The sequence below is a fragment of the Schistocerca cancellata genome, chromosome 5 (genome assembly GCF_023864275.1).
Source record: "Schistocerca cancellata isolate TAMUIC-IGC-003103 chromosome 5, iqSchCanc2.1, whole genome shotgun sequence".
Lineage (NCBI taxonomy): Eukaryota > Metazoa > Arthropoda > Insecta > Orthoptera > Acrididae > Schistocerca > Schistocerca cancellata.
Window position 1 is genome coordinate 107,148,416 of NC_064630.1, and position 72,089 is coordinate 107,220,504.

Genomic DNA, 72,089 nt, shown 5'->3' on the forward strand with positions numbered 1-72,089 from the left:
CAGACGAGGTGTGTTCACACAACCTCCCGGCCGAGGAGCATCTGCTGCAGCCTTGGTCGATCCGTGGTGGATGACCACTGCCCGGTCTTCACAACAGTGAGCATCCTACATAAAAGACGGCAGTGTCCCCAAGAGCACTGAGGGGGTTAACCGCACTGCGTTGTCGCAGAGCACCTGGAGACGGAGCAAAGTCCTGACTCCACCACTGTCAGCACAGCTACGGCTCTGGCCTGTAGCAGCAAACGTCGTGACGTGATGACGATGCGTCAGCGCGCTCCTTTGCGGTACGTGTGGTAGTACGCGATCGCCGACTGCAGCACTGAAGCCACTTATAAGTTTGTAAACTCTGCACGATGAATAAATGTTGTTACATATACCGCTGCATCACTGACGTCTCACTCTATCCTCGACCTCTTTATCACACCGCGATCCCAGTGCATGGTTCGCAAAAGGTCTCACTTAACATAAAGCCTAGTAGTCATCTGTGACAAACTTATTTGCAGAGGCGTGATTTTAGTAATTTCAGAACCAAGCTGCAAATTTTAAAATTTGTAATTTTTTGAGCTTGGAGATTTTCTGAAGAAGGTTATTCTGATCGTAGAACCTAGCACTGCTTTAAGTAATTTCGACATGCAACTATATTTTTTCATATTTTGTCTCAAATCAGAAAATAAATATTTGGAAATGTATACTTTTTGTAATTTGAACATTATCACGTCTTACCTGCAATTAATTTTGCTGAAATTAGTTTGTGTATTACGGTTCTTTGTCATTCTACAGCAGTGGACGTAGAAGCCGCCAATTTGCGTATTGCAATTTCAATTACAATTTCTTTTAATTGAAATTACCAGTAAAATTTTGCAGAAGGTTAACCAAAACAGACTTTTGTGTGGAATAATTTGATAGAGGAATAGGCTACTTTGACCTAGACATAAAAAACCACATGTAAAGATAAGATTTATCACCAAATGGTATCTTCAAAATTTTTAGAAAGATAACTCAGGCAGTGGTCTTAATGGTTCAAATGGCTCTGTGCACTATGCGACTTAGCTTCTGAGGTCATTAGTCGCCTAAATCTTAGAACTAATTAAACCTAACTGACCTAAAGACATCTCACACATCCATGCCCGTGGCATGATTGGAACCTGCGACCGTACCGGTCGCTCGGCTCCAGACTGCAGCTCCTAGAACCGCACGGCCCATCCGGCCGGCGCAGTGGTCTTAATCCACAGTGCACTAATACCTCGTAATTGAATGTAACATCTATTCTCTTATTTATCTAACTGGAAAATGGTAGGCATAGTACAAAGTAGTAAAAATACTATTTACTAATACTCTTGATGGACACCACTGCAAGTCCAAAGGCTGCGGTGTATCGTTAATCATACAGCAAGCGTTTGTGTAGTCTTCGTTTCCCCGTTCCAGATTTCTCACTGCACTACGAGATTCCGATTAATGGTATGATGATTTTCTGCTTTAGAAACTGTCGTTGCCCTCCGAGGTTCCGATAAACAATAAATTGAAGATTTTGTTGTGTGCAAGTGTGAAAGTGCGGGGACCTTTGCTTCTGAAGTCAGTGCATTTCACCAATACGTTTACACTTTCTGTTTCTGTCGACACCGTTATGCTGAATTTGTATACAGGGTGAGTCACCTAACGTTACCGCTGGATAAATTTCGTAAACAATATCAAATACTGACGAACCGATTCCACAGACCGAACGTGAGGAGAGGGGCTAGTGTAATTGTTTAATACAAACCATACAAAAATGCACGGAACTATGTTTTTTAACACAAACCTACGTTTTTTTAAATGGAACCACGTCAGTTTTGTTAGCACATCTGAACATATAAACAAATACGTAATCAGTGCCGTTTGTTTCATTGTAAAATGTTAATTACATCCGGAAATATTGTAACCTAAAGTTGACGCTTGGAACCTCCGACGTTCAGTTGCGTGTTGTAACAAACACGGGCCACGGGCGTTTCATAGGACGTGGAGCACGCATAAAATGGCCAGCCCGTTCTCCTGATGTTACGCCTCTGGACTTCTTTCTGTGGGGTACGTTAAAGGAGAATGTGTACCGCGATGTGCCTACAAGCCCAGAGGCTATGAAACAACGTATTGTATCAGCCTGAGGCGACATTACACCAGATGTACTGCGGCGTGTACGACATTCATTACGCCAGAGATTGCAATTGTGTGCAGCAAATGATGGCCACCACATTGAACATCTGTTGGCGTGACATGACGGGACACACTCTATTCCACTCCGTAATAGAAAACGGAAACCACGTGTGTACGTGTACCTCACCCCTCATGGTAATGTATATGTGCGTCAGTGAAAAAGACCAATAAAAAGGTGTTAGCATGTGGACGTATTGTGCTGTTCCCGCCTCTTCTGTACCTAAGGTCCATCACCGTTCCCTTTGAATCCCTACGTAATTCGGTGCTCTCCGATACACACTATCGAACAGCGGAGGAGTGGTACTCAAGCGTCAACTTTAGGTTACAATATCTCCGAATGTAATTAACATGTTACAATGCAACAAACGGCACTGATTACGTATTTGTTTATATGTTCATATGTGCTAACAAAACTAACGGGGTTCCATTTAAAAAAAACGTAGGTTTGTGTTAAAAACATACTTCCGTACAATTTTTAATGGTTTGTATTAACCAATTACACTAGCCCCTCTCCTCACGTTCGGTCTGTGGAATCGATTCGTCAGTATTTGATGTGGTTTACGAAATATATCCAGCGGTAATGTTAGGTGACTCACCCTGAGTACTGAATTTGTACATGAATACAATTATTTACATCGACGAGTGTGGGAGGAGGCACAGATGGTTCTCAGTTTACTCGGAGAATATACTTAACCATTTATCCTTCTATCTTTTCGTATCTGTGTTTCTGCCAAATCGAATTCCGATTTTATCGACATGATTCTAGGAAGTGGTATGGTAGGTGACTTACACCCAAGTGGATGCTGTTTTGCCTCACATGAAACCGAATTTCATGGTCGAATAGAACCACCCACGAAGCTGTGATGCCCGTTACTAATGTTGCTAGCACACAATGTACACTCCTGGAAATGGAAAAAAGAACACATTGACACCGGTGTGTCAGACCCACCATACTTGCTCCGGACACTGCGAGAGGGCTGTACAAGCAATGATCACACGCACGGCACAGCGGACACACCAGGAACCGCGGTGTTGGCCGTCGAATGGCGCTAGCTGCGCAGCATTTGTGCACCGCCGCCGTCAGTGTCAGCCAGTTTGCCGTGGCATACGGAGCTCCATCGCAGTCTTTAACACTGGTAGCATGCCGCGACAGCGTGGACGTGAACCGTATGTGCAGTTGACGGACTTTGAGCGAGGGCGTATAGTGGGCATGCGGGAGGCCGGGTGGACGTACCGCCGAATTGCTCAACACGTGGGGCGTGAGGTCTCCGCAGTACATCGATGTTGTCGCCAGTGGTCGGCGGAAGGTGCACGTGCCCGTCGACCTGGGACCGGACCGCAGCGACGCAAGGATGCACGCCAAGACCGTAGGATCCTACGCAGTGCCGTAGGGGACCGCACCGCCACTTCCCAGCAAATTAGGGACACTGTTGCTGCTGGGGTATCGGCGAGGACCATTCGCAACCGTCTCCATGAAGCTGGGCTGCGGTCGCGCACACCGTTAGGCCGTCTTCCGCTCACGCCCCAACATCGTGCAGCCCGCCTCCAGTGGTGTCGCGACAGGCGTGAATGGAGGGACGAATGGAGACGTGTCGTCTTCAGCGATGAGAGTCGCTTCTGCCTTGGTGCCAATGATGGTCGTATGCGTGTTTGGCGCCGTGCAGGTGAGCGCCACAATCAAGACTGCATACGACCGAGGCACACAGGGCCAACACCCGGCATCATGGTGTGGGGAGCGATCTCCTACACTGGCCGTACACCACTGGTGATCGTCGAGGGGACACTGAATAGTGCACGGTACATCCAAACCGTCATCGAACCCATCGTTCTACCATTCCTAGACCGGAAAGGGAACTTGCTGTTCCAACAGGACAATGCACGTCCGCATGTATCCCGTGCCACCCAACGTGCTCTAGAAGGTGTAAGTCAACTACCCTGGCCAGCAAGATCTCCGGATCTGTCCCCCATTGAGCATGTTTGGGACTGGATGAAGCGTCGTCTCACGCGGTCCGCACGTCCAGCACGAACGCTGGTCCAACTGAGGCGCCAGGTGGAAATGGCATGGCAAGCCGTTCCACAGGACTACACCCAGCATCTCTACGATCGTCTCCATGGGAGAATAGCAGCCTGCATTGCTGCGAAAGGTGGATATACACTGTACTAGTGCCGACATTGTGCATGCTCTGTTGCCTGTGTCTATGTGCCTGTGGTTCTGTCAGTGTGATCATGTGATGTATCTGACCCCAGGAATGTGTCAATAAAGTTTCCCCTTCCTGGGACAATGAATTCACGGTGTTCTTATTTCAATTTCCAGGCGTGTAGTTCAAGAAAATGTGAGCCGTCGCACACTGCGGAGATAGTGTCGAGTCAGAGGGAGTCCACGTAACTTACAGTTGAAAGACGGAACATTTATCATTATTCTCGTTGTAGTAGTGGTAGTTTATTTCATTCTGTGTGGTTTTAAACACATGTACACTAGTTTACAGGCGGGTTCAGATTTTCACAGGTGAAATTCCTGACGGACAGCAACAATATATATTGCTGAGCTCAACTAGACGTCATTGTTGACGAATTTGAGCAGGTGTAACTTTTGAAACACCCGGTATCGTGCAAAATACCAGGGAGTCCAGTCATCAATGCAATAAGAAAAACTATTATCTTCCAGGGCGACAAACACTGTTGTTATGGCTTGCAGTAAGGAGTTCCTTATTATAACTGCTTTTCTGGTATAAAGTGGTGGAGGTCACTTACTCGGTGTTAGTGTATTTCTGTACCTCATGGGCCAGTTTCGTACATATCCTGATTATAGGAGGTCTTCAGCCGAAGACAAAACGTCCTTATAGAACTGATGTTAGAAGTTGGAACAGTTCCGGAAATCCTGCTGTCCTAGGAAGGTGCAGTGATTTGTGAACTTCTGAGAATTCCCGATTTCCCACAGTCTGTCCGTGGCAAAGCAGCAGCACCATGGATATCAACGGAGAATGCAGGGACATCAAACTCTGGAATTGGGGTTGGCCTGGTCAAATCTGGCTACGATACGAATGACAGTGATGAATTTTTAAAACTTTTTCCTGTACTAGAATGATTTTGTTGGCTTCGATTAGTCAGACTACAGACCCAAATGCGAGTAACGCGATCGGCCTTCGTTCTTTATAAATGATTTGCGAACCGAGATACAGCAGTTAAAACAAGACAGGCGTACCTCCAGTTCCTCAGATGAAATGTCAGGTGATGGCTCATGTAGTACTGACCAATAAAAATTTCTCTTTATCGCCATCGGTGCCGGTGTTTAACGGAAAACCCAAGGAAGTACTCTTTCGGAAACTCGAAGGAGCTTCTTGGTGGGTTCGTGGACCGACTCCGACAGCTGAGCAATGGATAACTTTGGAGTTAAAGTGATGCATAAACGTTCAATAGCGCAGAATACACTCGCATGAAAGCTGACGTATGCAAAGAATTGAAAGCAATAAGAAACAGGTGCTCGGAGATTCAAACGCAAAAATGTGATCAGATTCTACAGAGAGCAAATTTACTGTGTAAAATGCGACAGGATCAGTCTGTTGAGCTGTTTGCCGAGAGAATTCGAAATATTAATACTCCAGTATTCGAAATTATAGAAGAAAATTAGAGTCGGATTCAACTGTTCGAAGCCGATCAAAGAGATTTCGATACACGGGTTCTATGGAGAGGAAGTTAGCAGAGCAGTCAGAATGGCGCTATGTAAGAATTTTCAGAAAGCAATAGAAGCAGCCGCTTGCTTCGTGGAAGCATTAAGACAGCCAACTGATACGTAAAGATAAGGGCATCACGTATTCAACACATATGCATATTATTCCAGATGTAAGAAGCCAGGTCATAAACGTAGGGACTGTAAAAAGAAACGTATTTTTCAGAGTTGTTGGATACGCGGCCACGTATAGACAATAGCCACAGTAAAAGGAAAACTAATGTGAACAACAGACAGCTTGGCAGATCGTTAAACGTATGCGGGATCTTACGTTCCCCCAAATCTTCCGCCCCCTGCCCTAAATAGTGATTCCTATTGGCTCCACCAAAAATTAGGTGGTAGGTGCAGTATATGATGAACGACAGTTCAAGCTACTTTTTAACACAGGGGTACAGGCCTCATTAATTATGTGTTGCACTGATGAAATGAATATTTTAAAAACGCAGCAGTTAAACGTGCGACGGTTTAATCTTGGGAAGCTACATAATCACGGAGGGGTTGACACAGAATTAAGTTTAGGCAAAGAAAAATATACATCAAGGGTGCAAGTCGTGTCAAACAATAAAACGCCCTGCAGTAGTGTTCCAGGACTGGATTTCGTGTCCGCTAATGGAGCAGAGACATTTTTTGCAGACACAAAGGTCAAACTGCACTGTAGTGGCAACAACCTAGGAATTCGTTCTTCTGATCGTATCCAAAGGAGCAGCATTATTGATGTCATGGGATTGGTCCACCCAACCAATACTTCAGTTCAAACTATCTGAGGCAATGCACAAATTGATCGGCTTCAGCAAATTCCTAGGGGAGTAGGAAAAACAATCTAGGTCGAAATATCCCCGATGCAAAGAGGGAACCTTGCTACTGCCCGAGCGATCGAATAAATATACATTATTGGACAAGATGTATTTTTGTGTCACCGGAAGTGTATGTGTGGCTATAATGTTGAGGCAGAATGCATCTAGAGTTTTAATACCAATAACGAACATGAGCAAGAAAGACGCTGTATTACCATGAGGAACGAAGGTTTCTGAAGCGTTCAGCATAAGTATAATTGATGTAATAGCGATTCTAAGTGAAATATCAAATGTCGTATTCATGAAGACAGATATTTTTGGTAATGCTGAAGATTTTGAACAAGGAGTAATCGTTCGGCAATGATGGCATGGAGGCCCCGTCCGGGAAAGTTCGGCCGCCGGGTGCAAGTCTTATCTCGGGTGACGCCACATTGGGTGACTTGCAAGTCAATGATGATTGGGCAATGGTGAGGACAACATAACACCCAGTCCACGAGCGGGGAAAATCTCCAAGCCGGCCAGGAATCGAACCCGGGTCAGATGCATGGCAGAAAAGCACGGTAGCACTCACCTAAGCAGGCGGACATTTAAAACTACCTGGCAGATTAAAACTGTGTGCCGGACCGAGACTCGAACTCGGGACCTTTGCCTTTCGTGGGCAAGTGCTGTACCAACTCAGCTACCCAAGCACGACTCACGCCCCGTCCTCACAGCCTTACTTCTGCCAGTACCTCGTCTCCTACCTTCCAAACTTCACATAAGCTCTCCTGCGAACCTTGCAGAACTAGCACTCCTGAAAGAAAGGATATTGCGGAGACATGGCTTAGCCACAGCCTGGGGGATATTTCCATAATGAGATTTTCACTCTGCAACGGAGTGTGCGCTGATATGAAACTTCCTGGCAGATTAAAACTGTGTGCCTGGCCGAGACTGGCAGAAGTGACGCTCTGAGGACGGGGCGTGAGTCGTGCTTGGGTAGCTCAGCTGGTACAGCACTTGCCACGAAAGGCATAGGTCCCGAGTTCGAGTCTCGGTCCGGCACACAGTTTTAATCTGCCAGGAAGTTTCATATCAGCGCACACTCCACTACAGAGTGAAAATCTCATTCAGGCGGACATTTGGTTCGCAGAGGTAGCAAGAGCTTTCGTGGATGAGAGCCCTCGTAAAACAGAATCTATCAGGCGCTGAAAGTATATGGCTCATTGCAAAGTCCGTCAAAATGGCATCGGAGGCACGCTATGATAGCATACCTACTGGAAAAGCAGTTCTGGTCACTCATAAACCTTACAGCATACCATTCAGTGAAATATAGTTGGTAAAAGAATTGGTGAAAAACAACTGGATGCCAAAATAGTAAAATCAAGAGCTCCTGCCGATATACTAAGGGCTTTACCAATAGATATTTTTAAAAATAAAGCGGTTTCTGGAGAACCACAGCTCTGCTTGTAAGTAGGCTGTTTAGGTTTTTTATGTTGGTAACGCCACGTAACACACTGTACGAAAATCAAGAGATGGCAGAATTTTAAGAGCGGACGATCTGGACGTGTGTCCGCCAGAAAGCTTAAATTTGTAATACAGGATATCATGAACTGATACATATATAATGACTTTTGAATTCTATTAAGGTAAATACATTGTTTGTTCTCAATCATAATCTTTCATTTGCTAACTATGCCTATCAGTAGTTAGTGCCTTCAGTAGTTAGAATCTTTTATTTAGGTGGCAGTAGTAGCAGTTCTGCTCAGCTGTTTGAGAATCAAATGACATAAGAGGTTTATCAGCACTGTAACACATTAATTTTTCTAAGGGGACGTTTCATATGTCGACCCTTAGCCGAGGATACTTCACTGGAATCTTTTGATTTTTTCTTGTAGTTTGTTTATTGCTAGCGCGTAATAATAGAGAGAATTTCCTTTGTAGTTGTAGTCTTTCATTGTTGTACAGTAAAACAGTTGTGGCAGGCATGTAGATTTGCACCAAGTATTTCGTAGTAGCACTAGCAATTAACGAGATATTATATTCAGTGCTATGCTAATGTGTTTTCTCGTTTTTGCTGTTCAAATTGTGCTTTTCGGTGTTATTGTGTGAAATATTGTGACAATAATGGATTGTGAAAAACGTAATACTAGGCTCCAAAGTGAACTGAGAAATGACAGTGAAGACGAAAGCAGTGTGTTAGCGCAACCGTGTGATGAATTAACTAATGTTCAACATAGTAATTTGGTAATTGTGAATAGGGGAATGGATCAGGCAATAAATAATTGTGTAGACAGTGAAATAGCCAGTGAAGAAGGTAGTATTGTCGATCGGTCGGTCGGCAACAGCTCGCCACAGGGATCCGAAATGACAGGACACAATTTTGCAAATACCGTAGATTTAGGTTTAGCGTCATTGCCCGTTTCTAATTCAAGTCAAGACACATTTTCTGCTTTTCAAAATTCGAATATTGGCTTCTCAAATGCACTGCCGAATAGCACTGAGGAACATGTTTCAGAAACCAGTGCATTGTTTTTACAATCAACGCAACAAATGGGACAAAACCTTCAACAGTTAGACACAATGGAACCAAATCAGAGACAAACACAGCAACAGTTAGACACGATGGAACAAAATCAGAGACAAACACAGCAACAGCTTCAAAAGATAGACTCAATGGAACAAACGCTTCAACAAACACGTGAAGGTTTAACTGCTGGGTTACTTAAAATCGAATCGAAATGTCAAAAAACCTGTAATGACGTAAAAACACAAATTTGTGAGCATTTCAACCCATTTTTTGTGGCATGAAAATGCATTACAGAATCACGAAGCAGCCATAAAAGAACTGAAACTATTGTTCATGAAAATCACGACACATTGGAAGCTAAAATTGACGCAGTTGCATCTACCGATTCGGTTCCGCAACTTGCAAAAACTCAGGAAAACTTAAAGGAATCAGTAGATACGATTCCAACACAAATTGACACTCTGAAACTTGGTTCAGAGAAACACACTGAGGAAATCAGTTCACTATCGGAGAAAGTACCCGAACTTTAGGATCAATTCACTAACTTATCTACAAAGGTAGATGATTATCTGAAAGACACAAGACCAGTATCCATCACTGACACAGAAGAGTACGAACAAATCAGAAAATTCAAACAAAATCAGAATCAAATCAATACACAGTACAAAAGAGAAATCAGGGAAGTACAAGATCAGTTGACACAGGTAAAACAATAATTACAATTTCTGAGGACACTGGCGCTCCAATACGGGAAGAGGGACTTAGAAATACGGAACAGCCACAAAATAATAACACAGGGCACTTCGGAAATTATGAAAGAAATTGGCAAGGTACACCGAATTTTGAGATGGAACCGCCGAAACGAAGTAACAATGACCGATATGCGACTCGCCGACATGATGATTTTGACTATAAGCTGTTCATTACTACACGTAAATTCTAAACATTTAAGAATTCTGGCAACAACATTCATCCACAAGCATGGCTTCATCAATTCCCTCATCGTTTTCCTCCCAACTGGTCATTGGAGCACAAGTTAGAATTGATGTGTGGCTACTTAGAGAATGAACCAGCCGTAAGAATGCGATCGCTCATTCACGATTGTCACAGTGAAGGAGAATTTTATCATTGTGTTCTCTCAGCATATTCGTCTCAAGCAACTCAAGACCGAGTAAAACATAGCATCATAACGATGAAACATTTCGAGCAGTCTGAATTTTCCAGTCTTGTCAAATATTTCGAAGACATGTTGCATAAGAATCAGTATCTTTTAAACCCATCCAGCCCCACAGAACTCACCTGCATTTGCTTAATCAAATTGCCTGAACATTTACGACATATTATTTTGGCAGGACGTTGCAAAGACGACATTCAAGCTTTTCAGGGACAGTTACAAGAATCGGAAATTGACACTGACAATGGCGGAACGCATGAACAGGAACACAACAATTACAGGTCACGTCCGTCACAATTCCGCGATGACAGAAGTAATAACTAGACACGACAAGGCTATTCTTACAATGCAAATCGTGACCAAAACAGACACCACTCATATGACTACCGTTGGCAAAGTAGTAATAATAATCTCCCTGGTAATGACTATCACAGAGACAATCAGAGAAACAGACAATATGGGAACCAAAATAAATATTATCAAGGGAGACAGAATAACTTCAGACGCCACGGGACAAATTCTCCACCACATGACCGACAAATAAGAAACTATGGAAACTACCAACATAACGACAGACCTGAATTTCATCAGAACTGGCGGGATTCAAACAGGGCAGGACCCTCTCCGCAAGGTGAAATTGTAGAAGTTAGGTCTCCTAATCCCAATAACGATCCGCGCCAACAAGGAGACAGTAGGCAATGACTCACACTGCTGGCGGCCACAAAACGTACTTATGAAGCTGACGACGTAGCAGCCATGGCAAGTAATTACGTAAAAACGGAAGACATTAGGGACATTTTACTCCAGGAATACGACGTAGAACAGAACAACACTGCTTATCCTGTAATTCACATTACAGCAAATGACATAAAGTTTACTCTGACAGTCCCATTTCATTAATTTGTGAAACAGCTTTTAGCAAATCCAACGAATCGAACGATTGCTTCACACTTCCGATACGTAAGATTAAATTACAAGGAGCAATTTTTTGGAAAAAGTGTAGATGTACGCCAACAAAACAACTTAGAATTCTTTTTTCAAAGCCACAGCTTGTCTACGAACTTTCTTATTGTTCCATTATTGTCGACGGAAATTATATTGGGAGTAGACGTTTTGAAAGAATACAAAGCAATCTTAATCTTTAACGATGCTGAGATAAGTTTTGAGAAAGAAGGTAAGTCAATAGCTTTGAAATTTGAGGATTGGCTCTCAAACCATGACAAGGAAATTAATCGGCTTTACCTTCTGTTAGACAACAGATCGGAATTTTAGACGGAACTAGACACTAACAATCACTCTGCAAGTACTGACAGATATGATATCGATGTCGTATTGGATACTAATGAGTGAATTCAGAATAAAATTCAAACAATTGAGAATTGTAATGACACTAATAGGCAGGACCGTTTTGAGATTTTACAAGCACATTCTACAGTATTTACTCACAAAACAGGAGCAATCAAGGGATTTCAACACCAATTTCGGGTTCGTGAGCATACTAAATTTTGTGTTAGACCATACGTAATTCCGGTACATTATAGGGACCATGTTAGAACGGAAATACAATCTATGCTTGACGAGGGCATTATTGAGCCTGCATTATGCTCATACAACAATCCATTGCTTGTTGTTGCGAAGAAAAATGGATCGATCAGGCTTGTCTCAAATTCGAGACAAATCAATACTATCATCATTCCTGAACAGACAGGCCGCAAACGTTGGAAGAACTTCCTCAAAATTTTAATGGTGTAAAAGTGTTGTCTTCCATTCATCTCATACCCAGCTTTTATCCCATCGAACTTCCACCAGAATGTAGAAAATACCCAGCTTTTCTTTGTTTCGGCGTTTGTTACCAATTTCGGAAACTTCCTTTTAGTTTGATCATTTCTTCCGCAGCATTCATTCGTGGACTAAATTCCATATTACCTGAATTCTTAAAACGTCACGTCACATCACCTTATATGTGGAGGATATTCTGATGGCAGAAGCCTCATGGGAACAACATAATCGCATCCTCAACAGTGTGTTACGTACTTTTGCAGAATCTGGAATTACAGTTAACTTCGAAAAGTCTGAACTCGGTAGGTCAAAGGTGAAGTTTTTGGGACACATTACTTCTTCTGAAGGCATTCAGCCAGATCCTGAAAAGTTAGAAGCAATCAGAGCCATTCCAGTTCCATCCACAAAAAAACAATTCCGCAGCTTTTTACACCAGAACTTCGTCCTCCCACTGGAAAAAACACTATTTGGAACTGGGACGAACAGGCACAGTAGGAATTCAATTCCTTGCAAGAATCGCTACTTAATGCCCCAATATTAGCTCATCCAGATCTGTCACAAAATTTCTGCCTTAGCACGGATTCTTCTAAAGTCTGTCTTGGTGCCCATTTATTTCAAAAAGCCATAGAAAATGACACTACTGTTCCGAAAACCATTGCTTTCGCTAGCCGAGTGCTAACAAAATCTGGAAAAAAATTATTCGGTTACTGAATTAGAAGCCTTAGCTATCGTTTGGGCATTTAACAAATTCCGTTTCTTTCTTTCTGGTAAGCACGTAAAAGTATTCTATGATCATTGTGCATTACAATTTCTTATGTCTTCAAAGTTAAATCATGACAGGTTAAAAAGATGGGCTTGTTTTTGCAAGAATTCCACTTCACTATAGTCTACATTCCCGGCAAGGAGAACATTGTTGCGGACGCACTGTCACGCGCACCGGCTGGGCTTGAGGAAAGTAACACAGAAGGCAACCTCGAGAAAAATTTCAGTATTCTTTACATTCATAAAGTCGCCTTTAAAAACTTCATCACCACATCTTTAAAGGTCATTGCTCATGAACAAGATAAAGATCCGATTTTTAAAGACATAAAAAGCAAATGGCATGAAAAGACACACACTCATATTCGGCATTATTATCTGGTTAGAAACAACATAATGTTAAAACGGTGCAGTGTTGATGACAAGCTATGGGTACTTTACATTACTGACGATTTTGTTAGTAAGCTCATTTGGTACATTCATTGCAGCTACACGCATTTTGGTCCGCGAAAATCATATCATATTCTTCGGATGACTTGTTATTTTAACAATATGGAAAAGAGAATTGGAAGAGTCTTGTCTATTTGTAAACTTTGTCAAAAAGCTAAACCATCTTCCATCTCACATCGTACTCCGTTGTTTCCTATCATTCCTTCTAAATTAAAAGAATTTGCTGCTGTTGATCTCTTGGGACCCCTTTTCAGAACATCGAATGGATATTCGTACTTTCTAGTAGCTGTTGAACTTACTTCAAAATTTGTTTCTTTCACTCCGTTACGTAAAGCCACTGGACGGTCTGTATCCAACGCCTTTGTTAAAAATTTCTTACTTGAAGTTGGACACGTTAGTAAAGTCATTTCAGATAACAGACCGCAATTCAGATCTGCTGTTTCGTCACGCATGCTCCGGAATCATAAAATCAAACCTGTTTTTATTTCATTGTACTCACCACACTGTAACCCGTCTGAACGGATTATGAAAGAAATCAATAAGCTTTGCAGGCTTTAATGTCACAGAAAGCATCAGCATTGGGACAGTTATTTTCACTTATTTCAAAACGTGCTGAATGAAATGCCTCATGTCTCCACTGCTTTACCACCAATTCTTGTACTGAAGAATGAAGAATCACCGAACAGAATCAGAGAGCTTGTACCTTTTCGGAATACACGTAAACTTCCACACAAAGACATAATTGATTTGGCTATTAAAAATATAGATTCTGCTGCAGACAAAAGGAGAAAACTACACAGTAAAGCAAATGCAAAGAAACTTCATATTGGTCAGAAAGTTCTCGTAAAAGCTCATTCACTGTCACATAATAAGAAACACTTGAGTCACAAATTCTTTCTGGTTTACAATAAACCTTACAAAATCCGACGTGTATGACTTGATAGGCCGGCCAGGGTGGCCGAGCTGTTCTAGGTGCTTCGGTCTGGAACCGCGCGACTGCTGTGTTCGCAGGTTCCAATCCTGCCTCGGGCATGGATGTGTGTGATGTCCTTAGGTTGGTTAGGTTTAAGTAGTTCTAAGGTCTAGGGAACTGGTGATCTTAGAAGTTAAGTACCATAGTGCTCAGAGCCATTTGAACCAAATGATAATTGCGTTGAAGTTGAAACTCTGCACACTAGGAAGAGTAAAGATTTACACTATATTTCACACAAAAACCGTTATTGAAAGATAATCTGCTTTCTGCTTCTTAACTTAGTCTTTGCCATAAAATATTTCACTTCACGTTACTAGTCCGCTTTGTCAGACTTAGAAATTGTTAACATGCAACAATGTTTGAAGTTAACTATCCAGTCAAGAACCAAGAGAACTTATTTAAACTGTAATTACGAATGCATTTTTATAGTGAACAGACGGCACAGTGTTGTTATTTGTACATTCTTGCTTGTTAGTTGCACGATTACGTAACGAATATATGGCTTACATACTTAGAACATTTACTGCTAATGAGATTTTAATGTAATGTTTTGGTTTACTTGAAGAGACATTCATTATGTGAAGTACTTTCTGTTAGAATAAAGATAACTCAGCATTTGGTTTATTTGACAGCTACATGATTATATCACGACACTACTAATGTGTGACACAATTTACATTTTTGCCTTTTCGGTGTATCTGTTTTATATCTGCACAGTTTTTTTGTATTATTCTGGAAAGTAAAACATGTTTTAGTAGTAACTTTGTGGTATAGCTACAATGAGACAGCCTTTTCCATAGCACAACAATAGGTTACAGTACAGTACTTACTTCATCACGGCAATAAGCGTAATAACTACGATATCTATATGCAAAGCATTACACTTTTGTTTATGCTGAGGTAAGTACATTGACTTCAGCAGAACTTAGCTTACGATAACTACAACACTTCCACAGAATTATCTTACAACAAGACGCCAGGTCTAGCGCTAAAGTACATGTATTTGAGTGATTAATTTTGTACTTAAAACATTTATTTTTAAAGATTTATGAAATACAAAAATACAAAGGTTTTCCTAGATACATTTCATTCCATTGCTATAATCGGTAGCACCTGAGGGTATAATTACATTAATCCTCAGGGGGGTACACGCCTACTTTGTGTACCATGTATGTAGCAAGCACAAGGAGCCCTAGCTAATATGGTATTTGCTTATACACCATTACACATCGATACCATATTTCTCTAACACGGAATTACATAGCTATCCGATTATTTAACAGAGAAACAAACATTTCTTTACAACATCAGTGACACATGTTTACACAATTACACTGTTGGATTACTTCACACATATGAAATTGTATTTCGTCTGTATTTTGTGAACTGTTCATATATTTTTGGAACCATTGTGATACTATGAGAGCTCTGAATGGTGTGTTTGGTATGGGATCATGATATTAAAGTACGTTTGAAGTAGATGACACCATTGAAATGAGCAGAGAATTTTTTTAGGTTTTGAAATTATGGGAGGAAGCTATGATGATTTTGAGATTTGACTGAGGTGTTGTGATGTTACTATTACGACAACGATGTGTATTATGCTGTTGAGTTATGTTTATGATCAATAAGCTGATGCTATATGAAGAATTTGATTATGCTACATATTTATTATGGTGAAATATTGAAGAAGCGTCGACGAATATGTATATGTGTAATAAAGTAAGGAATAATGAGTAGTGGTTAGGGACTCTGATTTGTGAAAAAGGATGTTGGAAACCAAGAAAAGTACTTTAAGAGTTATGAAACGTGTGTAAATGCGTGTATGTATCACAATGAGGTGAAATTTTATCGGACACTGCTATATTTATAGGATTTTGTTCCTACACATTTCTACTGTAATTTCTCGATTTGTGAAATTTTATTTGTATCAAACTGTCACTGTAGCGGAAACTTCTGTTGTAAATTTCGGTAAGAAAAGTAATTGACCTTGATGTAATGCATTGTGGGCGCCTAGCTGCGCGATAGTAGCCTGAAAAAAGAAAGCCATTATGTGGAGGAAAAAAAAGGCCATTATCCTTGCCATTGACATTTCTTTGTAGAAAGCATCACAAATACGATACGATCTTACTTGAAAACATATGATTACACTGTGGAGCTCTTAATTTATGATATTTAATAAAATTCCTAATGAAATGATGAGAAAGATTTTACATCTATTGTCTTTCTAGTTGAGAGATTTTCTTACTGCCTTTGGAGACACTATTTGCCTAGTGAATGACGTTTCATGCTTTGCTTTATATATAATTGCTCATTTTGTTAAATATCAAATTTCTAGCTGCACTGCAGCATTGGTTAAAATAATATTTAATAGATTACTAATGTAAATATTTTCTATCTGCAGATCCATTAAAAAATAATTTTATGATATGCTTTCTTAAAAAAAAAGAAAAAAAAGGGGAACACAAATAGACATATCCCTTCACAGGAATTGCATAAATATTTTTTTACGATTTGGTAACTTCTGTGCTAGACTAATTTATCATGATGCATCACTCTAGTGTTAAGATGTGACATAGGTATTAGACATGGCCATCATTACTGTAATATTTTTCTGCTTGAGCTTTGTCATGTTTAGATATAAGTTATTGCATTTGCTGCTGCTGTTAACCAGGGATAGTGGTACTGAATCTCACTTTGTTTACTCAGATAAGCCAGTTTTACTACTGATTTATTTTTCTTGTTTGCTGCACATTGCCTTATATTAGTTGTAATATTGCATTTGCTTTGCTAATTTTGATGTACTGCTGTTTGCTTTGCCGATTTCCATTTTTTTGTCATTGCTGTTTATGTTAATTTTTTCGCTGCTGCATTGCATCATCCCTTCGTATATATATCTGAGCTCAGTGGATTTAAGTTAACTTAAGAGGGGTAGGATATATAAGAGAATGAGTTATGAAGAATAGGAAAAGAATGCATTGAGAAGTTATATGAAAAAGATTTGGGCCAAAATGTGTATCGTAGAATGAGAAATAATTATTTTGAAATAGGATATGAAAAAAGAACCAGTAGGCTTTAAGGACAACACGTTTGGATAGGATTTTCTTTTGCAGGAACAAATGTTGAAATTAGAGGAAAATCTATGGAATGAAGATTTGGGTTGGACTGCAGCACCAAATATTACGCTGAAAACGAACCCTGTTCTCTCCTTTTGTGTTATTCCGCTGTGTGTTTGTGTACTCTTGTGTATTTGGGTTTTTTCCTGTCTTTATGTGTTTAGCTCATACGATTTATGTTGTAGAATTTTTCTAATACTAAGCTACATTCACTATGATGAGGAATACTGTTATTCTCAAATATAATTTGCATTAATAATATGTCATTTACTTTGTCAAGATATTTAGACATTAATTTCGAAAGCTATTCTGACCATTTATGTAGTTACTTATGTCATAATTCCTCAAACACTGATGTACAAGTTTATTTCTATTCTTTTGTAAAGCCCCTATTACTACAAATTTTATCTGTACTATTATGTTCTTTAATGATATATTTTGTACCTTTGCAATTGTATTATTGTGTCGTAAATTTATAATTGTATAGACACCAGTTCTTCAAATTAAGTTTCATTTCACTGCACATGTTTCTGTTGGTCATAGTATATGCACAATATCTGAGAAGTTGGGATTGTTAGTGTTTACACATGTGTTAATAATTCAGCAAGGGACTGGTTAACAGCACTGCTGGTTCTAAGAAGTGCACAAGTGATGGTTTATGACTTGCTATATTGTCCACAAGACTCTTCGGTGGTGATTGTGCACCTGCACAGTCGCAACAGATGGCTGCTGGACGTCTCTAGAAGGACTGCAGTGGGTCTGCACCTTTGATGGCCCGCCGGTACCATGCTCTCGACCAAGACTACAATGGGTCTGCTCTGTGATGACCTACCTACCAATATTCTTAGAAACTTCGACTGACTTTGTTGTGTGTATGCTCTGTTGTGGCCCATTACCTGTCTGCATGTCAAGAGACAGCACTGTCTTTCCATGGGAAGGACAACACTACTTCTTCAAGACTGCATGGAAATCCACTACTTTCGTGTGCATTTTCTTGTAATGTCTGATCAGGACTGTCTTTATGAAAACAATTTTTACTTTTGACCAACATTGCATCAATAAGTTTTGATATCTTTGTTACTGTAATTATGAAAACTTTTATCAAATCATTATTGGCCACTGCCCAAAGTAATTTGTAAAATTTTTTGTGGGGAGCATGGGGGCAATGTAAGTAGGCTGTTTAGGTTCTTTATGTGGGTAACGCCACCTAGCGCTCTGTATGAAAATCACTGACTGTGCTGTGTGCAGTCTGTGGCTGGTTAGCATTGTTAGAGTATTCGCTATTCTAGTGTTGTGCAGTTCGATCCTTCTGAATCTGTTTAGTGCATTCATCTCTTAGTCTCCCTCTACAATTTTTACCCTCCACACTGCCCTCCAATGCTAAATTTGTGATCCCTTGATGCCTCAAAACATGTCCTACCAACCGATCCCTTCTTCTAGTGAAGTTGTGCCACAAACTTCTCTTCTCCCCAATCCTATTCAATACCTCCTCATTAGTTACGTGATCTACCCACCTTATCTTCAGCATTCTTCTGTAGCACCACATTTCGAAACCTTCTATTCTCTTCTTGTCCAAACTAGTTATCGTCCATGTCTCACTTCCATACATGGCTACACTCCATACAAATACTTTCAGAAACGACTTCCTGAAACTTAAATCTATACTCGATGTTAACAAATTCCTCTTCTTGAGAAACGCTTTCCTTGCTATTGCCAGTCTACATTTTATATCCTCTCTACTTCGACCATCATCGTTTATTTTACTCCCTAAATAGCAAAACTCCTTTACTACTTTAAGTGTCTCATTTCCTAATCTAATTCCCTCAGCATCACCCGACTTAATATGACTACATTCCATTATCCTCGTTTTGCTTTTGTTGATGTTCATCTTATATCCTCCTTTCAAGACACCGTCCATTCCGTTCAACTGCTCTTCCAAGTCCTTTGCTGTCTCTGACAGAATTACAATGTCATCGGTGAACCTCAGAGTTTTTACTTCTTCTCCATGAATTTTAATACCTACTCCGAATTTTTCTTTTGTTTCCTTTACTGCTTGCTCAATATACAGATTGAATAACATCGGGGAAAGGCTACAACCCTGTCTTACTCCTTTCCCAACCACTGCTTCCCTTTCATGCCCCTCGACTCTTATAACTGCCATCTGGTTTCTGTACAAACTGTAAATAGCCTTTCGCTCCCTGTATTTTACCCCTGCCACCTTCAGAATTTGAAAGAGAGTTTTCCAGTTAACATTGTCAAAAGCTTTCTCTAAGTCTACAAATGCTAGAAACGTAGGTTTGCCTTTTCTTAATCTTTCTTCTAAGATAAGTCGTAAGGTCAGTATTGCCTCACGTGTTCCAACATTTCTACGGAATCCAAACTGATCTTCCCCGACGTCGGCTTCTACCAGTTTTTCCATTCGTCTGTAAAGAATTCGCGTTAGTATTTTGCAGCTGTGACTTATTAAACTGATAGTTCGGTAATTTTCACATCTGTCAACACCTGATTTCTTTGGGATTGGAATTATTATATTCTTCTTGAAGTCTGAGGGTATTTCGCCTGTCTCATACATCGTGCTCACCGGATGGTAGAGTTTTGTCATGACTGGCTCTCCCGAGGCCATCAGTAGTTCAAATGGAATGTTGTCTACTCCCGGGGCCTTGTTTCGACTCAGGTCTTTCAGTGCTCTGTCAAACTCTTCACGCAGTATCTTATCTCCCATTTCGTCTTCATCTACATCCTCTTCCATTTCCATAATATTGTCCTCAAGTACATCGCCCTTGTATAAACCCTCTATATAATCCTTCCACCTTTCTGCCTTCCCTTCTTTGCTTAGAACTGGGTTGCCATCTGAGCTCTTGATATTCATACAAGTGGTTCTCTTCTCTCCAAAGGTCTCTTTAATTTTCCTGTAGGCAGTATCTATCTTACCTCTAGTGAGACAAGCCTCTACATCCTTACATTTGTCCTCTAGCCATGCCTGATTAGCCATTTTGCACTTCCTGTCGATATCATTTTTGAGACGTTTGTATTCCTTTTTGCCTGCTTCATTTACTGCATTTTTATATTTTCTCCTTTCATCAATTAAATTCAATATTTCTTCTGTTACCTAAGGATTTCTATTAGCCCTCGTCTTTTTACCTACTTGATCCTCTGCTGCCTTCACTACTTCATCCCTCAGAGCTACCCATTCTTCTTCTACTGTATTTCTTTCCCCCATTCCTGTCAATTGTTCCCTTATGCTCCCCCTGAAACTCTCTACAAACTCTGGTTCTTTCAGTTTATCCAGGTCCCATCTCCTTAAATTCCCACCTTTTTGCAGTTTCTTCAGTTTCAATCTGCAGTTCATAACCAATAGATTGTAGTCAGAATCCACATCAGCCCCAGGAAATGTCTTACAATTTAAAACCTGGTTCCTAAATCTCTGTCTTACTATTATATAATCTATCTGATACCTTTTAGTATCTCCAGGATTCTTCCAGGTATACAACCTTATTTTATGATTCTTGAACCAAGTGTTGGCTATGATTAAGTTATGCTCTGTGCAAAATTCTACAAGGCGGCTTCCTCTTTCATTCCTTCCCCCCAATCCATATTCACCTACTATGTTTCCTTCTCTCCCTTTTCCTACTGACGAATTCCAGTCACCCATGACTATTAAATTTTCGTCTTCCTTCACTACCTGAATAATTTCTTTTATCTCGTCATACATTTCATCTATTTCTTCATCATCTGCAGAGGTAGTTGGCATATAAACTTATACTACTGTAGTAGGCATGGGCTTTGTGTCTATCTTGGCCACAATAATGCGTTCACTATGCTGTTTGTAGTAGCTAACCCGCACTCCTATTTTTTTATTCATTATTAAACCTACTCCTGCATTACCCCTATTTGATTTTGTATTTATAAACCTGTAATCACCTGACCAAAAGTCTTGTTCCTCCTGCCACCGAACTTCACTAATTCTCACTATATCTAACTTTAACGTATCCATTTCCCTTTTTAAATTTTCTAACCTACCTGCCCGATTAAGGGATCTGACATTCCACGCTCCGATCCGTACAACGCCAGTTTTCTTTCTCCTGATAACGACGTCCTCCTGAGTAGTCCCCGCCCGGAGATCCGAATGGGGGACTATTTTACCTCCGGAATATTTTATCCAAGAGGACGCCATCATCATTTAATCATACAGTAGAGCTGCATGTCCTCGGGAAAAATTACGGCTGTAGTTTCCCCTTGCTTTTAGCCGTTCGCAGTACCAGCACAGCAAGGCCGTTTTGGTTAATGTTACAAGGCCAGATCAGTCAATCATCCAGACTGTTGCCCCTGCAACTACTGAAAAGGCTGCTGCCCCTCTTCAGGAACCACATGTTTGTCTGGCCTCTCAACAGATACCCCTCCGTTGTGGTTGCACCTACGGTACGGCCATCTGTATCGCTGAGGCACGCAAGCCTCCCCACCAACGGCAAGGTCCATGGTTCATGGGGGGGCAGTTTTGCTCAGCTGTTTGAAAATCAAATGACAAAAGAGGTTTATCAGCACTGTAACTCATTAATTTTTCTAAGGGGACGTTTCACGCTTCCTTGTCGATTACTAAGCTCGAAATGAATTAATCGCAGCAGACATTTACCTACTACGAAACATGGTAGAAACCGTTGGTTTCTTTGGCATACATTGAATTCATTCCGCTTGTGATCTAACAATTGGATATCAGTAATCGACAATGCATCCAGATGATCAAGCAAAAGCTTCATTTGTCACTGTGACAGGCCTGCATAAATACCTCCGTATGCCATTTGGACTTTGTAATGGGCCATCTATTTTCAGTGCCTCATAGTTTTCAGTTTTACGAGGGTTCCCAACCACAAAAGCTCTTGCATACGTCTCTTAATAATAACTTTTGGTGAAACCTGAAGGAACGTGCGGAGAAACTTCAAGCAATTTTAAGATGTATATAAAAGGTAACCTGTCGGTCAATAAAGAAATGTCGTTTTTCAAAATGTCAAGTGAAGTATCTTAAACATGTTATAACCATAGGTGTCCGCCCCGGTCCAAATCAACTGTGTAGACTTTTCCTGAATCACAGAATTTAAAGATACTACAAACATTCGGGGTATTAGCAAATTTCTACAGAAATTTCATGGCCGTGCAGGCAGATATAACACATTCAGTAACACCGCTACCAAAAAAGAAACCACATTTAATTTGTCGACAGAATGCGAAAGACAGTGGAAGAACTTAAAACCAGCATCACATCTCCAGTGTTAGCCTATACAGATTTCTGGAAGCCCTTCATTCTTTCGATGGATGCCTAAAATTTTTCTGTTCGTGCTATTTTGTCTAAAGAAACTGACGTTCATGAACACCCAACATCATCTACTTCCAGACAATTAAACAAAACATAAAGTACTTATACTACCACAGAAAAGGAGCTTTGTTCTTTGGTTTTTGGCATACCGTTCAACAGATATTTCTTAACAGGAAGAAAATTTACAGAGATTACAGACCATGCCATACTTGAATGGTTATTAAGATTAAAGGATCCAAGATCCAGATTAACATGGAACAGTAACACTAAGGAAGTTTCAGCTGAAGGTTATTCGTTGACCTAGCAAACATGACAAGAATGCGAGAAAGAATTATAAACAGCCAAAACAATCCACAATACGGAAAATTTATCAAATTCATTGTTGACTCGAATACTCTCTTTCAAATTCTGAAGGTGGCAGGGTTAAAATACAGGGAACGAAAGACTATTTACAATTTGTACAGAAACCAGATGGCAGTTATAAGAGTCGAGGGACATGAAAGGGAAGCAGTGGTTGCGACGGGAGTGAGACAGGGATGGAGAGGCTCTCCCCGATGTTATTCAATCTGTATATTGAGCAAGCATTGAAAGAAACTAAAGAAAAATTCGGAGTACGTATTAAAATCCATGGAGAAGAAATAAAAACTTCGAGGTTCGCCGATGACATTGTAATTCTCTCAGAGACTGCAAAGGACTTGGAAGAGCAGTTGAACCGAATGGACAGTGTCTTGAAAGGAGAGTATAAAATGAATATCAACAAAAGCAAAACGAGGATAATGGAATGTAGTCTATTAAGTCGGGTGATGCTGAGGGAATTAGGAAATGAGACACTTAAAGTAGTAAAGGAGTTTTGCTATTTGGGAGCAAAATAACTGATGGTGGTCGAAGTATAGAGGATATAAAATGTAGACTGGCAATGGCAAGGAAAGCGTTTCTGAAGAAGAGAAATTTATTAACATCGAGTATAGATTTGAGTGTCAGGAAGTCGTTTCTGAAAGTATTTGTATGGAGTGTAGCACTGTATGGAAGTGTAACATGGACGATAACTAGTTTGGACAAGAAGAGAATAGAAGCTTTCGAAATGTGGAGCTACAGAAGAATGCTGAATATTAGATGGGTAGATCATATAACTTAAGAGGAGGTATTGAATAGGATTGGGGAGAAGAGAAGTTTGTAGCACAACTTGACTAGAAGAAGGGATCGGTTGGTAGGACATGTTCTGTGGCGTCAAGGGATCACCAGTTTAGTATTGCAGGGCAGCGTGGAGGGTAAAAATCGTAGAGGGAGACCAAGAGATGAATACACTAAACAGATTCAGAAGGACGTTGGTTGCAGTAGGTACTGGGAGATGAAGAATCTTGCACAGGATAGAGTAGCATGGAGAGCTGCATCTAACCAGTCTCAGGACTGAAGACCACAACAACAACAATCAAATTCTTTCTTTTTCATAATGTACACATCAGTGTGCAAAATAACTAGTGAAAGATAACGACCAGTTATCCTGGAAATCATGACGGAACATAATGATTCTTTATTTTCGGACAATACAACAAAAGAGCAACTAACAATAAAATAGCTGAGATATATTGCTGGCCAAGCTGTAACTCTGGCATTTTCGAATTTGTTTCATAACGTGATTCCCGTAACAGGTGGAGTAATTTGGGGAAAAGTAGTGCTTACAATGCCAATATGTTCACTTAAAATGTTCAAATGTTCGTGAAATCTTATGGGACTTAACTGCTGAGGTCATCAGTCCCTAAGCTTACACACTACTTAACCTAAATTATTCTAAGGACAAACACAATGCTCACTTCATCTGGCCTACGGCCACATGAAACTGTAAATGGAAGGAGGATGCCTTCACTCTTGAACTTTGCCTGATAGACCACAGGAATCAGCAATGAACACGTAGAAGAACCAGCATGAAAACTAAAGGAGGTCTGGAAAAGAATGTAACTACAGAATCATCAATCCTTCTTTTAGCAAGTGAAACAACACGATCGCCAAGCAGTCGCGACACGCTATCGAGTTGACGATCTTGTCTACCTTAACAACAGAGGCACGTAAAATATTTCAGAAAGTATTAGAAGGACTGTGCCAGATCTTAGAGGCATTGTCACGTCACTCTTATGCCCCACCTGCCTTTTCCTTCGATTGTCGTTCATGTCAATCGTGCAAAGCCATTTCTGAGTAGACTTCCTGAAGCATTGCAATATGACAATGAGGACCAACTGAGGGGCAGACCAGCTATTCCTAAATCCAGCTACTGAGCGGTATGACATCGCAGTCCAGATTTCGAGGACAAGGCGTCGTCATACAATGACCGATCTAGTCCCAGACAATCGTAAAATTTTCATAGGTACGTGTAATGCTCGTGAATGATTTGCGCAAATACAGACTACAGTTACTACATAGAATGCACAAGCATAACTAAAACTTATTCCAATGTTTACGAAAATATTTGCCTTTGTATTATGTTCATAGTTTAGCAGTAGTGGTGATTACAACTAATTAATTACGTTCACTGTAATTCTAAATTTTGCTGTGACAATGTGGTCCAATAATGCTATAGTAACAGTTCCACAGAGAATAGGGGTGTTGTCTGAAACATGATAAGACATTTTAGTTTCAACAAATAAAGGTAGTCTTGTGCTTAAATGCAGTTGGAATGAGCAGAATTTTCTGATTATGAACAAGAACTTAACTGTTACTTACTGTTACTTCTGTCGCAGACTACCTTGATTTGACGTAAAAGTACCTGGTTTAATTTTTGAGTGACAATCTGAATCTTATTTTATTTTTTAACCGACCAGTATCTAATAGAAGTTAGAGATGTAAAGTAATTCTGTGGTGTGCGTACTGTAAGACCTTCGGTACACACACCATCAGATTATTTGACTTGTCGCTCTAACGAAGTAGGCGAGTGTCAGCAATATGTTTCATGGTCTTATCGTGACGTGTTTATGTTCTGCCGTTAGGTCAGAAGATAGAAATGCTACTTGCATGCTTAGAGTAGCAGATTGATGGTGACCAACTGTAAACGGAACTTGATTTATTTTCACACACTTTTATTAAAATAGTAAAAAGCACAGACATTACGTAACTTGATTCTGGATGCTGTTTACGTTTGACAGCCTGAAGTTCCTTAGGTCTTGGTACGATAATCTTATTCTCACATATCTCTGTTACTTGACAAAGTGTTTATACATTTATCTTCATGGCTATGTACAGGAACATGATAATCTTCTTAGGTGCAGACTGAAACTTGACTATAGACTGGTACACACTAATGCAGACTGGTGCAGACAAGTACAGACTAATGCAGATTGACTAATCCAAGGTCTGTACACTCGTTATAATACCTCACGCGTTCAGGTATCACTGGGCGAGTGTGATCCACAAGAAGAAAAGGTTCTACGTTAGCAGAAATCTCACAGGCTGCATTAAATATTAATACGCGTATCGGCGGAAGCAGAATTTGGTCCATCTCTAAGGCAGCACCATCTCGTAGTGCAGAGACGGACGAGCGCAGCCCCTGCGCTGTTGTGCTTAGCAGGACGCGCTCTAGTGGGAAAGTTGTGTACGCGCTGACTACGCGGAACTGTGTACACAACAAATTCATTAAACATTTCTACATAGTTCGTGGTGAGATGAAAGGAATTATCTGCGAGCTGTTTGAAGTATGCATGCTGTAAGTTCAAATGGCTCTGAGCACTATGGGACTCAACTGCTATGGTCATCAGTCCACTAGAACTTAGAACTACTTAAACCTAACTAACCTAAGGACATCACACACATCCTTGCCCGAGGCAGGATTCTAACCTGCGACCTTAGCGATCACGTGGCTCTAGACTGTAGCGCCTAGAACCGCACGGCCACTCCGGCCGGCACATGCTGTAAGTGCTCCCTTGGATGTAAACATCTTGGTCTTAGGAAGTACTGACAATCTATCAAATGTTATAACAGACGTTCTTAATTTAAGAACAGCCCTAAAAGTAAATCACATGTAAAGTTCATCAATCGTTAACAGCACCATAACAACGAATGCAATTTTATCTGCGTCCCAAGCAGGCTGATTTCAATCACAACAAACAATGAGGCACAATTGCACTTCGGCAGATGACACCACTGGTTTAATCGATGTATAGTAGCATCCAGACCAAGGTTTACACATCCTGCTGTTAACTGAACGCGACAATTTAGCCTGTTAATTATTTTAATTTATATGTTTGCCAGAAGTTAACCACCAAACACTCTTTAATGACTGAAAATGAATTAACTGTTATTGTTTCAGCATTACCCACTGCTACATCAAACCCTAATTTTGAAATGCGTGAGATTCGAACTTACCTTATCTTGTATTAGCTGGAAAGTTGTTTACAGGTCAGTGAGGATCGAAGGTATTTTTTTATCTCTTGATGAGTATGATCTGCATTTATGTAAACGTGGTGATAAGTTAATATGCCCGGAACCGATAGCAGTCTGAGATAGTATACTGCATAGCTGTGATAACTGTTTATGAATAAGCTGGCTCTGAGCACTATGGGACTCAACATCTTAGGTCATAAATCCCCTAGAACTTAGAACTACTTAAACCTAACTAACCTAAGGACATCACACACATCCACGCCCGAGGCAGGATTGGAACCTGCGACCGTAGCAGTCCCGTGGTTCCGGACTGCAGCGCCAGAATCGCACGGCCACCGCGGCCGGCTATGAATAAGCCTCTTAGAATTGAATGCCCTAGAACCGGACCGGCCATGTGTGAAAAACCACACGCGAGGCCAAAATGTAAGCAGCTTAGGGGCCGAGGCCCATTTCTCTTCTGTGCTTGCTACTTCTCGGAAATAATCGGAATAGCGTGATATTCGTATGGTGGTGCGGATTTCTTAGATCGGCACGATACTCTTCAGTTCGACAGTATTATAGTGTCATCACTGTTTACCCTTCACTATTTGTTGGTGGTGTAAATGAAGTTTACAGGTCCAGCGATTGTTTACGCAAAACGAGGCCCTGTGGCGATCTAGCACTGCCGAACTAACGAGGCATCTCTGTACACATAGTTACCTCCCTGTAATACCTATCAACAATGAAGTGTCAAATCATTTCCCATTCAGAATGTTAAATTAACTATGTTATAGAAATGGTACCACAAATTTGTTACGATAAAACTTTTCACATTCTTCTTCTTTCGTTATGGCCATATTAGGACCACGTTAATGCGCTTCAGCTTCGTTTCTTTTCGTTTTTCTTCTTTCCCAAAATTATTGCATTATTGTACTTTGCAATCTACTTCGTACTGCTGTCAAAGAAGATTTTGTCCTGGGTCTCGTTCTGTCCTAGAAAGCTTTGAAGGCCTAAATTTTTTAATTAAAAATCACCTTCTTGTATTCTCATTTCTTCCAGATCTCTTTGTATCTCTAGGATCCATCGTACTTTGGTTTCCTTGTTCATTTCAAATTGTGTGATTCGTCTTGTTGACCTCCTCTGGTCCATTCTGAGGATGTGTCCAATGACATGCTCCTTCTTTTCCCGATAATGTCAGAATTTTTTCTATCTTGGTATACCGTTCCTGGTTGGCTCGGTTTCTAAATTGACCATCTTCTGTTCTTCGAGGTCCTAATATTCTCCTGAGAATCTTTCGTTGTATTAGTTCCAGCCTCTTGATCACTCCGGTTCTTGCTAAGTTGAAAGTCTCTGCTGCATATAGAACTTTAGGGCGGATCACTATTTGGTAATGTTTCAGGTCTGAATTCATCGAAATATGCTTCTTGTTGTGGGTGTTGATAGTTAGTTTATTTGCTAACTTCATTTTGTTTTTTCGTGCTCCCATTGTTTCTTTTTCGGTCAGTCCAATGTCTATCCATTCTCCAAGGTATTGGAATCCCTCCCTTCTGAATTTTCCCTATTGTCACCCACCTAGGAGCTGTCGTGATGTTTGTCATATATTGTGTCTTCTCGATAGAGATCTATAGGCCCGCTTTAGCTGCCTGTCTCGGCAGTTCTGTGGTTTGATTCACTGCCTCTTCTAGTGATTCGTATAAGATCACAGTTTCGTCTGCGAATGCTAGACAATCTACCCGTATCCTTTATTCTTACACCCCAGGTGTATTCCACCCAGTCCTTTCATTCCTTGTGGCCACTCTCTGATCACCTTATCGAGGACACAATTAAAGAGCAAAGGGGAGAGTCCGTCTTCCTGTCTCACCCCTAATCTTAAATGTCTCCGACAGCTTTCCCCTGAACTTGCCTTTGAATGTTGTGTTGCGTAGGGTCTGTTTAACCAATTCACTAAATTTTCTCTCCAACTCATCTTCCATAAAATTTGGAACAGTGTGTGTCTGCCTACAGAATCATAGGCTTTCTTGAAGTCTATGAATATAAACACGAACTTTTTGCTTCTCTGTTTTTGATAATAAGCGATTATCAGTTTTAGAGTCTGCATCTGTTCTGCGCATGACCTCTCCTTTCTGAAGCCACGTCGGTACTCATTAATTTAGTTGTTCTAACACTCTATTTAGCAGTGCTTTTGAGAATACCCTATAGGTGACAGGTGTTAAAGAAATTCCTCTGCAGTTCCCAGGTTCCGTCTTATCGTCTATCTTGTGTATCGGATGTATTAGTGCCGATGTCCAACCTTCTGGAAACTGCTCGCCTTCCCAGACTTTTCGTATAATTCGTGTTAGTTGTATGATCACATCCTTGTTCGCATACTACATGATCCCGTCTTCTCCAGGTGCTTTGTTATTTTTCAAAGTTCTTATAATGTTCATAAACTCTTCAATAGCTGGTAGTTCCGAGTCTAGGTATGTTTCTTTCTAATTGTAATTGAATATCTCGGATGGCGCTTCACAATTCAGAAGGTCTTCAAAGTATTCCACCAAGATCTGACTATTTTCCATGTCTCCATACACTGTCTTTCCTTCTTTATTCTTAAAGCTGAGGTTTGGAGAATCATATCCACTTAAGTTGGTTTTGAATATTCTATAGAAGCCTCGCGTGTTCTTCTTCCGGAAGTCTTCTTCTATTTGAGTTAAACGTTCTTTTAAATATTTCCTCCTGATATTTCTGATAGTTTTAGCAGTGGTTTTCCTAACTTCTTGGAAGTTCTTTAGATGTTCTAATGTTGTATGAGAGCACCAATCAACCCACGACTTCCGACGCTTTTCGATTGCTTTATCTCCTTCTACTGACCAGCAAGCATGTTTCTTCCTCTTCTCTGGGGCAACTGTTTCCTTTGCTCAGTCAATCAGTGCATCTTCCAACTGTTCCCAACCATGATAGTTGTTCTGATTGAAGCACACTTCGCTAGTTGTAAGTTTGTCTGTATCATATTTCACAATACTGGTAGTGCTTCTAGTATGATGGGCTCTTAGCAGAATTTTGATTTTTATTTTGGATAGAAAGTGATCTGAGTTTAAATTTGCACCCTTGAAGACTTTGACATTTTGAATTTCCTTCGCTGCGTGTCTTGCTATCACTACGTGGTCAAGCTGAGACTCTCCTAATAATGGACTGGGAGATACCCATGTTATTTGATTTCTTGGAACGCGATTAAACGCAGTTTATTTCATTATTAGGTCAAAGGTCTTAAAAATTTACACTAGTCTTTCGCCATTCCGATTAGTCCTGTTGCGGGCTGGATTGTTCCCAATTATTTTTCTGAACTTTCTCTCTTTCGCTAGCTTGTCATTGCAGTGTTCAAGTTCTACGCTAACATTCTTAGTTGGAATCTTGGATATTGTTTCCTCCAGGTCTTCCCGAAATTCTTCCACTTCTTCTGGGTCAGTTCTATTAGTCTCATTTGTGGGAGCATGTACATTGACCATGGTATAAATTTGCACTATGCATAAAGAATTTAAGTATTTAGTGGAAAATGAAACAACAAAACATTACAACGATCGAGAAGCAAGATACTTTGTTCCGTACATAAAGAACCACTTTATGCTCAATTTGCAGACATGGCGAAACCTGAAGAAGCTGGTGGCGCGAACAGTAAATTTTCTAAATGCACATGCATTTCCGACCGTCCTTTGCAACAGTCTTTGAGGGAACTGAACGAAGAATATAGCGACTTTATATATTCCAGTAAAGTACGTTGGTTAAGTCAAGAGGCATGACGGGAATGACTTTTCTATTTAAAATCCGCTATTTTTGATTTCATCAAGGTAAAGGGATACCAGTAACGAAACTGGAACACTCAGAATAGATTGTATATCTCTAATTTTAAGTAGACCTAATTAGCACACATTACCACAGGACTATGTGTGAGAAACAACTTATTGATGTTTTAATGGTACTGCAATAACAAATAAAATCTTTATTTCTTAAGTTATTAATTTTTAGTTGCTGAATATATTTGTTTGTGTGGAAGCTTAGCTTTTTGTCTGTATTTTCGAATATGCATCTTAATAGAGTGTGTAGTCGCCATGGACTGAGGTGCATGTTCTGCAACGTGCCCACGTGCTGCCTGCATCTTTGGTAAGGAGTTGTTGTGGTAAGGCGTCCCATCTCTCCTACAGCGTGGTTGACAATTGCTGGACGGTCAATCGTGCAAGCGGGAGTGCTCCAATACGAGTCTCCAATGCAAACACAGGTACTCTGTAAGATTTACACCTGGGTAACGGGCAGACCAGTTAATTCACCGAGTATCCTCTAATTCAAAGAGCTCCTGCACTTCCACAGTTCGATGTGGCCACGCACTCATACAGGGTGTTTCAAAAATTACCGTTATATTTGAAACGGCAATAAAAACTAAACGAGCAGCGATAGAAATACACCGTTTGTTGCAATATGCTTGGGACAACAGTACATTTTCAGGCAGACAAACTTTCGAAATTACAGTAGTTACAATTGTCAACAACAGATGGCGCTGCGGTCTGGGAAACTCTATAGTACGATATTTTCCACATATCCACCATGCGTAGCAATAATATGGCGTAGTCTCTGAATGAAATTACCCGAAACCCTTGACAACGTGTCTGGCGGAATGGCTTCATATGCAGATGAGATGTACTGCTTCAGCTGTTCAATTGTTTCTGGATTCTGTCGGTACACCTGGTCTTTCAAGTGTCCCCACAGAAAGAAGTCACAGGGGTTCATGTCTGGCGAATAGGGAGGCATTTCCACGCCGCCTCCTGTATGTTTCGGATAGCCCAAAGCAATCACACGATCATCGAAATATTCATTCAGGAAATTAAAGACGTCGGCCATGCGATGTGGCCGGGCACCATCTTGCATAAACCACGAGGTGTTCGCAGTGTCGTCTAAGGCAGTTTGTACCGCCACAAATTCACGAAGAATGTCCAGATAGCGTGATGCAGTAATCGTTTCGGATCTGAAAAATGGGCCAATGATTTCTTTGGAAGAAATGGCGGCCCAGACCAGTACTTTTTGAGGATGCAGGGACGATGGGACTGCAACATGGGGCTTTTCGGTTCCCCATATGCGCCAGTTCTGTTTATTGACGAAGCCGTCCAGGTAAAAATAAGCTTCGTCAGTAAACCAAATGCTGCCCACATGCATATCGCCGTCATCAATCCTGTGCACTATATCGTTAGCGAATGTCTCTCGTGCAGCAATGGTAGCGGCGCTGAGGGGTTGCCGCGTTTGAATTTTGTATGGATAGAGGTGTAAACTCTGGCGCATGAGACGATACGTGGACGTTGGCGTCATTTGGACCGCAGCTGCAACACGGCGAACGGAAACCCGAGGCCGCTGTTGGATCACCTGCTGCACTAGCTGCGCGTTGACCTCTGTGGTTGCTGTACGTGGTCGCCCTACCTTTCCAGCACGTTCATCCGTCACGTTCCCAGTCCGTTGAAAATTTTCAAACATATCCTTTATTGTATCGCTTTTCTGTCCTTTGGTTACATTAAACCTCCATTGAAAACTTCGTCTTGTTGCAACAACACTGTGTTCTAGGCGGTGGAATTCCAACACCAGAAAAATCCTCTGTTCTAAGGAATAAACCATGTTGCCTACAGCACACTTGCACGTTGTGAACAGCACACGCTTACAGCAGAAAGACGACGTACAGAATGGCGCACCCACAGACTGCGTTGTCTTCTATGTCTTTCACATCAGTTGCAGTGCCATCTGTTGTTCAAAATTGTAACTACTGTAATTTCGAAAGTTTGTCCGCCTGAAAATGTACTGTTGTCCCAGGCATACTGCAACAACCGGTGTAGTTCTATCGCTGCTCGTTTAGTTTTTATTGCCGTTTCAAATATACTGGTCATTTTTGAATCACCCTGTAGATTGATGCGCCGCTGAAAACAACGCACATGAGGAGGGAGCATAGTGTCAGAGTAACGTTGACCGCTGAGTATACTATGCTCAGAAGTTTGGATGTCAGTACGGTCATGCATCATTACGGATTACCACACCACAAACCTGGACCAGCAAAATGTCCATGTTCGAAAAAGTTTCCTGACAGCATTACGTACCCTCATATGGTGAAAGGTGGGGAAACGTTGGATGCGTTGAGGGAACGTATTGCAGCACTTCCAGGTACACCAACGAGCATACAGCAGCAGCTGTCAACCGGGCTGCTAGAGATATGAAACTAGCTGCCTCACAAGTACCTTACGAGCTTTGTGCTCCACTGGCTTCCGTGCAGTGGAGGCCACACACTTCACTAAGAACCATGCCCCATACTAGGAAATGTACAGAGTACCACATGAACTGCGGTGGCTTCAGTCTAATTACTGTCTTTGAATAAATGTGTCATTTCTGTTCACCTCATTGTCTATATCTTCAAATTCCTTCTCTACGATAAAGTGCGAATCTCTATGTGTGTAAGAGAAGTGAAGTTAACCGAATAAGACTTTGTCATAATTCAGAAAAACACTTAAGTTTCCGTACTGAAGGAAATGTGGGCAATTAAGTTAAAAGACTATCAAGTCGGATCCCGAGCCGTGAACCTTAAAATGGGGAATCACAAATTTATTAAGAAAAAAATGAACTATGACTGAAGGGTTGAGGTGGGTTGTTTGGGGGAGGAGACGAGACAGCGAGGTAATCGGTCACATCGGATTAGGGAAGGACGGGGAAGGAAGGCGGCCGTGCCCTTTCAAAGGAACCATCCCGCACATTTGCCTGCAACGATTTAGGGAAATCACGGAAAACCTAAAGCAGGATGGCCGGACGCGGGATTGAACCGTCGTCCTCTCGAATGCGAGTCCAGTGTGCTAGCCACTGCTCCACCTCGCTCGGTGGCGGGTTGACCATGTGCGTCAGTTTTTTCAACTATGAGGTTGGTTTATTACAAATTCTGCAATAAATTAAACAATTTACAAATCCACAACGCATTCGTGTGATGTCAATCTACAATACTGAACACCTGGAATCGTTACTGAACCTAACGATGCGCAAAGTAAATCGAGTGGGACGGATTGTTATTTCTCATTACGAATTTAAAGTGTGGACAATACTGATGTTCCCTACACATTGATTACAGTGATTGAGAGACTGATATAAGAACATTACAAGCCAGCCCATCGTCCCATGCTGATAGACTGAAATTAGCGTCCTTTTATGTCTGATGAAATTTTGATTACTGACTTCCGTAACATGCCCATGCTGCACTTGCTCATCCTCATAGATAGTTAATTGGATAATTAGTAAAATCTTCAATAAATCATTTGAACGATTGTTTTATAGAAGAGATGTGGGACGTGTCTTTTTACGGGATATGTATACATAACATTAATGAACACATTATTACTTTAGTCCTACTCATGCAACTACACTTAATTTCTCATCCCGTTGCCATAAATGCTGACCAATGTAGCCGTGACCAGTCGTAATCAAGCACACCACTGAGAGAATGTAGTTGAAATCATAGCCAGCACAGCCCCATGTCGAAATCGAGTGCCTTACTCCATACATACCAAGACTGCCTTTACGCTCCTTCCCACCAAATACAAGGAGAGACTATTTAATAAAAATTGGAGCCGCTCGCACGTTAAACAAATTCCCACCTCGAGATATGAAAGCTTGAGAGTCAGCCAATACTCGCTCTTTCCTCTTTGCAAAACTGTACTTGCCACGTGCTTATGACGTCATTCAGCATTTGACCAATCATGTTATTCTGTTAAAAGCAGGTCCTAGCCTCAGAACAGGCCGTGCGGAAACTGTAGGACAGAACGAGAGGCTATTTTCCGGCTCCTCCTGTTCCATTCCAAACTCGCAACTTGTGAGGGCTGTTTTGCAGAAGTTTTCCTTTTCTAGACCGATGGTTATCTCAAGGGTGACTTCTGTTTGACATACTTCTGATGCCTACCACCCACCTAGCACCGTTTCCATTTGGCTGTAGCGGAATTTGTGTGTTCTCTCATTTGACAACTGGTGGGTGCCAAGCTGCAGTAGCATGCTGGAGCCTACAGCTCTTGCAAAATGGCGAAAAAATCAAGAGGTACCCGCACTATGGTCAGCTAATTTCCTAGAGACAATCTCTCGAAGGGTCGGTATTCTTCTTCTAGCCTAGCGATAACGTTTGTCATTACCTGTCCTCCACGCACACCACGAGCCCATCGCTTGCCTCTGCAGCAAAAGAAATGCCAGGCACCAGCTTCACCGTGTTGATTAGAAAAATGAAAATCAGACCATCCATCTACTGTAAAGTGAATAAATCATTTATTTCTTTATAAACAATTCCGGCACCCATGTATCGTACAGTTTAGTATTTCCGCACTGAATGAGCTAAACCATAAACATTTTCCAGACTGCTGGCCCCTTTTCGATTATAGCTGTTATTTCAGTGCCGGCCGGAGTGGCCGTGCGGTTCTAGGCGCTACAGTCTGGAACCTAGCGACCGCTACCGTCGCAGGTTCGAATGCTGCCTCAGGCATGGATGTGTGTGATGTCCTTAGGTTATTTAGGTTTAATTAGTTCTAAGTTCTAGGCGACTGATGACCTCAGAAGCAAAGGCGCATAGTGCTCAGAGCCATTTCAACCATTTTGTTATTTCAGTGTACAGTCCAAGATTCTTGGCAGTGACAAATCACGCAAAAGTTTTTTTCGTCCTACTGATTTGCACACCGCTACATAACCAATCATTGGCGATACTGGGGAGTGTAATTGCAACGCTAATACTCTAAGCTTGGCTCAGGTGTTGTTTCACATCTACACAACGAAAAAACTGGTTCAAATGTCTCTGAGCACTATGCGGCTTAACATCTATGGTCATCAGTCCCATAGAACTTAGAACTACTTAAACCTAACTAACCTAAGGACATCACACAACACCCAGTCATCACGAGGCAGAGAAAATCCCTGACCCCGCCGGGAATCGAACCCGGGAACCCGGGCGTTGGAAGCGAGAACGCTACCGCACGACCACGAGCTGCGGACTACACAACGAAGAATTGCATCAGACCTGTCTGGAGATTGAAGACATAAGATGCACAACGAACAAGACACTCACCAAATAGCAGAAAAGTGGACGAACTGCTGGAACCAGATTTCTAACTAAGCCAGTGTAAGCTGGTACTGAAATCTCAAACAAACGAAAGGTAAATGTCGTTACAAACAGCAAAGCATAAAACACCGTCCAACAAGTGACTCATTCGTCGAATATTCTCTCGAGTAGAGAGATAAGCATATGCGGAGCCTTTGTTGGCAACGACATAGAAAGGAACGTTTGGACGCATTAAAGGTGGTGGCTGGCAGGAAGCAGCCACTGTCGACACAAAAATTGGTGGGGATTTCCTGCAACCCCCTCAGCAAACTAGGCTCCTGGGCGGTCTGGAACGTGGGCCTTAACTCGCGCGCCCATCCATTAGCCGCCCACGTCCACTCGACTCCCGCCGCACCCACGCACGAGTCCTTTCCCATCAAAAGAGGATAATGCTTCAGTCTTCGAGGTTAGCGTCGAAAAAAGCTACATGTAGTATGCATTCCGGCACTCCATGCATTCACAAGGTCTAAAGACACAGGAAGTCTTGTTTCCCGATTACACTATTTCAAACGTATCTCTCACTCACTCACACACACACACACACACACACACACACACACTACTTCTCAACACAGAGAAGGAGTTTTGCGATATAAACAAAGGTTGTCAGGCGTGTTTCTCCATCTGAAAGACGATGTATATTCTAATTTCATACTAACCGCATAAGAGTGGCGATAGTAGTGCCACTATGAGGATGCAGACCAGGTTTGCTTCAAATGCACGCTGTAACGGTCGTGAGTGCTAGTTACCTTTGAGATCGTAAGTGGCGAGGTGAAGTCAGTCAGCAATGCCTTTCGGTTGATAAAGTCGCCATTATTAACTCCTTACTGACTCTGAAAGGGATCATGTAATGGCAGTAGGAGAAGCAGATGTTCCTTCGGCGGTACTGCACAATGACTTGGCAGGAGTGTAGCTACTCTACATGACAGCCGGCAGCGATCGTCAAAGGAAAGTATGGTCACATGGAGACAGGGCTCCGGACGGTCACCTGGCACTACCGACAGGAATGACTATCATTTCGGCGTATGGTTCTGGCGCATCGTACTGCATATACTGAAGCAATTTGGACAGCAGTGTCTTCCACAGTGACATGTCGAACTGTTATGAATCGTTTATTTCAAGGACAGCTCCAATCCAGATGCCGTGTAGTATGCATGTCACTGACCCTAAAACACAGCCATTTGCGACTTCAATGGCGTCAAGCGAGAGCTCATTAGAGGGCAGGGTGGTCTGTTGTGTTTTTGGATGAAAGCTTTACAGAGTGTCGATATGTTGTCTTAGCCTGCTCCAAAACCAGATGAGTCTCAAGCTGCGCGCAAGCGGAACGTCATCGGGTGACAACTCCAGCATCATCCACAAACAGGATTAAGCATCATTGAATTGACCGACTACGAGCAACAGGCATGCAACTCAATCATGCAAACTGACATCTGGCATTCGTACAACAAACCCATGCACGTTTGCATGTATGCATTCAACTTTCTGGAAATTATACCGATTATTAATGTACAAGCATTTCATATTTGCTATGGCTTATCTGAGACTTACATTAATCTGTGATCTAGCACTGTCAGTTACTGAAATATATTACCTGGAAAATTCATTACTATACGGTAATTACTTTTTTGGTGTTGCGATGTTTTTCCTCTGTGTATTTTTCCTTCATACACTTTATTTTAAAAACAAAAACAGTAGTACACACTTTACATTGCTAAGACTAAGGTTGAGCCCGTCTTCCTAATGGAAAAAATTGAATATTACAATGACTATCCACATGCAAGTGTTTTAGATACGATAAATCATGATTCCAACACATGACTGAACTAAACAGTTAGTCACCCCCAACCTGGTGACATCACCGACTGTACCTCGATAATTGCATCATTTTGTTAAGTATGAGAGTCCATACATTCGTTCAGGAAGTCCATACCTTGATGAATACACCCACTGATGATTAGGTATTTCAACACCACGAAACTGAGGGAACGTTGACAGGTAGGTGTCACCATTTGTTAAAAGAATTCTCAGAGACATCCACTGGGATCAATGTTGCACCTCACAGAATACAGGGAGTTTATGAATGAATATTGGGGTTTTAACGCTTTATAATATTTATTACATTAAACTTACAGTTATAAGTGATATGTCAAATGAAAGAGCAACTCAAACTGTTGTGTTTGGCACCAGTGAGCATTCGCAGCGCTCAGTGTTTCTGCCGCAATCCGCTAGACAGCGCTAGTAGCGAAGATGGTGACTAGCAAACAGAAAGCGTTTTGTGTTTTGCAGTTTGCAAAGATCGAATCTGTAGTTACTGTGTAACGTGCGTTCCGGCTGATGATCGGTTGCGATCCTTAAAGTGATAATAACATTCTTAGATAGTATCATAAATCTGAAGATACAAGCTGCCTATGTAAATGGAAAAGCACAGGACGACAAAGAGTTACTGAAGAGACTGTTGAGAGAGAGAGAGAGAGAGTCGTTCACGCGTAGCCCAAAGAAATCAGTCTGGATGGCTAGTCGTGAATTACTTGTTCCTTTGTCGACCAATTCGAAAGTTTTAAGAAAAAGCGTACAACTACATTCTCATCGTTCACAGATATTATATACTCTTAAAGCCGGCAGACCATGAACTACATGCCGACTTCGCAAACGAAATGTTGTTTAAATAAAATATGGCGTTTCAGTCTTCGACCGCTATTCTTTATTTTCAGTTACCGGTTTCGGGCTAGCTGCCCATCTTCAGATCATGTGTTGTAGTTACAGAGTAACTTGTCCGTACAGAACACACAGTTCACTGTCATAAGTTTTTAACATTTTTTGAAAAAGGAGGGATTTTGGCTATACAGACAGTCACGGCAGTTAATGAAGAAAAAATTGAAAATCATTATTTCGTTAACGATACTAGATATAAAAATTAAAAATGTTCTTCTGTTCCTTCTTGAAATAATTTTCTTCTTATAACTCTTCAACGCTGCGGTGACACGTCGTTGTTTCCCTCCGTTTTCACTGGTCTTCTTGCAAGTTCTCACGATCGTCCAAAATTGTTGCGGTGGATTTTTGTGGACTGATAAATAAACATTCAAACAACATTTTATAACTGCCCTGAATATATATTTGAACACACAACCGTTATGTAATACATACTACACTTGCGTCTAGTCTTTTGAGATCTCAAAACACACACACGCTCACAGACAGCCACTAATAATTTAGCACGTGCTGAACTGCTAACTGATAATCGTTTCTGGCCTCGCTATCTTTCATTTTCGTCACAGATGTTATCTCTAGAAGAGGGAAGTGGCCGTGCGGTTCTAGGCGCTGCAGTCTGGAACCGCGAGACCGCTACGGTCGCAGGTTCGAATCCTGCCTCGGTCATGGATGTGTGTGCTGACCTTAGGTTAGTTAGGTTTAAGTAGTTCTAAGTTCTAGGGGACTAATGACCTCAGAAGTTGAGTCCCGTAGTGCTCAGAGCCAATGTTTTTGTTATCTCTATCTAGTGGTCAGAGAGCGCGTCTTTTAATCGACTTAAAAATTACCCCCAAGGCACTTATTATTCTATGTCGAACTTCTTCCCTATCTCACTTTTATTCGACAGTAATGACCCCACGAACTAGAATTTTTCAAAATTGTGGCCGTCTATACCGTCTGTACTGATGCCGCCCTTATCATTTCATACTTTGTTTTCTCATCGTTGACCAGTAACCCTAGTTTGCTATCTTCTAGTGTAAATCGAAATTTATGTGCTGTCACCTCATTCAGAGTTTCGCCCACGATCACCATATTATCTGCAAACTGCAAGGATCATATCACTTCCAATCATCACCATCATGCTATTATAGCATACTAAATGTCTCTCCTTTTCCACCGCTATGCCGAATAGAACTGACGAGAGAGGATCACTGTCTTTTTTTTTTCTTTTTCTGTTCGGTATAGTACGTTGCGTTTGGTCTGGGCGGACGTCGCAAGACATCCGTTCAAGTTGATTCCATGACTCAGTATTTTTTTTTTTATTACAGAGAGCACGCTGAGCTACAGTGCCGGCTACTGTCTCGACCCATTCTTAACTGTGAAGGGCGCCGACTATTGATTTACAGGTCGTACTTGACAACTTGATGCGTTGTAACAAGCTGCAATCAGCGAACGTACACTCCTGGAAATTGAAATAAGAACACCGTGAATTCATTGTCCCAGGAAGGGGAAACTTTATTGACGCATTCTTGGGGTCAGATACATCACATGATCACACTGACAGAACCACAGGCACATAGACACAGGCAACAGAGCATGCACAATGTCAGCACTAGTACAGTGTATATCCACCTTTCGCAGCAACGCAGGCTGCTATTCTCCCATGGAGACGATCGTAGAGATGCTGGATGTAGTCCTGTGGAACGGCTTGCCATGCCATTTCCACCTGGCGCCTCAGTTGGACCAGCGTTCGTGCTGGACGTGCAGACCGCGTGAGACGACGCTTCATCCAGTCCCAAACATGCTCAATGGGGGACAGATCTGGAGATCTTGCTGGCCAGGGTAGTTGACTTACACCTTCTAGAGCACGTTGGGTGGCACGGGATACATGCGGACGTGCATTGTCCTGTTGGAACAGCAAGTTCCCTTGCCGGTCTAGGAATGGTAGAACGATGGGTTCGATGACGGTTTGGATGTACCGTGCACTATTCAGTGTCCCCTCGACGATCACTAGTGGTGTACGACCAGTGTAGGAGATCGCTCCCCACACCATGATACCGGGTGTTGGCCCAGTGTGCCTCGGTCGTATGCAGTCCTGATTGTGGCGCTCACCTGCACGGCGCCAAACACGCATACGACCATCATTGGCACCAAGGCAGAAGCGACTCTCATCGCTGAAGACGACACGTCTCCATTCGTCCCTCCATTCACGCCTGTCGCGACACCACTGGAGGCGGGCTGCACGATGTTGGGGCGTGAGCGGAAGACGGCCTAACGGTGTGCGGGACCGTAGCCCAGCTTCATGGAGACGGTTGCGAATGGTCCTCGCCGATACCCCAAGAGCAACAGTGTCCCTAATTTGCTGGGAAGTGGCGGTGCGGTCCCCTACGGCACTGCGTAGGATCCTACGGTCTTGGCGTGCATCCGTGCGTCGCTGCGGTCCGGTCCCAGGTCGACGGGCACGTGCACCTTCCGCCGACCACTGGCGACAACATCGATGTACTGTGGAGACCTCACGCCCCACGTGTTGAGCAATTCGGCGGTACGTCCTCCCGGCCTCCCGCATGCCCACTATACGCCCTCGCTCAAAGTCCGTCAACTGCACATACGGTTCACGTCCACGCTGTCGCGGCATGCTACCAGTGTTAAAGACTGCGATGGAGCTCCGTATGCCACGGCAAACTGGCTGACACTGACGGCGGCGGTGCACAAATGCTGCGCAGCCAGCGCCATTCGACAGCCAACACCGCGGTTCCTGGTGTGTCCGCTGTGCCGTGCGTGTGATCATTGCTTGTACAGCCCTCTCGCAGTGTCCGGAGCAAGTATGGTGGGTCTGACACACCGGTGTCAATGTGTTCTTTTTTCCATTTCCAGGAGTGTATTTCACTGGTATGCTGAACTCCTGGATTATCTTCTAGAGAGCGATCCGATTAATGCTGTCTTCTACTCTTGTGATGAAATATATAATTTGACCATCCTGGTGTACACGTGGACATGTCAGTATTACGCCTTATGTATAGTGCTGTAACTTTTGCTCAGAGGTCACTCAGCGCTTTGCTCTAAGTACAGCGATTATGAAATTCATCGCCACTATACGCTTTCTCCACTTAAGCCTCTTTACTGGGGACGTCGCTGAGTGTGCAGTGAATGTCACAGCGTCAAGTATATATATATATATATATATATAAATCTGTGTTGATGACGTGATTGCGTAGACAAGAGCTTTTAAATGCCCCCATAAATGAAAGTGAAGAGGGTTGAGGTCAGGAGAGCGTGGAGGCCATGGAATTGGTCCGCCTCTACCAATCCATCGGTCACCGAATCTGTTGTTGAGAAGCGTACGAACACTTCGACTGAAATGTGCAGGAGCTCCATCGTGCATGAACCACATGTTGTGTCGTACTTGTAAAGGCACATGTTCTAGCAGCACAGGTAGAATATGAAATCGTGATAACGTGCTCCATTGAGCGTAGGTGGAAGAAAATGGGGCGCAATCAAGACATCACCAACAATGCCTGCCCAAACGTTAACAGAAAATCTGTGTTGATGACGCGATTGCACATGTTGATTGTGAAAATTTACAATTTGATCACGTTGGAATGAAGCCCCATCCGTAAAGAGAACATTTGCTCTGAAATGAGGATTGACACATTGTTGGATGAACCATTCGCAGAAGTGTACCCGTGGAGGCCAATCAGCTGCTGATAGTGCCTGCACACGCTGTACATGGTACGGAAACAACTGGTTCTACCGTAGCACTCTCCTTACAGTGACGTGGTCAACGTTTCCTTGTACAGCAGCAACTTCTCTGATGCTCACACTAGGGTTATCGTTAACTGCACGAAGAATTGCCTCGTCCATTGCAGGTGTCCTCGTCGTTCTCGGTCTTCCCCAGTCACGAGTCATACGCTGGAATGTTCCGTGCTCCCTAAGACACCGATCAATTGCTTCGAACGTCTTCCTGTCGGGACACCTTCGTTCTGGAAATCTGTCTCGATACAAACGTACCGCGCCAAGGCTATTGCCCCGTGCTAATCCATACATAAAATGGGCATCTGCCAACTCTGCATTTGTAAACATTGCACTGACAGCAAAACTACGTTCGTGATGAACACTAACGTGTTGATGCTACGTACTGATGTGTTTGATGCTAGTACTGTACAGCAATGAGTCGCATGCCAACACAAGTACCAAAGTCAACATTACCTTCCTTGAATTGGGCCAACTGGCGGTGAGTAGAGGAAGTACAGTACATACTGACGAAACTAAAATGAGCTCTAACATGGAAATTAAGCGTTTCCGGACACATGTCCAGATAACATGTTTTCTTTATTTATGTGTGAGGAATGTTTCCTGAAAGTTTGGCCGTACGTTTTTGTAACACGCTATATATATATATATATATATATATATATATATATATATATATATATATATATATATATATACACTGAAGCACACTATTAAATGTTCGCCAGATATTGTTAGAGTTGTGGAAAAGTAATAAAATTATTGAGCTCAAACCTTCATTAATGCAGAGTCCATAATATGGTCATCTTTTTGTAATTTTTCATGGTATCAGATTATGTTTTCTAAAGCATAATTGAAAACAATGTAATTAAAAAACAGGTGTGTCATGTGATAATCAACAATCACAAAGTACAGCAGTTGTATCCCTGCAATGCCACGCCCAATAGTGTTATGAACTGCGAATGTAGCTAATCAGTGGAAATCATTTTTATAATTATTGTGATTAATATAAATTAGCTTCACCACATTGGGATTTACCAACAAAGCCATCATTACACAGATAGGACAATGGTGTAAATAAATATATCACTAACAATCAGTAGAGTCAGCACACTGTGCGAAAAAATTTCTTTTGACAATGTAAACAAATTCAATTTACCGATCGAAGTATTACGCAAATTATTCAAAAATTAAGGGTGTAATTCGAATTTCCACTCCCATAACTGAAGAAATCCTCCGCTACAGCATTTACATTAAAGAGGAACGGTAGTGTTTTACGCTATGGATGCACATGTAATTACTGTACACGCTGGTTTTGTTTCTAGGCCTGTATCAGCAGACAGCTCCCTGCCAGTTCAGAAGCCGTGCCCTGTGGGAAGTAATACGAGTGCCTCACCCCTCTCTTTGGCGACCAGGGTGGAACAATGCGAGCCCTGCGGCCGAGCGCCATTACTGCGATTGCCCACTATGGCGGACCAGCCACTATGAGAAATACGCAGTTAGGTAACCTACTGCCGGGGTCTGCCCAAACGACTGCACGGTAGCTGGCTGCCACGTTTCTGGTTAATTGTACTACCTGTAAATCTATACATCTTCCCCACTTTTCTGTGCCGATATAAAGACAAACTCATTTTACTTGCAGTTTTGAGGTGATATGAGTGAATCTTTGTGGTGAAAGAAATGTAATTATTCTGTGTCATTTATTTGGCACAAATCTCCTAGCTCAAAACTGATTGCTATCAGTAGTTCCAGGAACAGGGGGTTGGAGGAGGGTGGAGGTAGGAGCTATGGCCTACCCGAAAGTATTTCCAAAAAAGTATTTCCGAAATAGTCCGAATGCTTTTGAGTTAAAGGAGGCACAAGATTTCAATGCAAAAGCGACAAAACACTGCCTGGATCTACACTGGAATAAGGACTCAAGCAGAAAAAAGCGAAGAAATGTTTCGGAAATAAGTTTCAACGGTTGGGGAATAAGCATTTCCAACATTACAAGAAACCACGTAGAGGTTCAATCAACAAAGGTGTCGATAATCACTATGTAACAATGTAAGTTAAGCTTGTACAGGAAGGCGCAAACTACGTACACATAACATTATATAGAGAAATAAGATGGAATAATTCTTGTAAGTTGAAAGAAAACAATTACTTGGACACTTGCGTTTCAGCTAGGTGTAGCATTACAAGAAATCGCTCCATAACCCACTGCAGATTGTCCTGAAATTACGCATCATGAGACTGTATTCAGATGATCTTTTTATTCCACAGCAAGAGAAAGTCCAATACTGTTGCAGGATCGGAAAAGTAAGACGCATGTTCCGAAACGTCACTATATAGCAAATTGTTATGAAGCTCTTAGTTCATGACAAGCACTAAATTCAGATTCCAGAAAGAAAATTTTAGTTAATTTGACTAGTTGCAGATATGGGCATTTACGTCTCACAGGAATACATAATACATTCATATTTGACACAGGCTACTTTGTTTATGGGCCACATTTCTTACAGTTAACCTTGCGATAGTAGTTAAGCAGTGCACTCAATCAGACGTGACAATTATTGCTTAATGTCTTCTATGCTAAAACCATTCATAAGTTTACTATTTACTATGTGGAGGCGGAAGAGGTCATGCCAGACGAACTGGCTGTAAAGGCGCCGCTCAGCCATCATTGAGCTCGCGGCAGTTCGTTGTAGTTCTGGTACCTGAAGTCACATGTCACATACATATGTGCCGTGATGAATTGTTCCAGAATCATAGTGTGTGGGTCACTTCCTCGCAAGCTGTAATCCACCAAAAACAAATTCACGCAAATGGCAATTTCTCCTGTCATTTTCTCTAAAGACCAATGGCGATGAGATAAGGACGATGGTAGCAGGCTCCGAGTGAGGCTGGAAGCTACTAGTCTGGACCTGCACGTTGGTGGCAGGTGTGTGATTCAAACGGTTCAAACGGCTCTGAGCACTATGGGACTTCACATCTGTGGTCATCAGTCCCCTAGAACTTAGAACTACTTAAACCTAACTAACCTAAGGACATCACACAACACCCAGTCATCACGAGGCAGAGAAAATCCCTGACCGGGAATCGAACCCGGGAACCCGGGCGCGGGAAGCGAGAACGCTACCGCACGACCACGAGCTGCGGACAGGTGTGTGATGGTCGCCTTCCTGAGAACCCGTGTGACTACTCGGGAATCCGGTGCTGCATCTGCGACAGGGCAGGCCTATTTAGGATGACCGCTGCCTACCCTGAATGGGGAAGGCCCCAGAAAATGTGGGCTTAACATCGGAAGTCACACTTTAACGGGGCTGGGAATCCACACCCAGTAGGTCACTCCTTATACTGCGGACGTAAACAAAAGAAGAATGAAATGATTATGACAATAGGGACATGGAATGTCAGGACCCTCCTGGACGTGAACAGTTACAGGCCAGAGAGAAGAACCGCTCTTATCACCCAAGAACTAGCCCGGCTAGATATAGCTGCCTTGAGTGAGACAAGACTCTCAGGTGAGGGACACATTAGTGAGGTACGTTCAGGGTACACCATCTTCTGGATGGGAAAGGATGCAGGAGAACCACGCATCCATGGTGCAGGATTTGCCGTAAAAACGAAAATAGTGAAAGATCTTCGAGTTACACCTGTCTCAATTAATGAAAGACTGATGACTCTTAGAGTACACATTGGTTCGGACAGATTCATCACCTTCGTCTGCATATGTTCCTACTTTAGACAGTGATGAAGACACAAAGAATCAGTTCTACCATCAACTGAACAGTACTCTCTCTAAAATAACCATTCAAGATAAATTAATTTTACTTGGTGATTTCAATGCCAGAGTGGGAAGGGACAACCGTTTTTGGAGAGAGGTCATGGGCAAACAACGGGTGGGAAACTGCAATGCAAATGGGTTGTTACTTCTTGGTCTATGTGCTGAGCACGAGCTTTTCATCTCCAATACCCAATTCCGTTTGCGTAACCGCTATAAGACCACATGGATGCACCCACGCTCCAAACATTTGGCATCTTATAGACTACGTTATTAAGCGACAGCGTGACAAGAAAGACATTCTCATCACAAAATCAGCACTAAACATCGATGAGTGCTGGACTGACCATAGACTTTTAGTCAACCGTTTGAGAGTACCAAAGTATCGCAAGCCACGATCACACTTTTCAGACCCACCACGCAGAAAATTCAACATAAGCAACCTGAACAAAAAAACTTTCGCTCACATTTCCAAGACATACTGTCTGAACAACTTAACAAAGCTCCAGTAACCACATACGACGTCGAACAAGAATGGACCACACTAAAGAACATCATCAAAGAAACTGCTGAGAATATTGTTGGTTTTAGTGCACGGAAAAGAAGTGACTGGTTTGATGACAACCATGGAGAAATCCAAGCCATCATCAATGCAAAGCGGGATGCTTACCCATCCCTTGCTCAAGATCCGTCCTGCGCAGAAAAGAAAGCACACTTTCAAGAACTCAAGCAGAAATGTCAAAGTGAAATACGAGTAATCAAGAACAAATGGTGGCAACAGAAAGCCACAGAACTAAAAATCTTTCCGATGCAAGGAACCTGCGTGGCTTCTACGCTGGTATTAAAGAGCTGTATGGACCTATCCGCTCCTCATTAGGAACACTGAAAGCTGCTGACAACTGCACCATTCTTACTGAAAGTCAGGACATCTTAAATCGTTGGAAAGAGCACTTCAGCTCACTGTTAAACCGCCCTTCTACTGCCGCTAGAGATTTTCTCAAAAATGTCCCACAGCACCCTCCAAAACCCTGGATGCCTGATCCTCCAACTTTTCTAGATTTCTGCAAGGCACTCAAGAGTGTGAAAGCTGGGAAGGCTCCTGGACCTGACAGCATCCCGATGGAGCTTATAGTGGGTGGCGGCTTGCCTCTAAAAACTAGACTCTTCTCACTCATTCTATTAATGTGGGAAACCCGCAAGGTACCAGCTGACTTGAAGAACTCCACAATTGTCACCATCCTCAAGAAGGGCGACAGAAGCGTCTGTGGTAACTACCGGGGAATATCTCTACTCTCTGTCACTGGCAAAATTTTTGGAAGAATCCTTTTAAATCGCCTCCAGACACTTTCAGAGACTATACTACCTGAGTCTCAATACGGGTTTCGACCTTCAAGAGGGACAATTGACATGATTTTCTGTGCACGACAACTACAGGAGAAGTGCAGAGAACAGCAAAAGCCTTTACTATTTGTTTTCTACGATCTAGAAAAGTCCTTTGATACAGTTCCCAGAGAAGCCATGTGGATGGTCTTAAAACGCTTCGGCTGCCCTGGACATTTTGTTGACCTGATTGGAGCTCTCCACGATAATATGACTGGAAAGGTCCTCTGCCAGAATGAAACGACTGGTGAATTCCCAATAACAAGTGGGCTTAAACAAGGATGCGTTCTTGCATCAACATTATTTGCATTGTATCTGGCAGCTATGCTTTACGAGACAACGGTAAACAATGCAGGAATAGAACTAAAGTACAGGTTTAATGGAGGATTATTCACCCAGTCCAGACTCCATTCAAAAAGGTTCACCAGTACCACTCGTGTGACAGAGCTGCAGTATGCTGCTGACAATGCTTCTCCAGCTCATTCACGTGCAGAGTTGCAGCTGTCATTTGATTCCTTCAGCAGGGCGTACAAACGATTTGGTCTCTCCATCAATGTTGCAAAGACAAAGGTGATGGCGCAGCCAACTCCTGGCTCCTCCAGGGCGTACAAACGATTTGGTCCCTCCATCAATATTCCAAAGACAAAGGTGATGGCGCAGCAAACTCCTGGCTCCTCCGTCCCTGACTTCATCGTATCCATTTATGATACACCCTTGGAGCAAGTGGACCATTTCCTCTACCTGGGAAGCATACTGTCATCTAACTGCTCATCTGGATAAGATGTGGAGAATAGATTACGTGCTGCCCATGTAGCATTTGGACGTCTTACAAAGCATGTCTTCCTGAATAAAGGCCTAACACTGTACACCAAACTGATGGTGTACAAAGCTGTAGTCATTTCCACCCTGCTATACGGTTGCGAAACCTGGACGTTATATCGCTGTGATCTGAAGAAACTAGAACACTTCAACCAACAGAAGCTAAGAGACTCTTGTGACATTATCCTGACTGCCTTGTCCGAGAATTACTTCGAGCAGATAGTTAGAGAACCAACTCGTGAAGCTAACGTTTTAGACCTCATAGCAACAAATAGACCGGAACTTTTCGGCTCCGTGAATGTAGAAGAGGGTATCAGTGATCATAAGTCAGTGGTTGCATCAATGACTACAAGTGTAATAAGAAATGCCAAGAAAGGAAGGAAAATATATTTGCTTAACAAGAGTGATAGGGCACAAATCGCAGAATATCTGAGTGACCACCATAAAAAGTTCATTTCTGAGGAAGAGGATGTGGAACAAAAATGGAAAAAATTCAGAAACATCGTCCAGTACGCCTTAGATAAGTTCGTACCGACTAAGGTCCAAAGCGAGGGGAAAGATCCACCGTGGTATAACAATCATGTACGAAAGGTACTACGGAAACAAAGAAAGCTTCATCATAGGTTTAAGAGTAGTCGAATCATAGCTGATAAGGAAAAGCTGAACGAAGCGAAAAAGAGTGTAAAGAGAGCAATGAGAGAAGCATTCAACGAATTCGAACGTAAAACATTGGCAAACAATCTAAAGAAGAACCCTAAAAAGTTTTGGTCATATGTAAAATCGGTAAGCGGATCTAAATCCCCTATTCAGTCACTCGTTGACCACGATGGCACCGAAACAGAGGACGACCGAAGAAAGGCAGAAATACTGAATTCAGTGTTCCGAAACTGTTTCACTGCGGAAAATCGTAACACGGTCCCTGACTTCAGCCGTCGCACGGACGCCAAAATGGAAAATATTGAAATAAACGATATCGGAATTGAAAAACAACTGCTATCACTTAGTAGCGGAAAAGCATCCGGACCAGACGAGATACCCTTAAGATTCTACAGTGATTATGCTAAAGAACTTGCCCCCTTTCTATCAGCAATTTATCGTAGATCGCTGGAAGAACGTAAAGTACCTAGCGACTGGAAGAAAGCGCAGGTCGTTCCCATTTTCAAGAAGGGTCATAAATCAGATGCGAATAATTATAGGCCTATTTCGCTTACGTCAATCTGTTGTAGAATAATTAGATAATACAAATCTCCTTCATCATAACCAACATGGATTCCGCAAACAGAGATCATGTGAAACTCAGCTCGCCATATTTGCCCAAGAAATTCACAGTGCCGTAGACACTGGCGAGCAGATTGATGCCGTATTCCTGGACTTCAGGAAGGCATTTGATACGGTTCCGCACTTACGTTTAGTGAAAAAAATACGAGCTTACGGAATATCGGACCAGGTTTGTGATTGGATTCAGGATTTCCTAGAAGAAAGAACACAACATGTCATTCTTAACGGTTCAAAATCTGCAGATGTAGAGGTAATTTCGGGAGTACCGCAAGGAAGCGTGATAGGACCTTTATTGTTTACAATATACATAAATGACTTAGTTGACAACATCGGTAGCTCCGTGAGGCTATTTCCAGATGACACGGTTGTCTACAAGAAAGTAGCAACATCTGAAGACTCGTACGTACTCCAGGAAGACCTGCAGAGGATTAATGCATGGTGCGACAGCTGGCAGCTTTCCCTAAACGTCGATAAATGTAATATAATGCGCATACATAGGGGCAGAAATCCATTCCAGTACGATTATACCATAGGTGGTAAATCATTGGAAGCGGTAACGACCGTAAAATATTTAGGAGTTACTATCCGGAGCGATCTGAAGTGGAATGATCACATAAAACAAATAGTGGGAAAAGCAGGCGCCAGGTTGAGATTCATAGGAAGAATTCTAAGAAAATGTGACTCATCGACGAAAGAAGTAGCTTACAAAACGCTTGTTCGTCCGATTCTTGAGTATTGCTCATCAGTATGGGACCCTTACCAGGTTGGATTAATAGAAGAGATAGACATGATCCAGCGAAAAGCAGCGCGATTCGTCATGGGGACATTTAGTCAGCGCGAGAGCGTTACGGAGATGCTGAACAAGCTCCAGTGGCGGACACTTCAAGAAAGGCGTTACGCAATACGGAGAGGTTTATTATCGAAATTACGAGAGAGCACATTCCGGGAAGAGATGGGCAACATATTACTACCGCCCACATATATCTCGCGTAATGATCACAACGAAAAGATCCGAGAAATTAGAGCAAATACGGAGACTTACAAGCAGTCGTTCTTCCCACGCACAATTCGTGAATGGAACAGGGAAGGGGGGGTCAGATAGTGGTACAATAAGTACCCTCCGCCACACACCGTAAGGTGGCTCGCGGAGTATAGATGTAGATGTAGATGTAAGATATATCATGCACCTGAAATGGGATGACTTCATATCCAACACGGCTGTTGTTGAGAAAGCAAAAATGTATAGCATGGAAGCTCTTATCATTGGGCATCAACTCAGATAGGTCGGACATGTCCAGCGGATGAAAAATGACAGACTTCCACGCCAAATGCTGTACAGCGAAGTGAGCACAGGTAAAAGGCCACGAGGTGCCCCTCTCAAACGTTATAAGGATCAGTACAAGAAAAATCTGAAAAACGTGAACATCGATCCAAATAACTGGTCCACAATAGCAGAAGACCGAAGTCGCTGGCGCTCAGTTACCTCAAAGGCTCTTCAAAATTTTGAGCTGGACCGTTGAAGAATGGAGGATGACAAACGCCGGAGACGTAAACTCCTCCAGGCTCTGCCACGTCCTCCACCTTCCATCAGCTGTAATGTCTGTGGCCGCCTGTTCCATGCTAGGATTGGATTGCTAAGCCATCAACGACACTTCCACGCCTGAACCGTGACAAAGGAAATCTCAGGAGAGAAATGAAAACTCGGATACGAGTATCATCCGACGACACATAATTTTATTCAGAAGTCTAGTACTTACTGATTTATTAGCCAGACTCATTACCGCAATTCGTTATCCCTGTCTCACAGACGCAGACTGTTTGTGTAAAACTCTTTCTCGCCCTGCAACACAAAAGAACCGAAGCGGAAAACGAATTTTCAGTCATATTGATTATTGGTTTATATAACTGAGGCAAAGCTACGTCCTTTTCTGAAATCACTTTGCTCAGAAAACGCTTTACTGTTTGTGCACAAAAATTAAGAAAATAATGTTTGTGGATTTGCGTGGGGTTCTTCTTTCCGCTATGCAACGTTTCTCATGTGATTCCATGTAAATTTCGATCTGTTACAGCTGAAAATTTGTGCTTGTCAGTGAACTGGCTACCTTTTCGTTGTTAGTCATGGTTTTTTCCATGTTTGTAAGTGAAGTAGCATGTTGTTGTTGTTGTGGTCTTCAGTCCTGAGACTGGTTTGATGCAGCTCTCCATGCCACTCTATCCTGTACAAGCTTCTTCATCTCTCAGTACCTACTGCAACCAACATCCTTCTGAATCTGCTTAGTGTATTCATCTCTTGGTCTCCCTCTACGATTTTTACCCTCCACGCTGCCCTCCAATACTAATTTGGTGATCCCTTGATGCCTCAGAACATGTCCTACCAACCGATCCCTTCTTCTGGTCAAGTTGTGCCACAATCTTCTCTTCTCCCCATTTCCTATTCAATACTTCCTCATTAGTTATGTGGTCTACCCATCTAATCTTCAGCATTCTTCTGTAGCACCACATTTCAAAAGCTTCTATTCTCTTCTTGTCCAAACTATTTATCGTCCATGTTTCACTTCCATACATGGCTACACTCCATACAAATACTTTCAGAAATGACTTTCTGACACTTAAATCTATACTCGATGTTAACAAATTTCTCTTCTTGAGAAACGCTTTCCTTGCCATTGCCAGTCTACATTTTATATCTTCTCTACTTCGACCATCATCAGTTATTTAGCTCCCCAAATAGCAAAACTCCTTTACTACTTTAAGCGTCTCATTTCCTAATCTAATTCCCTCAGCATCACCCGTCTTAATTCGACTACATTCCATTATTTTCGTTTTTCTTTTGTTGATGTTCATCTTATATCCTCCTTTCAAGACCCTATCCATTCCGTTCAACTGCTCTTCCAAGTCCTTTGCTGTCTCTGACAGAATTATAATGTCATCGGCGAACCTCAAAGTTTTTATTTCTTCTCCATGGATTTTAATACCTACTCCGAATTTTTCTTTTGTTTCCTTCACTGCTTGCTCAATATACAGATTGAATAACATCGGGGAGGGGCTACAACCCTGTCTCACTCCCTTCCCAACCACTGCTTCCCTTTCATGCCCCTCGACTCTTTTATTGCCATCTGCTTCCTGTACAAATTGTAAATAGCCTTTCGCTCCCTGTATTTTACCCCTGCCACCTTCAGAATTTGAAATAGAGTATTCCAGTCAACATTGTCAAAAGCTTTCTCTAAGTCTACAAATGCTAGAAACGTAGGTTTGCCTTTCCTTAATATAGCTTCTAAGGTAAGTCGTAGGGTCAGTATTGCCTCACGTGTTCCAACATTTCTACGGAATCCAAACTAATCTCCCCCGAGGTCGGCTAGTACTAGGTTTTCCATTCGTCTTTATAGAATTCGCGTTAGTATTTTGCAGCTGTGACTTATTAAACTGATTGTTCGGTAATTTTCACATCTGTCAACACCTGCTTTCTTTGGGATTGGAATTATCATATTCTTCTTGAAGTCTGAGGGTATTTCGCCTGTTTCATACATCTTGCTCACCGGTTGGTAGAGTTTTGTCAGGAGTGGCTCTCCCAAGGCCGTCAGTAGTTCCAATGGATTGTTGTCTACTCCGGGGGCCTTGTTTTGACTCAGGTCTTTCAGTGCTCTGTCAAACTCTTCACGCAGTATCGTATCTCCCATTTCATCTTCATCTACATCCTCTTCCATTTCCATAATATCGTCCTCAAGTACATCACCCTTGTATAGACCCTCTATATACTCCTTCCACCTTTCTGCTTTCCCTTCTTTGCTTAGAACTGGGTTTCCATCTGAGCTCTTGATGTTCATAGAAGTGGTTCTCTTACTTCCAAAGGTCTCGTTAATTTTCCTGTAGGCAGTGTCTATTCTACCCCTAGTGAGATGTGCCTCTACATCCTTACATTTGTCCTCTAGCCATCCCTGCTTAGCCATTTTGCACTTCCTGTCAATTTCATTTTTGAGACGTTTGTATTCCTTTTTGCCTGCTTCATTTACTGCATTTTTATCTTTTCTCCTTTCATCAATTAAATTCAATATTTCTTCTGTTACCCAAGGATTTCTACTAGCCCTCGTCTTTTTACCTACTTTATCCTCTGGTGCCTTCACTACTTCATCCCTCAAAGTTACCCATTCTTCTTCTACTGTATTTCTTTCCCCAATTCCTGTCAATTGTTCCCTTATGCTCTCCCTGAAACTCTGTACAACCTCTGGTTCTTTCAGTTTATCCAGGTCCCATCTCCTTAAATTCCCACCCCTTTGCAGTTTCTTCAGTTTTAATCTACAGTTCATAACCAATAGATTGTGGTCAGAGTCCACATCTGCCCCTGGAAATGTCTTACAATTTAAAACCTGGTTCCTAAATCTCTGTCTTACCGTTATATAAACTATCTGAAACCTGTCAGTATCTCCAGGCTTTGAATGTAATTTTAAGAATTTGAAGTGAAGAATGACCTCACAGGCTATTTCACGTTTTGTGCACTTTAGGTCATGTACTGCAGCGTACCAACTGAAGCTAACATACCGAAGTAATTTTTTATCGTGGTACGAAAGTGGTATTTTTCCGTGACGAGTAAATGAATTGTATGTGTTGGTGATACGCCGCAAGTGATAAGTTTCTGCACCCCATGCAGAAGGCAGCGTGACAAGTCACTACACATAAACAGTTCAAGATAGTGAAACGAGGGTTTCAGCAAATAATTGAACGCAAAGAGATGAGTAGTTCTCTGTACAACAAATACTGAGATGTTTTGATCAATTATAGCGTGATAGTATGTTAATGCCATTCGCTAGCTTACGAAAAGAAAAGTACTGTGCTATAACGCAAGTCAATGCTTACAAAAGAACTTCTGGCAAATACAGCACCAAGTAAAAATATACACTCACCTTTGGCAAGAAAATTTAATATACTGTGAGGGCGGCTTCATTCTTGCCTGTTACACAACCATTGTGTACATAGAAAACAAATTTTAAGGTAGCTGTATTTCAGACCAGTTTCATCACAAATTGTTCAATTTCCTTAAATTGGTTTAACAGAAACTTGAATGTGAAATAACAACAAAAACATAGTGCTTTACGCGGCACTTCTTCCCTGAACAAATATGGTAGTATACATTATCTTCACAGCAGGTATTTTTTTTTTTTTTTACTATGTGAGCTCCCTTGTAATAAATCATCAGTCGCTATCAATTTGGTATGAATCTTGCAAGTTTATTTGTTATATCTGATGTTGATGTGTCTGAAATCTTATGGGACTTAGCAGTTAAGGTCATCAGACCCTAAGCTTACGCACTACTTAACCTAAATTATCCTAAGGACAAACACACACACCCATGCCCGAGGGAGGACTCGAACCTCCGTCGGGACCAGCCGCACAGTCCATGACTGCAGCGCCTGAGACTGCTTGGCTAATCCCTCGTGGCTCTGATGTTAATGTTCTTCCATTTACACTGGAATACTTTTGAAGTTCTGATTTGCACCCTCCTTTGTAATTCGCTGTACAGGCTTTCAATAATGTTTACTGTGATTCCTCTTACTTGCCACACATACAATTAATGAGTTACAGTGTTATTTTTTAATTTCGATATGTAACTTTTCGTTCCCTTTTTATGCCTGCATCGAACCAAGGGTCATGGCTGATATCTATATACGATTGTTACTGTTTTATTATTTTAGGTGTGGTACTGCACAATGTCACATAAATCTGTCAAGGAATTTTTTTGAGGTGGTAGTAGCACAAAATATTCTCAGGTCGTTTGTATTAGCGTTACCCATGACAGTGGCCAGCGTCATTCTGATAGTAGTAATACTTACAAGAAAGCACAAGCATTGATACTCGTAAGCTAAGTATTTTATAGTCAACTATGAGTGTTTCTTCCTGTGCTTGTGCTATTATACTGTGTGCTCACTAGTAACGTACTTTGGTTGTTGAAAGCTACACTGCGGCGCCATACAAACTGGTGTAGGCATTCCTATTGAAGTACAGAGATATGTAAACAGGCAGAACACGGCGCTGCGGTCTACAACGCCCAGGTAAGAAAACAAGTGCTTGGCGCAGTTGTTAGATCGGTTACTGCTGCTACAATGGCAGGTGAGTTCGAACACGGTGTTGTAGTCGGCGCACGAGCGATGGGACACAGCATCTCCGAGGTAGCAATGAACTAGAGATTTTCACGTACCACCAATTCACGAGTGTACCGTGATTATCACGAATCCGGTAAAACATCAAATCTTCGACATCGCTGGGGCTGGAAAAATATTTTGCAAAAACGAGACCAATGATGACTGAAGAGAATCGTTCAGTGTGACGGAAGTGCAACCCTTCCGCAAATTGCTGCAGATTTCAATGCTGGGCCATCAACTAGTGACACAGTGCGAACCATTCTACAAAACATCATCGATATCGGCTTTCGGAGTCGAAGGCCCTCTCGTTCACCCTTGATCACTGCACGATACAAAGCTTTACGCTTCGCCTGGGCCCCTGAACACCGACATTGGACTGTTGAATAACTGGAAACATATTGCCTGGTCGGACGCGTCCCATTTGAAACTGTATCGAGCGAATGGACGTGTACCTGTACTGTGACAACTTCATGCATTCATGGAACCTGCATTTCAGCAGGGGACTGTTCAAACTGGTGGAGCTCTGTAATGGTGTGAGGCATGTGCAGCTGGAGTGACATCGGACGCCAGATACGTCTAGGTACGACTCTGGCAGGTGACACGTATAAACGTATCCTGTCTGATGACCTGCCTCCATTCATCTCTATTGCGCTTTTCGACAGACTTGGTGAATTCCAGCAGGAGAATGCGACACCCCAGAACTGCTGCACAGTGACTCCAGGAACACTCTTCTGAATTTAAACACTTCCGCTGGCCACCAAACACACCCGACAAGAACATTATTGAGCGTATCTGGGATGCCTTGTAACGTGCTGTTCAGAAGAAATCTCCACCCCATCGTATTCTTACGGATTTATTGACATTCCTGCAGAGTTCCTTCCAGGACTACTTCAAGCATTAGTCGAGTCCATGCAGGTCGTGTAGCGTCGCTTCTGCGTGCTCGCGGGGGCAGTACACGATAATAGGCCGGTGTACCAATTTCTTTGGCCCTTCAGTGTATGTGTTCCAGGTGTGTTGGATTTTTTATTGTCTTTGAAGGCTAAAAAATTTCTTTCCCAACAATTTAATTCCACAGGAAAGCTTAGTGATGCAGTAAGGCACTTTAAGTTATTGCCATTAAGCTGTGGCTCTGTGTTGTGATGAAGGTCTTTGTTTATGGGAGTCTTTCCCAGTTTGGTATTTTATACTGAGAACCCATTTTCGGTGAGTTAATAAATCTTTCATGAAACTAATGAGTGTTGTCATAGCACTTTTTGGCAGTGAAACTGCCTTTTGAAATTTTTAGAGCTTCAAGTTTTTGCTATGCATAAACAAACTTTTCTGCTGTTTAATGTGCATCAAAAGTTGAACTGCCATCTGAAAATGAATCTGTGAGTCAAAGACCGGTAATGGGACGATTTGTGTAAATGAATAGCATCATCAACAGTGAGTGGTTGCTGTTTTATTCTTTGTGAGAATCAACTTGTATTTTGTAGACAGAGACGGTCTGAAAATGTCATATGCAAGAGGTGGTAACAATAAACTGGCCGTCGATTTTCTAAACATGGTAGTCTGTTCATTCTGACTGTGTAAGCCATCGAAAATGCTTCAGCTTCAAGGGGGTCTTTGTTAAGCAAAGAGACTGAGGAAGATTGGGGTGCGGACGGGAATAGTCACCTCTCAAAAATAAACATAAAATCAAAAGAAGGTTCAGAACAATACCGTTGTATCACACCTTGAAAGCACAGAAATTAACCAAGAAAGTATTCACGACTCTAATAAAGAATAGTACACGACTAGGAACGTGTGACAGAAGTATGCAGGAATTACTCAATTCGATGTAAACGCATTTGAGCTATACAAAGGGCGGTGGTTCGCTAGTTGGAGAATATAGGAGTGAATTCGCTTAAGCAAGACAGAGAGAGAGTGTGTACCGAACCAGCAACTCCAGGTGTCGAAGGGGCAGCCACAGTGGAATCTTACCATGAAGGTGACGCCATTGGCCTGTGGTCGTAGAGAGAAATAGTCATGCTTGCCATGCGAACGAAGGGCCGTTCTTACGCGAGCTACAGTGCCGAATTCTGTTCCGATCAAACTGCAAGGCGGCAAGAACAACAAGCAAAGCAAAACGTATCCATGACACAGGTGAAACTGACCAACAGATGGTCGCCATCGATGCTGAAATTGAATGGGTAGGGGAGGGCTAATATTTTACGATACCAGAGGCAGCACTCTCTGGTGATCTTGTGACCTAAAAAAATAGGGCCGTTTCCAACTGAAGTGCATGTACCTGGTGGGACACAGGAAACTGGCCAAATCTTTTGGCGGCAGAAGTTTCACGTTCTGGCAAAGAACCAACACTCCTTATGGAGGATCTCATGTGTTCTCACAAGATGAATGAATCTTTAAAACTTGGAGAGTTCTTAACGATCGCTGCCATTTTCCGTAAATTAACAGCTTTTGTCTGCCGAGATCCGTTTCCAGTTTTCGATTCTTCAGCACTTTAGGAAAAATAGTAATAATGGCTTTTCTCTCAGAATTTTTACTAGAGCGTGAAACCTTGACTGAAAATTTACGAAAATCAAAATGAGGTTGATATGAGAAATGAGTACGCAGGTGAACTGTTCATAATCAAAAAGACCCGAGTCTGTCGCTACTTACTTCGTCCGAGGGCTGGGCCGGGAGCACCCGCCAAAGACAGCATTACAGTCTACTTGTACCTTCTTTATTTCTTAAAGTAATTATATACAGCTTTAATGGAAAGCCAGTTCATAAATTTTTCAGTATGTCCCAGCTTGTGAGATAGATGTGAAAAGTTTGTATTTGAATAATTGAAATTGGCATAATATGAACGTCATCAAAATTAAAATGCAGGCGGTCCATACTGTGGTACCTAATGGTTATATCAGTCTGATTTTCAGGAGAGGGAGGGTGTGGTCGATGTATAAAGCTATTCAGTTTTGTTTCGTCTCTGATTATAGGAGACATCCTCCACAGCTGTCTCCCAGCTGTCTCCCACAAGTGGAGATTTAGTCATAAATTAGTTCTGTACTTCGACCACTCAAGGTCAACTGAAATATATGTTTCCTAAATAAAATTCATCTCTTTTTGCTGCATTGTATTGTATTTCTCCCTTACGCGTATCGGCTTTTTCACTTTAATGCATCGTCAGTGGGATAGTTCTTCGCAGTTCTGGTTCGGGTCTGCGTTTACTCTCATCTGGTCACATGCTGGAGGTCGCACTGCAGCTCTATTTACGAAACATTAGCATGTATTTGTGTTCCGAACTATTTTCCCACTTTTCATCTTGTTTGCTCTTATTGCCGTGATGCGCTATCGGTCTTCTGTCACTAATTATTGAGATTTAATCAAAAACTGTGATTTCAGACATAACTACTGTGAGTTCACTTTGTATCTCGTCCTGTTTGGATTGAAAAACCAAACCAAACAGGCGAGAACGCAAGAGGAAATTATTTTATATTGAAGTAAACTTGTAACAAGTAAACATTAAAATGTGTTTTGAAACATGGCTATAGGAATAAAATTTGTGCGTAGTTACGCAGAAAATAAATATTTTGTATGCAAACACAGACATAATGTCTTATGGGATAACAGCAATCAGTGATTTTATAATGTAACTTAAAATCCGTCTTGATTGCAAAAAAAATTTTTTTTATTATTCATATGACCGGTTTCGGTTCATTCAGAACCATCTTCAGATCTGATATTTCAGTTACAGGAGCAACCCGTCCAAATCCAGAAACTTTCACATGCTACGTCTCAGCACGTAGCATGTGAAAGTTGCTGGATTTGGACGGGTTACTCCTGTAACTGAAATATCAGATCTGAAGATGGTTCTGAATGAACCGAAACCGGTCATATGAATAATAAAATTTTTTTTTGCAATCAAGACGGATTTTAAGTAACAAAATATTTTGTACATAAAGAATGAGAAACTGAAAACAAATGCACATACCTGCAGAAGATTACCTGCAGAATGGTACAAAGGTGAACCAACAGCTAAATCGTAACGCACGTTCACTGCAGGGTGGTCGGGCACGGACTGAGGCAAATCCGAACCACACAGTGAACAAAACACACACTAGACACCGCAGACAGCACAGATTAGGCGTGGCGTCGGCCACCAGGCGTACGTGGAGCTATATCGCGGGGCGGCGTCACCGAACGTGTTGAGGCTCACGATACGAGCACGGGTCTCAAACTGAACTGGTACAATATCGGAAACACGTAGCGGTGCGCTATAGGGCACGTTGCCATTTTCTCTGTGTCAGTTTCCTACAAACGAACCATAGCACACACATTCATTACTGCTTGAAAAACTACGATTATTTCCTGTGTGTTCATCTACAAATAAAACATTGTATTGCCACTTTTAACAGTAGTTCCCTTCGTCACGTACACAAAAAGTTGGGTGAAAACAACAAAAAAATTAACGCTGTCTTCAGACCATCTGTTCGTCGACATACTCGTAGATGATTACATGACGAAGAGAAGCACCTAGTTCACGCTGACCTTACTAAATGGTAGGTAGTACAAGAAGTACGGATTATATAGCTTTGGTACAGATTTGGAGCCGATACAATACAGTTAACTTTCCCGTTACGTCCTACTGAAGATTTGTATTACTCAAAGATTTTTGTTACTCATTGACCACTCCCAATAGTCTTTCTTTCCCTATTTCCTTCAGTACTTTTTCATTCACCTTACGAACTCTTCTCCATAGCCACATTTCTAAGCTTTCTAAGGATCTTTGTCCTTTCTTTTTAACTGCCAACGTTTCACTTCTGCGGCCGGCCAGTGTGGCCGAGCGGTTCTAGGCGCTTCAGCCTGGAACCGCGCGACCGTTACGGTCGCAGGTTCGAATCCTGCTCGGGCATCGATGTGTGTGATGTCCTTAGGTTAGTTAGGTTTAAGTAGTTCTAAGTTCTAGGGGACTGATGACCTCAGATGTTAAGTCCCATAGTGCTCAGAGCCATTTGAACCACTTGAATTTCACTTCTGCATAACACTACAATCCACACATAACATTTTAAAAATCTTTTCCTCAGTTCACAGGATTTCTTCTAGATGTCTGTAATGGCTTAACCATTTAAAACACTGTCTTCCGGTGGATATACTTCCATTACATGAAATTAAACATACCAGGTACAGGTCCATAGCTACCACCTGGGGTTAAACCAGAATCTAGCTTTCATCGTGTCTAAGCCCAAATGGCTTCTCTTAAAGTATCCAGTCCTTTCAGAGAATGAAGAAAGAACTTGTGGGACTTTTCATCTTCAATAAAGAAGCATTCTCTCTTATTAGGATCTTAGTACTGCTCTCTGAGCCCAAAATAAGGTCAACAATTTCTGAGGTACATTTCTGTACGTCGGGAACTTCTCCCTAGATATCTCAAGAAAATGGGGCGGATCACTCACTTTTAAGAAAGTATTCACAAATTTGAATGACTAAGTGTCAAGAGGCTTACGACAATGCTGTCTTAAAATAGCATAGACTAATATGACTAATGTACGTGGGATAGGCAAAATAACGTGATCATGTGTACTTACTTGGGAATGGTTTATTAAAAAGGGGTTGGACCCACATTCGCCAGTAATACTGGCATATAATGATTGTATAGTCTCCAGAGGAATGTTATGCCACTCTTCGATCAAAATATCTTTTAACTTTTGTAGTGACGAGGGAGGCGGAAATCTGCTCCGGTGTATGCGCTCCAATACCGCCCACAAAGGTTCGATCCGGTTGGCCGAGCGGTTCTAGGTGCTACAGTCTGGAACCGCCCCACCGCTACGGTCGCAGGTTTGAATCCTGCCTCGGGCATGGATGTGTGTGATGTCCTTAGGTTAGTTAGGTTTAAGTAGTTCTAAGTTCTAGGGGACTGATGACCTCAGAAGTTAAGTCCCATAGTGCTCAGAGCCACTTGAACCATTTGAACCACCACCATGCCTAACCGCTGGAATCAAGCAGTCAGGATTGTAGGCTTCTTTGGGCGTTCTCTAGATGCAAAACCTACCCAGTTATGGAAATAACTAAAACGCTGACTCGTCGGAACATATGACGTGTTTCCACTGATCGGCCGTCCAAGGTTTATGCTCCTGATAACACGTTTTACGCTTATTTACGTTTGTTGTCGTCACTAATGGTTTCGGTACTGCAGCTCGTCCACGAATATTCGTTTTACGGAGTTCTCGGCGGACAGTCTCGATACATACGGGGTCTCGAAGATGGCTATTGAGTTCCGCAGTCACTTTATCCGTCGTTGTTTTGTGATGTTTTGACACAATTCCTTCAAAAAATGGCTCTGAGCACCATGACACGTAACTTCTGAGGTCATCAGTCCCTTAGAACTTAGAACTACTTAAGCCTAACTAACCTAAGCACATGACACACATCCATGAACGAGGCAGGATTCGAACCTGCGACCGTAGTGGTCGCGCGGTTCCAGACTGTATCGCCTAGAACCGCTAGGCCACGCCGGCCGGCACGCAATTCGTGTTAGCGAACGACGATTTCTGTCATTTACTTTTGATTTGCGCCCACTATTACGTTTACAAGACGATGTCTTTCCATGTTTTGTGTAGGCTGTCATGACTGTTGAAACAGTTTACCTTGAAATATTCAATAAGCTGGCTGTCTTGGTTACTGATGTTCCAGCTAATCGGGCCCCTACTATCTGCCATCTTTGTAACTCTGTTAGGTCTTTTATTGCACGTCGGCCTCGGCCTCTGAATGCAAATGCGAAGTGTACACTACTCGTAAACCACCTGCACTGGTGCTTAGTCCGTACTGAACACGCACAGTCAAGCGCGACACAATTACTACCACTGTTCACGTTATTTAGTCTATCCCCTGTCTTTGTGACATTTTCCTGTTCTTGCTCACAGGACAATGAATTTGGAGTCTACGGTACTGAAACTGTCTGTAATCTCGGTGCTGCTGACAAGAAGACAAAACACGTTCGATAAAGGCAATGCCACTTCTCTATAATTTTGTATGTACTCCAGGGTTCTCTTAAGGAAAACGTTGACTCCCGTTCAGCTTTTATGCGGTGTTCAAAAATCTGACTGACAACGTGCCAAGAGGGTTGCGACAATACCCTCCGTGAAGGAACCGAGACACACAAGGCTAAAGTATTTGTGACTTTTTTAATATTCATGCGACGTTCTATGTTCTGTGTACCGGACAATAGGTGTGGAGTCAGGGAACGTTTCAGAGCCTCACAATTCTCGCTGAGCAAGCCAGGCGAGCACAAAGAGACGCGCGGCAAAACTTTCTTGTAAATTTTTTTTCGCGAAATAAAAAATAAGGTAAAAAAAAGGGAAAACCCGGGGAGGGGGCGGGCCGGTGAGCGAGTTGGCGGCGACCGCTGTCGCTAGTGGCGCAAATGAAATCCACGGCGTCGGCGGAGGTGGCGCCAGCCGGGCTACGTGAGCCGAGAGCGAATGGTTGGCGCCAGGGCCACTGGCGCCGCCCGGCGTCATCTGCCATTTGTTCCCCGGCCGGGCGTGAGCAAGGCCTCATCTGCGAAGCCGTCCTCTAACTAACGCTGATCCAAATTAATGGTCCGGTTTAGCCCGGGTATGCGCACATATGCGAGCGCAGTCGCACTGTATCCTGTTCTCTCTCTCCCACACTCTCTCTCTCTCCCTCTCCTTTCCTCTCTCTCTCTCTCTCCTTCCCTCTCTCCGTCTCTCAGAATTTCCACCATGGTGTGTCCGTGTCGTCTCCCCAGGGCGTGCGGCTCCGTGCCCACCACGTCCTGTTTGTTTCGGCCGCCACTGTGCGATGGCTTCGCAGCTGCCGCCCTCGCGTTCGCGACTCTTTTTTTTTTACCTTCTGTTTTTATTTTTCGATGCGATGACGTAGCGCAGGGCGCTCTCGCTCTCTGGTCGGTATCATGCCGCCGCGAGGACATCGCGTTCGCTGGCGTGCAGAGTATCGACTCCGCTGCCTTTTTCCGTGTTTGCATCTTCCTTTTTCCGTGCAGTGATTGTCCATTCGTTCGCGTGACGCAGTCTGTCGCCAGCGAAGTGATTGTTCCTGCGGCGTGTCTACTGCACTGCGCTATCGGTCTGCTTTCGGCGAAGCCGCTCCTACCTTTTGTGCAGTTGCGGTTGGCGCAATGTACTGTTCTCACCGACCACTACTATGGATCAGTACAAAAACTACAACAAAGAATCCAAACAGCATTTACCATTCTTTATTAACTGAATTCGAGCAGCGGCAGTATCGTTTCTGATACGTCGTTACTACATTCTGCGTCAGTTGTGATACGCTTGTGAAACGTCCCCTTAGAAAAATTATACATGACTGTGCTTGAACTGACACACAGTATTTTTAGCGCAACGCAATCTGACTTTCTAAAATCCCTACAAAATAATGGCCCTGACTAACATTAACCTATACCTTTCACAAATCACTTACCGCACCAAAAACCTTCGTTACTCCAACTACTGCAATACAGCGAGCGCCACTACTGCCAGCTAAATAAAAGATTCAAACTACGGAAGGCACTAACTACTGGTAGGCATAGTTAGCAAATGAAAGATTTTAATAGAGAACAAACAATATATTTACCATAATAGTCATAATATATATAGCAGTTCACGACATCCATTCGTACAAATGTACTGTTTCTGATGGACACACCTCCAGATTATCCATTCTCAAAAATCCGCCATCTCACTTCCCCACATCCACTACTCCTGGCGGCTCACTTCCAACTGCGCAGCGCTACGCGCTGTTCACATCCAGCTGCCCAACACTACAATGGCAGACAACAATGCAAACTAGCCACAGACTGCACACAGCACAGCTAGTGATTTTCATACAAAGCGCTACGTGGTGTTACCAATAAGAAAACCTAAACAGCCTACTTACACCCTGACTGCTGTATTCCTTATCGGACCTAAAGGATTACAATTATTGTGCTACAAGAAGGCGAAAAGAATACTAAAATTGGTTACAAACAACGGCGATCCCATACAGAATCCAGCAAATACACGTCACTATATATTCTCCGAGTTACGTTATTAAATGTTCGATATGCCTGCCATTAGAGGCGATGATGTGGCGCAGACGAATAGCGAAGTTCTCCATGACCCGCTGAGATGTCGGAACATCGTTCCTGTCGATGACCTACTGAATTGCTGTTTTCAGCTCAGCAATGGCTTCGGAGTTGTTGCTGTACACTTTAACATAGCCCCACACAAATTAGTCGCATATGTCCAGATCCGGGGAATATAGCGGCCAGTCGAGATCCATGCCAGTGGCGTCTTGGATTGAGCTCCGTCTTGCATGAGCCACATCTCGTCGAAATCGGGGTCACTTTGGGTAATGGAGACGAAATCATCTTCCAAAACCTTCACATACCGTTCGATAGTCATCGTGCCATCATGGAATATCGCACCCATTATTCTGCTGCGGGTGATTGCACACAACACAGTTACCCGTTGAGGGTACGCCTGATAACGACGTCCTCTTGAGTAGTTCGCGCCGGAGATCCGAATGGGGGACTATTTTACCTCCGGAATACTTTACCCAAGAGTTAAATATGGTCTTTCCATTATAGATCACTCACAGATAAGTTATGGAATTAACCGCTTCCAGTTGCTGAACTGCTATATTGTTGTTGTTGTTGTGGTCTTCAGTCCTGAGACTGGTTTGATGCAGCTCTCCATGCTACTCTATCCTGTGCAAGCTTCTTCATCTCCCAGTATCTACTGCAACCTACATCCTTCTGAATCTGCTTAGTGTATTCATCTCTTGGTCTCCCTCTACGATTTTTACCCTCCACACTGCCCTCCAATGCTAAATTTGTGATCCCTTGATGCCTCAAAACATGTCCTACCAACCGATCCCTTCTTCTAGTCAAGTTGTGCCACAAACTTCTCTTCTCCCCAATCCTATTCAATACCTCCTCATTAGTTACGTGATCTACCCACCTTATCTTCAGCATTCTTCTGTAGCACCACATTTCGAAAGCTTCTATTCTCTTCTTGTCCAAACTAGTTATCGTCCATGTTTCACTTCCATACATGGCTACACTCCATACAAATACTTTCAGAAACGACTTCCTGACACTTAAATCTATACTCGACGTTAACAAATTCCTCTTCTTGAGAAACGCTTTCCTTGCCATTGCCAGTCTACATTTTATATCCTCTCTACTTCGACCATCATCGGTTATTTTACTCCCTAAATAGCAAAACTCCTTTACTACTTTAAGTGTCTCATTTCCTAATCTAATTCCCTCAGCATCACTTGACTTAATTTGACTACATTCCATTATCCTCGTTTTACTTTTGTTGATGTTCATCTTCTTGCTATATTGTAGCTAAATGATAAATGATCTTTCTTTGTACGTATTCGCAGCACATTATACTTGTCTGCATTGAGATTCAATTGCCATTCTCTGAACCATGCATCAATTCGTTGCAGATCCTCCCGCATTTCAGTACAATTTTCTATTGTTACAACGTCTCGATATACTACAGCATCATCCGCAAAGAGCCTCAGTGAATTTCCGATGTTATCCAAATGAAAGTGAGCTTCGTCGCTAAACCAAACCGCGCACGTGCATACTAATTTTCATCGTGCATCAGGACCAACAGCGCAATTTGAAAGTCCTAGCGCAAACGGTTCAGATGTTATGACGATTTTATTTAAAATAGTTCAGTAATTGTTACCCTGTATATGTGCCAGGGAATCTGAGATGAACAATAAAGAATCAGTTTCGTGAAACAGTAATTTGAATTGTAGGCCGCCATGGGAGGACCAAGAGCGAGCTTTCTCTAAAGACGGTAGGTATACTACAATAGGTAGAATGACGGAAGAGTAATGTGCGTGGTTACTTCATAGCAGTATAAAAATATTGTCTAGGAAAACTCGTGACGTATTAACAGACTTAAAACAAGAAGATAACAGCTTAAGATAACTCGTGGAGGGTTAGCTTCAAACAAATACCTTTGGGCAGTTTGAAGAGATTGTAAGTCAATTAGAACGTTAGTTTTCGTTTTATAAAAACTATACAGTTTTTCAGAATGATGTGGCGTGATGGCAAAATGGTTTCTATTCCGTTACGCTTGAGCTGTTTATTTCGGTAACAGTTACAAGGTAACACAGGGGTGAATCTTCCAATGGTTGCTAAAGACAGAAAACAATAACATTCAATAGGTAATCACTACTTTGTAACAAATATTCAACTGTAACGTCCCAACGGTTGCTGCCTTGCTCGATAGACATGATTTCAGTTCATATATTACAGAAAGGTTAATTTCTTCTTTTTTGCGTCCTTAAGCACTTTTCCGTCTTGAAGAGTGAGTCTAGCGTATTCAGTGCAGTTGCAGCTGATTGTTTCTGGGATTGTTACAATATATGATATAATGACTCCAGGTCGGCTGCTTACAGGTCTTTTTAACACTCTTTCACTATTCCGTCAAATGCAACATCGTTCCGGGCGTCGTGTTCATTTTGAAGCACACTCTCCGAAACAGGAGGACGTATGAAATCTGGCCGTAACGCATATACTTTAAAGTACAAATGCTAACTCTACCAGGTTAAAGTAAATTTGAATGAAAACCTAGGTAGTGTGTGCGACTATTTATTTTTGTTTCTCCATGTTATTGTTGTGGTCCTCAGTCTGACTGGTTTGACGCAGCTCTCAATGCTACTCTATGATGTGCAAGCACCTTCATTTCCGAGTAGCTACAGCAAGTCACATCCTCCTGAATACGCTTATTGTATTTACCACTCCGTCTCCATCTACAATTGTTATCCAGCAAACTTTCCTACAGTACTGAATTGGTGAGGCCCTGATGTCTCAGAATGTGTTCATCAATCGATCCATTCTCCTAGTCATTTTGTGGCACAAGTTTCTTTTTCCCTTAGTCTTAACCTCTACTTCCTCAGAAGTTGTGTGATCCACTCACCTAACGTTCAGCATTCGTAAGTAGCACCACACTTCAAAACTAGTATTCTCTTCCTGTCTGAATTGTTTATCGTCCATGTTTCACTTCCATACATGTGTAACTTCTGCCTTCGTAATCGGCCAACTCGACTGCGATAAAACTGAAAATGATCACGTATGCCTAATGAAATTTTACAGTTAGTTAGGCTATCGTTACCGAAAGAAAATAATAATGGTTAGTAGGGGGATAGTGTACAACAGACCATTCTAAAGGAAGAATCTGTTCTAAACCTAACCTAAATACTGCTAACAATAGTTTTGAAATGGGTGGAATTAAGTGCAATCGCTCACGAACAACGAAGGGGCAAAAATGGCACCACGTCATATTTAATACAAAAAAATAGTGACTAGCGAAACAAACATAATTAAACGGACGCCAGCCCACTAGGTCCATGAATATCCAGAATCCTAATAAAGGTAGCGCCAAAGAAAATGAAGCAAATAATTACGGGCGTGGCAACAGAAGGTCGTCACAATTCTCCACAACACAAAAGTTAACGAGAAAATAAATCAATCAGGAAGCAATGAGTTTGCAGTTACTTAATCTGAAATTCTAAAGTTTGAAAGCACAGTTACACGAAGTTGCTGGTTAAATAAATGACTGATTGTAACTGAAACTTCGTTGCGTAAAAAATTATTTTTATTGACCTCACCGTAACTTAATGCAAAATTTGGGGAAAGGCAAGCAATTTACTTTTAATTATTGTAAGATTGAAAGGGATTTACTTCAAGAATTTGAGTAACTGATTTTACTTTTAACGTAACAACAACAAGGTACATACCAAGCCAACACAAGTCAATCGCTAAGCTAAATACAGTGTAACTGAAATGGCGCTCTCTTAATTTGTGCTGTATCTTTCGTTATTAGTGTTGCCAGTGAAAGTTTACGTTACCTTGGGCAGATCGAAACTGGTCTTTAGGAAAAAAGCAAAACTGGCATTAAATAGTTAATCCATTATCATTTTTTACGACACTCAGAGATTGCATGGAAAGGAATATGACTCTGCATGCTAATAAAATCTGAGGAGAATGCCAACACAGGTTTCCTAGAAGTTTTTAATAATTTTCTTGAATAGTAACCTCCAATAGTTAAGGGTGGCCGAGGGGCCTATGCTGCCCATGTTAAAATCACTAAGTTTGAGGAACATTTATGAATAAACAACCAAATAGAAATATTTGAATTTTTTTTACGTATAGAGTGGTTTCGTATTGCAGTTATGACACAGGGATTTAGGAGTATCTTTTCTAGTTTCCTTCCAATTATTTTTTTTATTAATGACCCAATTTTTTTTACAAATAATAGGTTTATAATTAAACTGAAATGAAACTACCGAACATATTGCCAAATGGCTGTGTTACAATGTACGTTTGACCACTAGGAGTGCTGTATAAAAATTTCATCTCTCTAGCTTGAGTGGATTTTGAGAAACTGTTCCTTATATTGGAAAAATTCCAAATTACGGGAAATGGCTATCAAAGTTTCTCAATACATTCCTGCACTATAGGACGGATTATGAGGGTCTTCTTCTTCATCCTCCAAAAGCTTCCTCTTTTGTCTTCTTTTCTGGCCTGTCGTTCCATCATACTTCATATGCCTATCTCTTCTTTCTGCTCCTCATATCCTTTCTCTGTCAATATTTCTTAGTGCTCATACAGCGTTCAGCCCAGCTGTAAACCCTAATGCCTTCAGAACTTCACACATCACACTGTTCCCTTGGTTGTAGGTTGCTATTGCATCATAAATGCTAAAGTGCAGTGTTTTTATGCTTACAAACACCCTTTTAGGAATCACTTTCCTAATCAAATAGTTTACGCTCTCATTAGGATTCTGCGTATTTTCATGTAGACATTTGTGTAACAATTCTGGCTGTGCTAAGTCATGAGAAATAGGTTTTATTGCATTTATCACAGCTGCTGGCAAACCACGTTTGTGATCATAGTCCTTTTTTGCGTTATATTTGCACCAGGAATCTTTTGGGCACAGGCTGTGTTGAGGGTATTCATTGGAAGAGGCAGTATGAAGGAACAATGCCCACACTGCTTTTCGCATGTCACTAACATTACTAGTATTTTGCCTTATAGCATACCCATAGTATCTCTGTAGACGTTCAATCACATCATCAGTAAGCCTGCCTCTCCCTCCTATTGTCTTTCCATCACTGAGCTTACTTGAACCCAAAGTTTGTTTGAGCCTTCGAAGCCGTGCACCCATACGCTTTTGCGCATGCCCAATGCATTCCAACTTTTCCACTACAAATTCATTTCAATATGGTTTCAGTTTCTCTATAGTCTTTAAACCTTTCGAGTCACCATCCCCAAGGTAGTAATTGCTAGATGATGTCACAGGGCTATGGCCGGCTATGTGTTGCTTAGCAGAAGAACGCACTGTTTCAGTAATTGTAGTATCGCAACTTGGCATTAGTGTTAATTTTCTTTTCCATACGTTCTGCTTCTTCTCATATACACGGTTACTAAAACGTGGCATCGTAACCAGAACAACACTTTACACAAGAAGTATAATACTACCAACAGCAGGCGCAACACTGAACTAATTCGAAACGGTAAACAGCAAAGAGACGATGTTCTGCGCTCTTAGCGCTTCATTTGTCACAGAAAACAATGTAGCCAACCCTTGCACACTCGCTGAATGCGTAACATAAGGCGCTGTATGCGTAACAGGCCGAGAAAATCCCAAACAGTTCGCCAGGAAGTCACGAGAGGGTAGATGCATTCAGCGGCCGCCCATTTCCTCTGCAGGCGTGGGGGAAAATGGTAATAACTCCACTTCTAGGGTGAGTAGAACAATAATTCAAAGTTTACATTAAAGAGGAATGTTCCAATTAATTTTCGGTAGCAAAAAAAGAAATCGTAATTTTTTGGATTTGACCACCTCCGGCTCCCCTTAAAACTTTGTGAAAGAAATACCACTGGGAAATGCCGGTACAATATTAGTTATACTCTGTCAGTTGACATTTCTTGTACTCTTGCTTGACTCAAGCTACTCTGCTCCCTGTCTGCTCGTGACGCGACGGAGACTCTCCATACGCAAAGAGAAACAACGGCACAGCTACTGTTATTTTGCCGTTGCTTTTAATACAATAAAATAAAGTTGCCTCGGCTATTAGCCAGCAATTTATAATATTTTCATTATAATTACAACCAATTATATACAGTCAGAAATGATTACACTGTTGCACCCAATGCATATTAAATATAGTTTCTGTAATAAAGAATTAGCAGTACACATGATCAATGAATATTCAACAGCGAAAAATTTTGGATGGTGCCGAAGATATTTTAGCTGCACTTTCTGTGTTATATGCGCCCCACATTCCATGAGGTCTTCTTTGAAGGCACACAGTCAGCGAGTATCCGAAGAAATGCAAACGGAATTTCAGATGCATAAATGCATTCAGTTTTGTCTACAAAAATGTTGTTAATCACTCGTTAAGTTTCTCATTAATTACCATAATTATGTGTGAGCACATAATTAGCATGACTGCACTGTGTCATTATAACTCAAAACAAAATTACATCTTTCAAAAAACATTATGTTTGAAATGAAAATTTCGTGTTAGTATTGTGCAAAGAAACGTAAGTATTTGAAGCTGTACAGAAGAATTAGTAAAGGGGCAGGAAACAAGATGAGAAATCACTAGTTACAAGGTTTACTTTACATAGCTTATCATAAATGTCATAATCATTAAAGGATTGCATTTGTCACTATGATAGTTCATGCGTTTCAAGCAAGCGTCGTGATGAAACTTAAATATTTACAACAAAGCTTTACACCGGTTGTGCTGAAAAGAAATATGTCCCTTTCCACGCGGGTATTTACAAAGCCGCAGTGGCCCAGTCCCGACATGGGTTTTTAGCATGTCACCTAGCGGCACGCTTCATCTCTTTATTTTTTTGTGCAGTGGCATTCTATAATGTCCACCTGCCTTGCATTCTTCGAAAACTTACACCCAATCATCTCAAGGAGCCCTTATATCTGTATCACAGCGGATAACTCAACACTATCCATATACACTTGCATACACAGACCTGGAACTTGTACATTGTCATCGA